The 72,089-nt window shown below is 36.3% G+C and overlaps 4 protein-coding genes and 2 pseudogenes across 4 annotated transcripts in view; 5 read left to right on the top strand and 1 right to left on the bottom strand.

The window, feature by feature from the left end:
• LOC113280982 (protein DMR6-LIKE OXYGENASE 2-like) overlaps positions 1-1,261 on the top strand; it is a 2,533-nt gene extending 1,272 nt beyond the window's left edge. Inside the window, exons 3-4 of the mRNA XM_026529610.1 lie at positions 1-69; positions 199-1,261. The exon at positions 1-69 is cut by the window's left edge and continues 253 nt beyond it. Coding sequence (XP_026385395.1) covers positions 1-69; positions 199-471 — 342 coding nt within the window. The 3' untranslated portion in view covers positions 472-1,261. The remainder of the gene's footprint in view (positions 70-198) is intronic.
• An 11,894-nt stretch (positions 1,262-13,155) lies between these two features.
• On the top strand, positions 13,156-14,262 carry LOC113278747 (protein DMR6-LIKE OXYGENASE 1-like; the record flags this gene model as incomplete). Its single annotated transcript, XM_026527505.1, has 3 exons — positions 13,156-13,211; positions 13,562-13,880; positions 14,008-14,262. Coding segments are annotated over 3 exons (630 nt in total), but the record flags the coding sequence as incomplete, so codon positions are not given.
• Positions 14,263-34,742: 20,480 nt separating this feature from the next.
• LOC113283702 lies at positions 34,743-35,337 on the bottom strand (annotated as a pseudogene).
• A 1,213-nt stretch (positions 35,338-36,550) lies between these two features.
• On the top strand, positions 36,551-39,113 carry LOC113278746 (protein DMR6-LIKE OXYGENASE 2-like). Its single transcript, XM_026527504.1, has 3 exons — positions 36,551-36,637; positions 38,617-38,772; positions 38,898-39,113. Exons 1-3 carry the CDS (start codon positions 36,551-36,553, stop codon positions 39,111-39,113), a joined length of 459 nt encoding a protein of 152 aa, XP_026383289.1.
• Positions 39,114-45,988: 6,875 nt separating this feature from the next.
• Positions 45,989-48,040, top strand: LOC113278745 (annotated as a pseudogene).
• A 2,007-nt stretch (positions 48,041-50,047) lies between these two features.
• On the top strand, positions 50,048-51,412 carry LOC113278744. The gene is made up of 2 exons (XM_026527502.1): positions 50,048-50,350; positions 50,675-51,412. The coding sequence occupies exons 1-2, from the start codon at positions 50,048-50,050 to the stop codon at positions 51,410-51,412; spliced, it is 1,041 nt and encodes a 346-aa protein (XP_026383287.1).
• Positions 51,413-72,089: the final 20,677 nt, after the last annotated feature.

Raw genomic sequence — 72,089 nt, 5'->3', positions numbered from 1 at the left:
GATGGGAAATGGATCGCTATCCATCCGATACCTAACACGTTTATCATTAATATTGGTGATCAAATACAGGTATTTATCTGTCATTTGATCCACATAAGAACGGAGTTATATTTTCTATACTCTTTTAATGGCACCAAATTTTTGAATAATTATATATATTGTATGATAAATGAAATTGTTTTTTGTGTGAACTTTCAGGCTATTAGCAACGACAAGTACAAAAGTGTTCTTCACCGAGCCGTTGTAAACTGCGATAAAGAGAGATTCTCTATCCCAATTTTTTGTTGTCCGTCCAAGGAAGCTGTGATCGGACCGGCTTCTCAATTGGTTGATGCCGAGCATCCCTCTCTATATAAGGATTTCACTTATACCGAATTTTTTGGAAAATTTTGGACTCAGAAATTGGGAAACGAAAGTACTTTAGATTTTTTCAAGACAACAACTCCTATTAATTATCAAAACCAAAGGTGAACAATTTAGAAAATTTTCAAAACTTCAAAGATAAATCCTCACTAGATTTTATGTGGCTTTTTTTTTTGGTTAAGGGTGCTATTCGGCCTAATCTTTCCGAGATTAATACTAGATGGGTCTTTCTTTTTTCTAAGAAGTAAACAAGTGTAATTAAGGAAGGTACTATCACCCAATGAAGGAGTAACAAAGAGCCAAATGCTTTGTTGTTGACGTTAGAGGTAAATGGCCAAGGAGTTTATGATGACGAGGTGACCAGATGATAAAAGATGACACTTAAAACCATGCATGATGCATACTTGGTTGGTTGGCTCAAGCTGGAGTTTATGACCACGACACTTGTTAAGCCTGGACTGCATATGCGGTGACGTCACGTTGATTACGTACCTGAAACTGGAAAATGTTGTTTTCATAGCGATGCCGAAGTTTTTCTCTCGCAGTACAAGGTGTTCAAATGTCCAGAGGATGGATGAGGTCTCACACATGGTTGTTCAACTCTGGTGGACCAGGCTGGAGTTGATGACGACGACACAGCAGGTATTATGGCGCGGCGCGCTGTATGTGGTGACCTCACATGGATTACGTACCACGGCGATGCCGACAGATAGTTGTCAATTTCTGTAATGCAACATGCATGTCACAACTGTAAACTATTTTTCTTGGCTTCTTAGATGTCTGGTATTAATTTAAGCTATTGATGATGGACCACGTCCGACGCAGTTTGGGCAATTTGGCTTCAATCAATAACGCTAAATTTAAAATTACTGAGAAATTAGAAGGTTAATTAAAAACAGCCTCCATCACTAAAGAAAAATCATAACAAAAAAAGGACTTTTCATCATCATAGTATCAAAATTCAAGTTGATTACTAGAAACGCCGCCTACATCCTGCCGGATTGCACGACCGTCCAAATGATAGAAGCCAAGAGAAAGATGGTCAAAGAGCTAGCCGTATTAAAACATCCAACTATCCAAGTGTTATATGCACGGATAAAAGATGACATCCTAATGCATACGTAGTTACATCTTTAAAGGTGGGTACCTAATGAAGGGACACCACACTAACCATAGGGTCACCACTCAACAGAATCCATAAGCCCAACGTCACTAGTATGATGTAATAATTTGCGGGATAATTTCATATTTAAGTAGTAGAGAATATTCGTAACTAATCTTTCTGCACAGACTCTGCTAAGAATATCACCCAGGCCGATCACATTTTTTTTTACACAAACCTTTACGAGTATGCGGGCATGAAAGCCACCGTCCCATGATAAATAATGGCTCCATTGTAAATCATCTGCATTATGGTGATGATACCATTTTCTTCATTGATAACAAGAAAGAAGAGTTTTCAAATTTGTTCTCCGTCCTTCATTGTTTTGAATACATTTCAGGTCTGAAGGTTAATACAGCTAAGACTAGGCTAATTGCTATTGGTGATTTACCTGAGATTGAAGAATGGGCAGCTGAATTAGGTTGCATTACAGACTCTTTGCCATTCTTGTATTTGAGAATGCCATTAGGAGCAACTGTCAATTCAAAATCCATTTGAGTACCTATATTTGAAAAGTTTGATACAAGACTCTCTATATATAATCAGTGTACTTTATCTAAAGGAGGTAAGTTGGCTCTTCTCAAATGCATTCTTACTTTCCTGCCAATGTATTACTTCTCCCTTTTTAAGGCCCCTATTTCAGTTATTAATATTCTGGAAAAGAAAATGAGAATTTTTCTTTGGAGGCATAACACTGGCAGCACTTGCTCTCATCTGATTAAATGGTCAATTGTTTATGCTAGTAAGGAAAAAGGAGGTCTGGGAATTCTTAATTTAAGGAAGATGAACGACGCTTTACTTGATAAATGGTGTTGGAGGTTTGGTATTGAAAAATCACATCTTTGGTATAAGCTGATTGTGGAGAAATATGGATGTGAATTTTCTTTTTGTGTTCCAGGGAAAGTTGTAACTCCCTATGGTGTTTCTTGTTGGAGAACCATCACCAATGTGAGTTATCTGATTTCTGCAAATTCAACTCTCATTCTTCACTCTGGCAATCATATTTCTTTCTGGCATGATAAGTGGATAGGAAATACTTGTTTGGCCTCTTCTTTTGCATGTATTAGCAAGATAGACAGATTACAATTTGGTACTGTGGCAGACCATGTTACTGCTGAAGGTTCATGGCATTTTGATTTTAAAAGAGTTCCATCTAAGAAACATATCAGCTTGCTCTTTTGCTCTCCATCATCGGCTCTAATCCTCCTACAAGTGACTCCCTGCCAGACACCAGAAGATGCACACTTACTTCTACAGAGCAATTCTCAGTAAAATCATTGTATGTTGTTTTGATCTCAGATGAGGGGGTATATGATTTTCGACATAAGTTTATTTGGAAGCCTGAGGCTTCTCCTAAAATCTATTTTTTAGTTTGGTGCGTTGTACATGGCAAGCTCAATTCTCTGGACATGCTACAATTCAAAGGTATGGATTTATATAGCTCTTGTATCCTATGTGGGGATAGCTCTGAATCTCAAGATCATATCCTGCTTCATTGTAAGGTAGCACGTTATATTTGGTCTGCAATCACCCCTGATAAGAACTAGTCTTTGGTTTTCCCGGAATCTATGTTATCCTTTGCACATACTTTGCCTGTCAATTCTTAGCCTGCTGCTGCTAAAGTTGTATGGGACCTAATCCCAGCGTTTGTGATCTGGGTGCTGTGGAGGGAGCGAAATTGCAGAACTTTCGAAGCTAATTATAGCTTTAAGACTGATAAGGATTTGGCTAATGATGCTAAAACTTTAGTTTTAAGTTGGGTCAATGCTTTTGGGAAGAGAGTGCATTGCAACTTCTCTTATACTGTAAGCAATTGGGAGACAGTTTTTCTCTAAGTTTTCTTTTGTTTACTTGTTTTTGTTTCTCTTGTCTACATTTTGTAGACTGCTGTAAATTCTTCTTTCTATAATAAAATTCTCTCTTCCCATCAAAAACAAAAATCCATTGTCCCATATAAATCGGTCTTGGTGCAGTTTTTCTTGCTGGTCCATAAAAAGAAAATGTCTTGCATAATAACATAATAGACTAAATTTTTACACTTATTACGTCCACATGGCGTTGTGTATTTTCTTCTTATATAACAAAGAATCATCCAAGCATAGGACCAGGAGTTCCATTTTATTATATTATTCTTAATGCTCAAAGAATATGGCAATCGAAGGAGTCTCATGACTCTCATTCTAAAATAAAGATTTCAACTTTACCATAGGCTCAATCCAACAATTCGATGGAATTAAGTAGTGGTGTGCCATGATGTACATAAACATCCTTTCCAATATCTTGCACGTCGGATCCACGTCGATGCAGATATGTACTCACACATCAGCTCTATTGCTCTCAACAATCAACCACTCATGTTGAAAATCTTCTTTTTGGAATAAAATAAAATAAAATGACTCAATAAAATCGACAGTGGTATCTTTGAAAACAACATAGTTGTAGATTTTATTATAAGCAAAATCTCATCAAAAATTCAGAATCTTCACCTGAACACAAATTCGTTCCTCTCTTTCCATAACAACCAACAAATCACATACAAAAGAAACAGACCAAATATTGTTATTAAATCTTAGTAACTCAACAAAATCATGCATAACTGGAAAAATCAAGGAATGTTCAGAAACATGAAAGATGCAAGTTAAGTTCTCACCAGCTTTCTTTTTAGTCTTTGTTTTCTTTTCTGCTTCAGGCTTAGGTAAACTAGGTGAGACCTGATCTTTCAATCTCTGTGATTTCCTTGACGGGACACACAAATAAATAAGTTATTCATATCAGGTTATGCAGTAACTTTGGTAAGCATAACCCGTCATGCATCTGCATAACAAGTCATGCACAATTATTTTATTCTGCATAACATGTTATTCAGATTTTTTTTGTTGCATAACATGTGCTTTTCTGTTGCATAACATGTTATGCAAACATGAATCAAAGACACATGAAGGAATGTAAATGCATACCAGAGACTTTCTTTTTCTTCTTAGCAGCACCGTGCTTTACGTTGGTTCTCGTCTCCTTTTGCTGCTGGTCACCATCAGTTTCCCCTTTTCCCTCTTCTAGATTATCATCATTAGCAGGTAAAAAATGATGTTAAAAACTGAAGTAGATTCAAATGAAGAAATAAAAGTTAAAAATGGGTAAGTTTGACAGGGTGTTATGCAGGTTTTTTCGGTAAGCATAACCTGTCATGCAACTGCATAACAAGTTATGCGCATTTATTTGATCTGATTAACTTGTCATTTTTGACAGATTTTGTTATGAAAACATGAATCACACATGAACTAGTGAAGATGCATACCAGAGACTTTCTTTATCTTCACAACATCGTTCTTTGCTTTCATTTTCATCTCCTTCAGTGGTTGGTCACTATCCCTTTCTCCTTTTTCATCTCCAACATCATCAGGTAAAAGTGATGTTAAGATCAAAGATTGGGTAAGTTATAAAGCAAAAGAAATTATGGGTAAACATATTCAGGATGAAAATCTCACCAGAAACATTTTTCTTCTTAGATTTGTACTTTTTTTTTCGGATTTCCGGCTTCTGGTTCATCACTGGCAGTTACTACAACAAAACTTAAAATAAAAAAAATAAAAAAACTGGAAAAAACAAAATCAAACACTAACAGATGAAGTTAATGTTAAATCTCACCGTTCTTTTTCTGTTTCTTCGACTTGATTTTTCCTTCTTCGTCTTTTAGGTCATCAACATCAAGAACAAAAGTTAAAATCGAAAAAAAAAAAAATCTACTGAATGCATGCAAGAATGCCATCGATTAAACTAGTTTTGATACCTGATTCCTTCTCTTTCGACTTCTAAAGACGCGTTTTTGTTGGTGTTTCATCCATTTTTGTTGAACTAAATTCTAGGATTTGTAAAATGTAAGTAGTTTCTAGCGTTTTAGAGATTGAAATTCATTTCTAGGGTTTAATCAACTTCAATCATCGCTTTAAATGATCGATTTCTTTGAATGATGGAGAGAAAAAAATCTATGCATATCCGTTACGAAGTTAGGAGAAAAGAAACTGGTGAAGAAGAAATAAAATAAAAGGGTAAAAAGTAAATGTTGTGACCGTTCAGGGAGTTAATGAAACTGACGAAACCGTTGAAGGATATTAGCGTACTTCTGCGCTTTTTAAATATTTTTTAAAAAAATATGGGTGTGACTGGATTTAAAATTTATAGTGGGCCTGACAGTAAGAAAAAAATTCTTGGCATGCACCTAATTTTCTCAAGATGACCGGACTGATCAACTCGATAACATTCCCTTCTATGCTCCAACTCAACTCACGGAGGAACATAACAATAAGATTGGAGGGGTTTCTTCTGCGATGATATATGACACACTGTAAGTCACATGGTTGCGCTAAATTCTCTAGGTCCCGACGACATGCCTGCAATTTTTTACAAAAGGTGCTGGTCCAAAGGTGGTGCTGAAGTTATTTTCTTAATTCACCATTGCTTTGCTTCTACGACCCTTGTTCCAGGTATGAATCATACTTACCTCTCTCTAATTCCTAAAGTAAAACATCCCTCCACCCCCAATTTATCATAGGCCAATAGATCTTTATAAAATTATCTACAAAGTAGTAGTTTAAATATGTAGAATGAATTACCCTTGTGAGAGATTTACTAATTATTTTTATTTTGAATTTTAATATTCAACCGGTAAAGCCTTGTGACTTGAAACACCAATAACATGTTTGGATAGCATTTAAGAAATTGGTTTTTGACTTTCTAGAAACAAAAAAGTTTGTGTAGATACTAAATTTCAAAATTACTTCCACGAGCAAAACATTGTTCTTTCGACTTCTGCTTCTGAAATTTAAATGCGTTGTAATGTGTGCAGGGTTTTTCTAGTCCTTTTTCTTTTTCTGAACAAGAAGAAGGAGGAAGTTCTAAAGGGTTTTTTTTTCTTTAAAAGAGAGAGAGGAGAGAAGAAAGAATATATTTTTCTCAATGGTATTGTTTTAGGGTAAAAACCGATTCTGTTGGTTTTGGTAATTTGGGTGCGCCGCCGAGAAATGAATCTAAACCCTAAACAAATGCACTGCACAGGAGTACTTTAAATTCGAGAGATCAATCTGCACAATTCTGGCCTAAACCAAGAAATGGTCATTCCAGACTTGCTTCGGTCACAAAGTGAAGGAGAAGGGTTGATCTTAGGGAGGGAAGCGAAGAAGGTGTTGAGATCAAAATGTTTAATTTCGAGGGTGTGGCTATTTTATGACTTGTATCAGAATTTGGAACTGGCTTGCAGAATGTAAGCTATCAGTTCTTGGTGTTTTTCTGGATACTTGTGTTGTTGTTAACCCAAACTTCGTTGTTGGTCGAAATAGGTTGAAAACCTATTATACAAGTCATTGAGCACCCCTGATCTCGTAGGAAGTGGAGACAGTTAAGTAGTGGAGAAGTAGGGTTGTGTAGAAGCGGTTCACCATCACGTTCCCATTGTGAGGGGAAACTGGTCAGCCTTACACCCGCTATTCTCTTACTGCTATTTAACCGTCAGCGCTTTCCTGGTACTTTCTTGTAATGGTCGCGTTGCACGCCGCACGTTGTAAACCGCCAGACGAATACCCTGATGAGTATCCCCCAGTTTGTGACATGTTTGATGTCTTGATTGTTTCGTGGAAAATGTGCAACAAGTTGCTGAGTGGGTCTAATGTGCAAGACCTAGTTATTCTGACCAATCACACGCAATCTAGGCGGCATAATAGGTTGAAAACCTATGCCGTCCCATGCCAAATAACATCACCTAGGCACTAAGTTCGATGTGGCAACTAGAGCTAATATAATTGAGCCATATTTGGATCTAACACCAATATGCCAAGATATAGTAGGCGCCACTTTGCCACCTTGCCACTACGCCATTGGCAGGCGCCACCGCACCAATTAGCCACTAGTAGACCCCACTTTGCCATTGTGCCACTAGCAGGCGACACCCTTGCCACTTCGCCACTAAGCCACAATGCAGGCGCCATTATGCCGCTAGCTTCTGTGGACACATTTGTTCGTTGTTTGGACGATTTTCTCTTCGCTTTATTAGCGATTCTTTCAAATCTACGTGGTGTTCCTTGGTTTGTTATTCTCGATTCATCAAGAACATCAACGATTCTGCTCGGCATCTCTTTGGATTCATTTTCGACAAGAGGGATTTAGGGCACCCGGATTCGTTTGGATCTACAAAATTTTGGGCAAAATACTACATTTCATTTGAAGCATCTCTTATTGAAGAAGATAATCATTTTAAATGGTCGGAGTTGATTCCGGTTCACACCATCATTCATCACTACTACATCTACAAAAATTGGATGTCTTTGCGGTTCATGGCTCTTTTTCTTTGCGATGTAATTGCAATTGGTGTTGTCATTTGTATTTGAGTTTTGATTATCTTGTAAGCAATCATGTAATCATCATTTTGGTTTGAATGAACTGAAATGTGATTTTCAAAAAAAAAAAAGGATGAGCATATACCGATTTTTTTTTTTAATAAATAAGATATTTCATTAATTCACGATCTAACGATGTAGAATAAAATATCATTACCCTTCACAATACCATCAAGAATTTTACACTTCAAAATACAACCCCTGTGGTCATCAAAAACATAGATTTTTGTTGAAGTAACTGATCCTTATGTTTCAAATGATCATTCTGAAACTTAGTTGCCTCACTTCTCCTATTGATTTCCGATCTATTAATTTGTCTAACTTTTCATATAAGGTAATTTATAAGTTACATGTATATCCTCTAAAGCTTCTTTTAGGTAAAATTTTCTCCCTATTTCAAATGGCTTATATCCCCCGAGGCAAGGGCGGAGTCAGCTTGAATTGCACACCTAGTCCAACTGGTCTCAAGCCAAACTTTAAATAATTTTAAGAATTGAGGCACCACTCCATTTTGGAGGGGGCATCATTTTAATTTTAGTAAGACATTTAGAAATAAATTGAAGCACGCCTTATCCATGTATTTATATCAATATCAAAATTACCCTTTCTAATTAAGTTAGTGTAATGATTACGTTTAGTTAATTAGTGAGGTTAAATTGATAAGTTGGGCTTTTTATAAGAATAATTATTGAGAGAGAAGGAGAAGAAGAGGGTTTCAGAAAGAAAAAAAAATCTTGAGATGGTTGATCTCGAAATGAGGGTTATTGATACTCGGGTATAATTCAAATTTTGTTTAGACGGCTTGAATTGGCCAACACTTCCGAAAAAATGAAAATTTTATACACTTATTTCGGCAACGTCAATAGAGTTCGGCTATAATATCTGAAGAACAGCCGAATTCATTTGTAAATGAAGTTCATCTAATGTATCTGAAGACACATGTAGCTGAACTCAACTTTAATGAAGTTTTTGCTTTCAGAGAAAAGTTCGGTTATGAGAAAAAATTGCGACATAACCTAACTCAATATACAGGTTTTCAGAGAAAAGTTCGGTTAGAAGGAAAAAACTTGCGACGTAACTTCGTTTAGGATTTATTTATTTATTTTTGCGAAATAGCCGAACTTTTCTTCATGTTCTTCATTTCCATCAGGTTCGGCTAGTTCGGTAAAGTTTTTTCATAAAATTCTTAGTCGAAACTTCAATTTTTTCGATTATTACTCACTGGAACTTTAATTTTTATCAATCACAAATATATAAAGAAGACGTGGGTTAGTCGGAAAGTACCTCCAAGTATAAATATCGAAAATTCGAATTTAAAATGATTATGAAAATGGAAGAGATAATAAGAGGATAAAAGAGTTTAAAATGAAAATTCGGATTTCACTCATTTTACACCCTCTCAAATGCACACCCATCAGTAACTTGCTTGCCCATTCCACAAAATCTGGCCCCGCCTTGTGCAGAGGCATATGATGACAGTACAGTACCGTCAATTTTCAAGAATTGATGGACCACATGATAAATGCATATCACCATAACATAATGTAGTTACTCTGTAGCTAGTACGGTGGATAGCCTTATGAATGGACACGACACGAGCTATAGGGTCAGCACTCACCAGAATTCGTATCGTCATTAGTATGAATTGAAGGACACTTCCACATGTAAGTGAAAGAGTAGGATATTCTTGAGATTCCGTCCAGAGTGTGTTTTACTGTTTTTCCCTTGAATGGACCATCTGAAGGAGTCTCATTCAAAGATTTGAACTCACATACCTGCCCGGCGGCGCTATGGCTAATTAATTCAAGCATAACAAAATTGAACACAAAAAAGTAATACAATTTGGGTTTTTGACTGTAATTAGGAGAGTACTTATAGCGCGTGTGGATACAAATCTACAGAAACACAAGTTAAAAATAGAAATCAGAAGCAAAACTATTTTACTTTACGAAAAGCTGATTTTTCTGTTTTTAAAAATCGTTCTGAGAAAAACAAACATCATATTAGCATTTCTGCTTCACAAAAACTGACTCTCAGAAATCGAAAATAACTTCCAAATGTACATCCAAACACCCGCTAACCTTTTTACTTGCTATCACCGTTACTAATTGAAGAGTCGGTTTTTCCCATGCGACTTTTTATGGAATCCGTCTGGCATTCTTGTTAAAAATTCGATATTGGATACTTCACCTTTCCACACACGTCAAGTTTCCCTTTTCAAGAGATGTGAATATCACCTTTTTGTCATTAAATTGAAGAAGATATCGAAGGAAAGACGCAATTGGCACAGTAATGTGGCCTTGCTATACACGCCTGTGCCACTATGTCACCACCGCCAAATTGTAGTTTTATTCTTAACACAAGTAGGTGGTACCCTTATCACCTTTACGAATGGACACGGCACTCAACAGAATTCATACGTCATTGGTACGATGTAATAATTTTGATCTCTGAAGGATAGCTTCGCATGTTGTCGATTGACTTATTACATACCGCTAATTCCTCTCTATAGCTAAAACTACCCTGCTAAATTGGGGTTTATGGATTTTTTCATCCACCCATAAAGAATGATAAGGGGTGTCTAAGTTTGATAAAACTATCATTTTACCCTCTATCAAATATTAATACTACTAATTTGTTCCCATCAAATCTTAATCATAAAATTAAAAACTAAAATCAAAATCATAAAACAAAAATCATAAAATTTGAAAACTAAAATCAAAATCATAAAACTAAAATCATAAAATTAAAAACTAAAATCAAAATCAAATTCATTTCCATCTCCACTTCAACTGATTCTTCTTCTTTTCTTCTCAACCTAATCCTATAAACTAGGTTTTAGTAACATAAAATTGCTCAAAAATTAAAAATTTTGAAATCAAATTTTTCCTGCTTTATCAGAATCGGTTAACGTTAATGTATATGTGATCCGATTGCAAATAGAAACGGTATATGTTCATGCCCACGAAGACCGATTGTCCTTGATTTTCTGGTTCGAGAAATTTGAACCAGAATCGGATTACATTAGCACTTATAAAAACCGATTGTTGATGTATAATGTTAGAATCGGATTTTATATGTGTGTCGAGTAAACCCTATTCTTGTTCTCAATTTTTCTGTATCTTTTTTTTGTTAGAATCGGATTACATGAGCATTCTTATAAACCGATTCATGTTGTGCAATGTCAGGAATCGGTTTTTACATATGTATCGTGTAAACCGATTCTGGTTAACCCATTTTTTTCAGTTAATACTCGATCATAAAATGAGTATGAAATCATACTCGATTTCATTTCATTAACTCGGGTATACAATGAATTTTAATTTTATTTGATGTTTAACAACACATAATTCACAGATAAAAAAGATAAAATTTACCCACAATCGGTTTACGTTCATGCCAATATAAACCGATTATGGATAATCGGTTGATTTTTCATGTCCATATAAACCGATTCTGGGTAGAAGCTAGTTTCAAAAAATCTCGGTATGCTTTTGACGTTACAATCGGTATATGTTTTTGATAACATATACCGATTCTGAGTTTGTGTTCTTCAAAAATTTTCAAATTTTCAAATTTTTTTCATGTTCAGATGATTAATTAACACAAGTTAATTTCACATCTAACACTATATTTTACCAAAAACATATACCGATTCTGAGTTTGTGTTCTTCAAAAATTTTCAAATTTTCAAATTTTTTTCATGTTCAGATGATTAATTAACACAAGTTAATTTCACATCTAACACTATATTTTACCACTAATCACCCAAATTAACACTAATTAATCAGGAGTAAATTAACCATTAAGAAAATAGTTGGTTAAGGGGTTTGTATGAACTACTTCTTAATGACCCTATTTTGTCATGTAGCTATAAGCCCCAATTAAATGGCATATGCCCCAATTTAACCAGGTAAAACTACCAAGTATTTGGCCAATTTAACGATGAACCGCTCATGTTGGAAAAATTCTTTTCTTTCTTTATCTCGGCTATTCAAGCATCACTGAACTAACCAAAAAGGGGAGCCTATTTGTAGTAGTATATTTTTTTTCTCTTCGAAAGAATAAATAGAAATGGGATGCCGGTTCAGACCGGCGTTACTGCAATGGACCTGTTAAACGAATGCATGACCGTCACTATCATCCTACTAGAAGCTTGATTGTAGAATGAAACACTTGTATAGGAGAACCCTTGTGAGTGATTCCCTATTTATTTTAGTTTTAATTTTAATATATTCAACGGTGAAGTCTTATGATACTAAAAACACTTCTAATTGTACCATGTTTGGACAACACTCTAGAAATTGCATTTTAATTTCAGTAAAAGAATCAGAAGCTAGTTTGGATATCTAATTTTAAAATTACTTCCGTAAGCGATTTTTTTTTTAAACATCATTAACTTGCGCCTCACTCATTTCACAAAACCTTTCTAATATATACATGGTTCAGAAAAAAAAAAATTAAAAAAAAATCACAAAATCTGGATCCGCCCGCCCCGAGGAATGTAATGACAATACCATCATTTCATGAATTGGACCACATGATGAAGGCATGTCACCACCTAAAATTGAAGTTATTCTGTAGCTAGTACAGCGGTTGGCCTTATGAATGGACGCGACACGAGCTATAGAGTCAGCACTTAACAGAATTTATATCGTCATTAGCATGATGTAATGCATCCAAGGATACTTACACATGTATGTGAAAGAGTAGGATATTAGTGAGATTCCGTCCATCTGAAGGAGTCTCATTCAAGGATTTCAACTCACATGCCGGCCCGGCAACTCCATTGCTGAAACTACCACACACTTCAAGTTTCCATTTCAATAGATGTGAATATCACCTTTGTCTCGTTAATTAAAAGAAGATATTGTACGAAAGTTGCAATTGGCACAGAAACGGGCACCATGCTCCAGTCCAGGCCTTACAAATAAAAGCGACGATCGACATTAAAGTCAGCAATCCCTTGTTTTTAAAATATTTTTTTATCAGGAATCCTTTTCAAGTAAATAAAAATAAAAATGATAATAGAAGAATAGTAAAGTTAGAATCTTAGTACAGTATCGATTATGCGGCCAATGTGCTTATTTATAAATGCCTTGCAAAGACTCTTCATTTCTACCACAACCAACACTCAGAAAACAAACAAAGTCCTTCGATTCCTGAATCACTTCTTTGCATGCTATATCATCCATGGCTTCCAGTTCTACTTCTTTTGCCTAATTCTCTTCTTAATAACTTCATTGTTTTCCTCTTGAAGATTATATCGACGATTGGCCTACTAAGCCATCATCATTCACGTAGGATTTGACGTTTTAGTTTTTTTTTTTAATGTTGCTATATATCTTTCGATAGATTCGTTACTGTTTAAGCAAGAAAAATAACGTGTTAGACTTTAATTTAGTACTTTAGTAGTAGTTGCCAATATACTCCCTCCATTACTTTTTAATAGGCCAGTTTCTTTTTTTTTTTGAGAAAATTAAGGAAATTAGGAGAATTAATTATTGAAAGTGGTCTTCTAGATACTTGTCAATAAAAGAAGTGAAGTGAAATGGTCCCCATAACACTTGTAAACCAAAGAAATAAGTGAAATGGTCCCCATGACCTTAATAGATTAATTATTTATTTACTGTGAACACATTTCTGGAAGTGATGTGGCGGAGTATTGTACAAGTGTTCGAGGCTTAACATTAAAATTATTAGGAGCTATTTCAGAGAGTTTAGGTCTTAACAGAGACTACATAGAAAAAGTACTTAGTAATCATAGTCAACATATGGCTATAAATTATTATCCCCCATGTCCTGAACCAGAGCTTATTTATGGACTTCCTGGTCATACTGATCCCAATGCTATCACCATCCTCCTTCAAGATGATGTTCCTGGATTGCAAGTCCTTCGGGATGAGAAATGGATCGCCGTTCATCCTATACCTAATACGATTATTATTAATATCGGTGATCAAATACAGGTATTTATCCGTCATTTGATCCACATAAGAACAGATGCTTGTATTTTATACTCTTTCAAGGGCACCAAATTTTTGAGTAATTGTATCTTGTATGTTAAATGAAATTGTTTTTTGTGTGAAGTTTCAGGCTATTAGTAAGGACAAGTATAAAAGCGTTCTTCACCGGGCCGTTGTAAACTGCGACAAAGAGAGGTTTTCTATCCCAACCTTTTGTTGTCCATCTAAAGAAGCTGTGATTGGACCGGCTTCTCAATTGGTCGATGACGAGCATCTTTCACATTATAAGGATTTCACTTACACTGAATATTTTGGAAAATTTTGGAATCAAAAACTGGGAACTGAAACTACTTTAGATATTTTTAAGACAACTTCTAATGATTAACAAAACGCAAGGTGAGGAATTTAGAAAATTTTCAAAAGTCCCCACTAGTTTTGATATCCTTTTCTTATGGTTAAAGGGTGTTAGCTGGCCTAATCTTCCCAAGGTTAAAGGGTGCTAGTCGGCCTAATCTTCCCAAGATGAAGATGGCTTGTTGTTGGTTTTTTTTGATTGATCATTAGGAAGAATAAAAGAAAGAACACTTAAAGGAAAGGAAGGCTAGGGACGGATTCAGGAAGTATAAATTTTCTTTTAAAGCTTGGGCTAAAAGCTTGGTCAGAGCAAAAAAGAAATTAGACTTGTGGACTAGCAAGGCCACCCGGGCTTTAACCCCTTTAGCCCGGGGTAGGTCCGTCCCTGAGGAAGGCACCTTAATCCGATAATTACAAGTGAAAAGAAATAACAAAGAGTGAAGATTGTTCGTTGTTTGACGTCAGAGGTAACGGCCAAGGAGTTTACGATGACAAGGTGACGAAGTGATAAATGATGACACCTAAAACCATGCATACTTGGTTGGTTGGTTGGCTCAAGCTGGAGTTTGTAATGACGACACTTATATAAGCCTGGATCGCGTGTGCGGTGACGTCATGTTGATTACGTACCTGAAACTGAAAAATGCTGTTTCATAGCGATGCCGACATTGTTGTGCAAATGATGAATGAATAGTACCTGGGTGTTCAGTTGTGGTGGACCAAGGTGGAGTTCGTGACGACGACACTTATATATAAGCAGGTATATGACACGCTGTATGTGTTGACGCCACGCTAGTCACGTTGATTACGTACCTGAAAAACGCGGTTTCATAACTATGCCGACAGATAGTTGTCAATGTAACATGCATGTCATCACTGTAAACGGACTACTCCCTCCCGACCACATATATAGGCGGCGGGCCAATTCTTTTAGGTTAATAAATTTCTTTTGATATAATTGTATAAATCCAATTGTGATGATATAATCAAGTAACATAAATAAGAAAAAAATAGTTAAAAGTCATATTGAAATTGTCATTCCGCCTATCTAATGGTACAAGGAAAAAAATAATATTCCGCCTTTAAAATAAGTACGGAGGGAGTATTTTTTTGGCTTCTTAGCTTTCTGGCATTATGAGGAATTTCCTGTTTAATCCACTAAACCCGACACGGTTTAGTGGCTAGTCCAGTGGGAAAAATCATTTAGTGGCTGGTCCAAAAAAGTTTAAAAGAAGTTCAAATTACTAGGTTACCCTTTAAAAACAGTTTTCAATCTACAGCAGACCTAATTCAAAACATCTCGGTTTCACCTCCTATTTCAGTTTCAAATCAAAATTGATCAGTTTCGTCTCCTATTTCAGTTCCTGACCTAATTCAATTGAATAAGAAATGGGTACAAGTAGGAAAATTAAGAGGACGATTACAGAAGAAATTACTGAAGTGTCTCCTACACCAGCGACACCAGCGAAAAGAAGAAGGAAATCCGACGAAGATTCACCAACAGAATCCTCACCTGCTGCTAAATCTCCTTCACCAGCGAAAAGAAGAAGGAAATCTGTCGAATATTCACCAACAAAATCCTCACATGCTGCTAAATCTCCTTCACCAGCGAAAAGAAGAAGGAAATCTGTCGAAGATTCACCAACAGAATCCTCACCTGCTGCTAAATCTCCTTCACCAGCGAAAAGAAGAAGGAAATCTGTCGAAGATTCACCAACAGAATCCTCACCTGCTGCTAAATCTCCTTCACCAGTGAAAATAAGAAGGAAATCTTCTGATGATTCACCAACAGAACCCTCCCCTGCTAAATCTCGCACAACAAGAAGTATGACTAAGGTTTGTCAGAAAGAAGGTAAATCAATTCAAAAGCCTAATTTGTACTTTATATTGACATGCAATATTTCCAAAACCTGAAATATGTACTGTTACATATTGAAATCTAGTGTTGTTTAACTAATACATACTAAAATCTAGTATGTCAATTGATATGTGTACTACATATCAATATGTTGTCTGCAATTTGTACTTCATAGTGACAAGTTATATGTAGTACACATTACATATTGAAATGTAGTGCTGTTATTTAATATGTAATGATATCATCTCGAAAAATGATATGTGCAGTACATTTTGAAATGTAGTGTTGCTTAACTAATACATATTAAAGCGTGTTAATTTATATCTGTACTACATGTCAATATGTTGCCTGCAATTTGTACTTATTGATATGTAATGATAGCATCTCAAATTGATATGTGTGCTACATATTATTATCTGCCTGTAATATGTAATGTGTACAAAAATTTTGGTTTAAAAAAACAGCAAAAACCAAAGGAAATAAAGCAGCTGCTGCTCCTGAAGCAAAAAGCAAAAGAAAAACAGCAGCGGCAACTACTAAAGCAAAAGGAAAAACAACGACAAAGGCTGCTACTCCTTCACCACCAGCAAAGGGGAACAAAGCACTTGTCCTGAGAGCTGCTACTCCTTCTCCAAAAGGAAAGGGAAAAGCAAAAAGGGGAAAGCAAAAGCGCTCCTGAAAGAAGGTTTGTAATGTTAAAAGTGAAGATAATTCTTAATAACGAGGGGCGCTGCCCCTCGACCCCCGTAAATTGTGGTTCATATGTAGTTATCAGTATGTAGTTATAAAATTACCAGTATGTTGTGGTATCTGATATGTAGTTGTTTCATGTTCATGGTAGATACATTAACTACATATTTGATATGGTGTAGGGAAGAGAAGGGGAAGCACTTGCCTTGAGAGCTGCTACTCCTTCACCAAAAGCAAAAGGGGGGAAAGCAAATGTAAAGGTATGTAGTACAACTACATATAAGAACAAAGCGTATGAATAATATGTATCCTTAATAACATATGTTTATGAGTATGTAATGATGCATTGTTGTGCTTGTTTTTGGTATTAAGTGTTTTTACATTTTTACTGTATCAAAGCAGATACATATGCATACGTACTATTACAAATCGATATGTAGTTAAAATAACGTAGTGGTATCTACTATTACATATCAATATGTAGAGGTAAATACTTATACTCTCATAACATATTACATATCAATATGTAGAGGTAGATACTTATATTCTCGTATGCTGTTAATAATATGTAGTTTCAAGACTTGGTAGATATTACAACTACATATTGATGATGTAACTACATATTTGATATACCATATTGATATGTACTGTAATAGTTTTTGGTTCTTGTTATTGTGTAGGTGCTAATAAGCGTAAGAAAGGAGATGGAAAACCACGAAGTTTATACCGTGGCGGTTTCAGGGGCTTGTGGGGGCTTGCGAAGACTATTAGGACCACTAAGAAGGCTATTGCGAAGTCCACTGAAAACCTTGAGTTGAGTGAGTTGCAGCTGAAGATGATTTCTGAAGCATCATTCGGTAACCTGTTCCTAATGTTCTGGTACACAAGATTTGAGTTGGAACATTGGTTGAAGATTGAAGATGCAATGACGAAAATGTTACGCTGTTACGTTAGGGGTCAAGATCCAAACAAGCTTAGATTTGTCTTTAAAAGGCATGGCCAACCGAATGAGCTAGTATCCACACCAGAAGAAATGGCACTTATTTATGGGATGCCGAGAATTCCAAATAGGGAATATCTTGATTATAGGCTTACACAAGTCAATAAAAAAAGTGGATGGCGTGAAACAAATTTTTCAAAAGGACTTTTCCTGCTGATATGAAAGCTGGTGATAAAGTGACTAGGCCAATGATTGTGAAGGCAATCTTGAAAATCCTTAAACGAACACCAATTAATCTGAAAAAAAGAAGTCTGATGAAGAGTCTCTGCAAAGCGTGGGTGATAATCAAATGAAGATTCTGAAGAAGACGAGGAAGATGCCGAAGATCTTGTTAGGCTTATCTGCCTGTATATGTGCACTTCATTATTTTTCGCTACAAGTGATGCAAACGCTTTGACTGAAAAATATATTGGTTTCGTTCTTGATCTTGAGAAGGCTAAGAATATTTCATGGCCTGACCTCATCCATTCTCATTTAGAGAAAGAGCTGAATGAAAACGTGGAATCCGTAGAACGCACAAATGGTTGTGCTATTTATTTGTTGGTAAGAATCTATTTATTTGTTTATTCTACTTCAAAATGTTTTTGTTTTATGTGTTTTCTACATTTTGATAGTATATCTAATACTGCATATCAATATTTTGCAGCCATGGTTTGCGGAGCATACCCATTTGGTGGCGCCCGAGGATATAGTGACAGAACCTGCAGGAATGTATGTGCCAAGAGTGGCTAGGTGGAATCATACAAAGATATGTGCTGAGTTCCTAAAGGATATTGATCTTTCTGAGTATCAGGTAAACTTGCCGTACATATTTTGTCATAATAAAATATATATTGATAAGTACATGTAGTTCGACATATTGATATGTAGTTATTAGCATATCAATATGTAGTAGTTATTAGCATATCAATATGCTACTACATATTAGCATATCAGTATGTAGTAGTTATTAGCATATCAATTTGTGATGATACATATTGATATGTAGTTCTCCCTGTGTATCTAATAGAGAAAGAACTACGACATGTTTTTTTTTGGTAATATCTAATATGTAGTTGCTTTTTTACATTTATTTGATTTGTACCAGTTCCATGTTGATTTCAAAGATGAGATCACACACGAAGAAAGACAAATCCTTAATCGTATTTCAAGAAGGATTCAACAGGAAGCAAATGATGATGCTTTTTGTTTAGATGACAATTCCGAATCGGAAGAAGAGAAAGAAGGAGAGGAAGAAGAGAAGGAAGAAGAGAAAGAAGAAGAGGACTCAGTATTGGTGGGAGAAGATTGGAAGATTAAATACGATGATTTGAGGAGTACAATATTTTCCAAATGGAGTGAATTCAATACAATGCAGCAAGAGGGCAAACCGGTTGACGCTTCAAAGCTTGAGTTCATGTTGCATGATATTTACCGGAAAGCTTTCCCTTTGCAGAGAGAAGCCAGCCAGGAAGATTATGTTAGCTTGGGATGTACACCTACTCCAAGAAACCCCAATGAAGAGTTGAATGTGGACTAAATAGTTGAGAACGAAATGCAAGGTTCTCCGGAAGATCAAACAGATGCTAGTGTCAACACTGCTGAAGTTGGTTTGTCAACACCGAAAGATCAAACTCATGCTAATGCCACCTCTGAGGTTGAATTGTCAACAACTTCAGTATTGAAGTTCCATGATGTTGAAGTTCCGCGTTCTGAGGTTAAAAATTGGGCTAAATCTAATTTGGAGCAAAAAGTCAAAGAGATACAAGAAAAAGGGCAAAAGACAAAGAAACACACAGGTAAGTAGCATATCAGTACGTAGTCTAAGTAGCATATCAATATCTATCTGTTACATATCAATATGTAGTGGTATCTACCATTACATATTGATATGTAACAGTACATTCTTGTATACCACTATCTATGTTACATATCAATATCTATCTGTTACTTATCAATATGTAGTGGTATCTACCATTACATATTGATATGTAACAGTACATTCTTGTAGTGGAACATATTTATATGTAACAGTACATTCTTGTGGTGGTAGACATAGCAAAAATCAAGCTAAGTAGGTTTTTGTTGACAGTTTCAATTGATTTTTGCAGGTTGATCAACTTGAAGTTAGGCAGGAAGCAGCAAAGGAGTTGCTTACAACTATGCTAGAAACGAAGGCTTCAGTTGTAGTTAATTCGCAGAAATTTGCAGAGTATAACGCCGGATTGGCGGCGGAAGAGTTTCATTTGCTGGATGTACCTTTGTTTACTATGATGTCGAGTTTGGAACACATTGAAAAGCTGTCTATGCCAGATTTTATAGAAATGGCAAACTCTGGCATTGGTGTTTATGTCGAAGAGTTTGCAGACCTCCTTCCAGATAACAACGATGGTCTTTTTGGTATTAACTTACGAGAACAATTTGATAATCTGTTTGGAAGAGATTTGCGGCCTTTACAAATTCCACAAGAAACAACTGAGCAACAAGAACCCATTGAACCGAAAGATGCAGGTGAAGTTACAGGTAAGCAACAAGAATACATACCTACAACCAGTTCAAAAAGTCATTTGGAGGTTGCATCACAAGATCCTTTGGATGTTTCATCACAAGATGTTCTGGATGTCCCCTCGCAAGATGTTTTGGAGGTTCCATCACAGGTGAATGATATGTACTAAAAATCTCATTTTGTGTAGTTAATATTACACTACAAATCACTACATACTGATATGTATATCAGTATGGTAGCACTAGAAATCACTATACCATACAATCATATACCACTACATGCTTTCAAAAATGATTAGGTGATGTAACTATGTTTTATGCAATATAGATATTTACATATTTTTTTTATGTTGATTAAAAATGCAGGAACAGTTTAGCCCAAGCCAGAAACAAAAAATGGTAAAAGTGAACAAAAAGCGCGCTTCAAAGCCCGAAAAGCAGCAGGTAACAACACCCACCAGACCTGTTACTCGTTCCCATCCTGCAAAGAAGGTAGATGATATTTATGAGAGTGGAAGTAAGTTCTCACCATCATATAAAGGACCGAAAGCTGCAGCAGCAGAAGCAATACCGCTAAACAAAAAGAGAAAGCTTAAATTGCGCAAGTATTTCCGGAAACTGACTAAATCACCATTCTATAATGACATGAACGATGAACAAAAGAGTACTCTTTCCACATACATCAATAATGCAAAAAATTAGGTGAGTTCTCAATTGACACTTTTATATTGATATGTACTATTAGTTTGTGTATGTACTTTTGATATACATACATATTTGTATAAAAAATACTGAGAAAGACATATCAGTATGTACTGTTACACAAAGAATACTAACCTTTACGTCGTTTATTTTCTAGCTCAATTGCTTGGAGAGTGGGAGAAGGTGGTCTTTGTGTAAGTGGAACTACAGTTGATGACTTGGTGCAGAACGATTTATTAGAACAAGATCTTCTCAACTACGCACAATACAAGCTTAACACCAAATTTCAGAATGAGCAACCGATGCACGAAGTATACAGGAAATACTTGCCTGTGTTGCATCTGGATCCGTCCGCTTGGGTAAGTTGTTATCTTACACTGCATATTTACTACACACATATTCAAAAATTAAAAATATGTAGGGGTAGGTACACTACATATCGATATTGCATAAAAAAAATTAGATATAAACTATTTCAAGTACATCCATGTTTTCAGTACAATGTCGAGTTCCCGGATAACCTCAAAGGAGCAGCACATGATTCTGTTTACAAACCAATATTGGCGATGGATGAAAGTATCAAGAAGATTCTTGTACCAATGTGCCACCACAATCTTCATTGGACGCTACTTGAGTATGACTGCGAAAAAATGGTGTTCAACCACTACAATTCTTCTAAGGCTGAATGGGGAGGTATTTGTTATCCACACGCCTGCAAAATGGCAGATTACATGTACGTACCTATCAACGTGTACTTGTGGAGAAGAACAAAGTAACAATGAAGAATGTAATAGTGAATGAATGTGAAGCACCTCAACAAGGGGGATCGCCAGACTGTCTACTGTTTGTGATGCATTTTATGAAGATGAAGTCAAAAAGCAAATATGTGGGAGTGCCTTTGGGAGATGATGAAGAAGTGCAAGCGAAGATTCGTAACAAAAGGGTCCCGTTAGCATGCAAATTGCTGAAAGCATCTCCACCAGAAATCAGTTGGCAGATGACACAAAAATAGTCTTACTTTCTAAAAGTAATCTGACAGTACATATCACTATTTACCTATTTTCTTTTCTTTTTATTTTTGGTTACATTTCATTTCATGAGTTCAAGAATGTTCAAAAACATATAGCTTTTCCAAACATGTTTTTTTTTGGTATATCTAATATGTAGTGATTTTTAATTTGAATTTGGGTTTAACTTTAATGTAGTGATATTTCAATTGTGTTACTTAAACATGATTTTGTGTTGTTGATACGAGGGGGCGCTGCCCCCTCGACCCCCGCGAAGATGGTGAATCAACTGGAAAACCACAAAAAGTTTAAAACTAATCACAATTACTAAAATGGTGAATCAGCATGAACATATCGTAATTAAAGTAACCACTACATATCAGTAAGTACCGATTGTTTTCTTTAATATGTACTAACCTGATTGAAACCACAAAAGTTTTTGTGGAATTGTAATTATGATATGTTCTAAATAATCTTAGTTGAAGATGGTTAAACCACAAACCAGTACATATTTGATTGTTTTCTTGTTACAAACATCTAGTATGGTTACACTACAACCACTACATATCAGTATGTAGTGGTAGATACTAACACTACAATACTGACATGTAATTTCAGTATGTAAATACTTCACTACTGGTGATATATACTGATATTTTGATAGACTTAACAACATATTTCATTATTCGAAAATAACTACAATAACTACATTTTGATAGACTTATAATGTTTCAAAAACCAAAAGATGTTCTAAGAAACAACAAAAACAGTATTTTCAGTACACTTGTAATGTATGTACTGTAAATGAAATACTTATTAACCAAATTCAGTTGGTACTGACAAAATCAAAAAGGAAAACGGTAGAATAGAACAAGGGCTAGAGGAAAGAATTATGGAAAAAGAATCTGTCAACACCATCGATATAATATTTTGCTGCACGTTCAAGCTTGTGATGAAAGAAAAAGAGAAATCAGAACACTACTTGCTTAAAAGTACATTGTATTGTATCATACTTACTTAATTAAGACATTAATATGTATCTGACTGAAATACATACCTGACACAAAATCATTCTTCAGAAAGTTCATACTATCGGATAAGATTGCATGTTTCCTTGTTGTGATGAGTCTTCAAATTACAGTTTGAACACTTGACAGATTTTCTACTAGTCTCATATGCAGACTTAATACGTTTCCCCTTTTTCCTGCCTGGTGGAGCCCTAATTACTTCTGCTGGGAGAACGATATCGTCTACGTGATACTCATCGGGCCTGTGAGAAAAAAACAATATCATATAAATGGAATGAACCACAACTACATATGAATATGTACACGGTATATTGTTCCTGAAAAAACAAATATCAAAAAATGTAGTGGTATCTACCATTACATATCAGTATCTAACATCCATATGTAAGTAGGTTTATGTTGACAGTTTCAATTGCTATTACATGTGTAAGTAGTATCTACCATTACATATTGTTATGCAAAATATGAAAATATACTGATTAAAGACACATACCTGTCGTGGTTATGAACGGGTCTAATAGCTATTGAATATATCTTACGAAAAGTGGTAACTTTGAAATAATCTTCAACGTAATCAAGAATCCTTCCTCCATATATAGTAATAGTTGCAGTAGCGTGCGAGCATGGAAAACCATAAACGCGCCATCGTTGGAAAGTACAAGTTTTTCTCTCTATATCTACCATATGAGATCTGCACAATACATATTCATATGTTATTTTTCAGTACACCTAATATACATATTACATATTAATATGTTCTCACAAAAACATGGTACTTAAAAAAAAGAAAGAGAAAGTAAATAACATTCAGATGATAGAGATTAGGGGTAAACGCTAACCTTGGAGAATGCACTTCATAACTATTAGCATCTGACTGGATAACTTTCCAGGGACAGCCAATTTGGATGTGTAGTTCAAGCAAGGCTTGATACGTAGGGGTTAGCAGTTCTGGGTCCATCAAGAGACTCTCTTCACGACGTTCTGACGTCATTTCCATCATACGCATCCTACACGACAAGGGAATAGCAAGTATATTATACTAAAAATATACGTAGATTAACAGAACATATATGCTAATACTGTTACAAAAAGAAAACTAATATAAGCTTGTACTGTGACTAAGAAACTGATACAAACCTGATCGAGTTAAAGAACGCACACGCAAGTAATTGCTTCTCTTTGTTAATCCAGCTATTGAACGATTCAGCAATGCTAGATGAAGTGTAACCATAACTACATCCCTTGAAGAAAGCACTGAACCACTTTTATTTTGGAATGTTGCGGTAGTAGTCAGCAACCCAAGGCCTTCCCAAATTAACCATTTCTTGAAGACCTTCCTCGTATGTTGCAGGAGAAAGAGCATATGTCGCCTTTCGGAAAGCATCAGTCACTTCCTTATACTTTTCGTCAGACTTTGCGATAAGTAAGTTTTTGTCCAAATGGAAGTAACAATATCTTTGATGAGAATCAGGGAACTCTTTGGGAATATATTTAACCAACCCTTCACCTCGGTCAGTCATAAAAGTGATTGGGCGATCATCATTCAAAGCCTCCTTCAGTTTCTTGAAAAACCATTCTCAGATGATATTGTCTTCACCGGGTATTAAAGCAAACGCAAACGGATAAAACCCTGCAAAAAGGAATTACTAGTTATGTTAAGCAACTAATATTGACACTACATATTGACATGCAGTATGGTTTACCTCTTTGTTGATATGTGAAAACCTGACACTACATAATGACATGTTAAGCAACTGATTGACACTACATTTTCACATGAAGTATGTTTTATCTCATACTCAGTAAGGTCAATATGTAGTATGTAGTATGGTCAATACTCATTGTCAGATAGTGAAGTAAGGTCAATATGAGTGATCTAACTACCAGACACTACATATCAAAAAAAAAAGAACCAGTTACCTTGATTGCCATTAAGACATGTTGCTGCCATGAGACCTCCTTTAAAAGTTCCAGTGAGAAATGTACACTCACAGAAAATCATGGGACGACATAGTTTATATCCCTCTATACAAGCTCCAAAGCAAACAAAAAGTCTGTTGAATCTTTTTGTAGCATCATTGAAATCGAAATCAATAAATGACCCATGGTTTGTTTCCCTAACAACATTCACCCACCAAGAAAGATCAGTGTACGACTTCACATCATTACCAAAAATCTGTTTGTGCGACAACTCAATTGCATGATATGCGTGGTGATACTGGATTTCGATGCCACCACCAACTTTAAGATAATCTATGATCTCTGCTGGTGTTATGCGAGGGTTGTGCCTGACCATCTCATGAATTAGACTGTTCATGAGTTTTTTTGTAATTCTTGGATTCTTCAACATATAACCACCGCCACAGATGTGCCTTCCCACATATTCCTTTATCTTTAAAACATCAATAGAACTACCAATGGCAGTTGCGTGAAGCTTCCATGAACAACATTTCACACTACATACGGCGGTGAATCTCTCAAGGTCATTCTGCTTCTTAATTACCTCATATCCAGTTCTCATGCAGTATTTTGGCATGCTATACGTACGACATCAACACCACCATATAATAATTGATATGTATCATCAAAAATCTTATCCCAACCATCTGGAAAAAAAACACTCTTGGGGCTTCTTTACCTTCTTTCAAATAACTATTCTTTGCACTGACAACTAAGTCTGCATTACTGTCAACTTCCATACGCCTAGATGCGCCATTTGAAATTACATCCACGTGCAAATCAAAGAAAGCTGATTGCTTTGAAGAATGTAATGCAGAGATGCCCTGGAGTGTTACATCGGCAAGAACAGGAACTATCGCTTGATTCTGGAAATAGTTAACCAGAATAGTCGATGGAGTCAACCAGCTCCACATATTACAGAGGCAAAATTTCAAATCCTCTAAAGTTGAAAACGATGTAACCTCATATGCAAAATGATATTTCTTATGGTATACATGAGAATATATGGAGAAGTCTGGCTTGGGAGCAACGTCAGACATGTTAACCCTGTAAAAACTGACATGTACTGAGATGAAACAAAAATAGTCTTTGTACTGACATGCTATAAGCAATACGTATTGACATGTACTGACTCATATTGATATGTATTGGCATCTACTACAGGATGAAAAGAGAGCATGTTATATGCAGGACGTATTGACATGTACTGACTCATATTGATATGTATTGGCATCTACTGTAGGATGAAAAGAGACCATGTCATATGCAGGACGTATTGACATGTACTGACTCATATTGATATGTATTGGCATCTATTGTAGGATGAAAAGAGAGCATGCTATATGCAGTACATATTGGCATGTACTGACTCATATTCATATGTTTTGGCATCTACTGTAGAATGAAAATAGAGCACGCTATATGCAGTACGTATTGGTAATACATACTACACGATCTGTCTAATGAAACTAAATAGAACGGCAGCAGAAAAATGTATAAAATACAAAAAATCAGATTACAAAAAACAGAACAGAAATCATAAAAAGAAATCATACCTTGTTCGAATCTGAGATAAACCTAATTCGAAGCTCAAATACCTAATTGAAACACACAAAAATCACGAAAATTACTTAAAAAACGAACGGAAATTACTTCGAAACTGAATTGACATTGTAAATCATCATAAAACAGAAATCATAAAACGAAATCATAAAAAGATAACAATGTACATCATATACAATTATCCTGATAGAAATCGGATCAGAATAAACCTAATTATTCATCAAGATTTCTAGAACAGCAGCAGAAAAGGATGATTGAAAGGATAAATACCTTGGTTCGAAGCTCAGATGACCTAATTCGAAACTCAGAAGAACCTAATTCGAAGCTCAGATGAAGATGATTGAGAAACAGTACCAGAAATTGATTCTATCCAAAACGCAGAGTGAGAGAAACCGATCTGAGAAGAAAAAAAGAGGAAAGAAACTGACTTGGTTTTATGTTCGTCACTTTGAGTTGCAGAAGGGTATGTTGGGAATATTTGAAAACTGGTCTTCTGTAAACCGCACGTGCATGGACTAGGGGATAAAGTTTCTGGTCCCAAAACATGTTTTTGGACTAGAGGATAAATCAATTCTAGGAGTGGACTAGCCAGTAACCGATTCCCTCATTTCTGGACTAGCTAGTAATTCCTAGTTATTTTGAACTATCAACGAAAGACCACTTCCGACCCAGTTTGGGCAATTTGGCTTTAAGTAATGAGACTAAAATCACTGAGAAATTAGAAGATTAACTATGGAGTAATTAAAAACAGCCTCCGCAATTAAAAAAACAAATCGTAAGAATAAACAAGAACTTTTCGTAGTAGTATCAAGATTACGAAGGGTCTAAATCTTGATTCCATCATCATCAATTTGAGTTTTTATTTTAGTTCTTGACGTGACTTTTGCGGCGGTCTCTTTTGGGGTTTTTTGGGTTGTGTCGAGAGCTTGTCGCTTTTGTTTTAGTAGGGTTGTCAGTTTGTAGCTCTTGAGCTTGTTTTCCTACTCCTTGCAGGTCTTTAATATATTTCTTTATTTTTACCGATCAAAAATACCAAAAATACCAAAAAAAAAAAAAAAAGTGATTACTAATAATGCCGCCTGCAGCCTACATTATGCAGGATTGCACGACCGTCCAAATGATAAAAGCCAAGAGCAAGATGGTCAAAGAGAAGTATTAAAATAACAACCACGCATCCATCCAAGTATTATATGAGAGGATAAAAGATGACATCCTAATGCATACGTAATCCTAGTTATGGGGCGAACCTATGCCATCATGTCACCTCCACCTAATTGTACGTAGGTACTTCTTTAAAGGTATGGGTACCATGTAACGAAGGGACACCACACTAACTATAGGGTGACCACTTAACAGAATTCATAAGCCCAACGTCACGAGCATGATGTAATAATTTGTCGGATAATTTCATACTCCCTCCGTTACTTTTTAATATGCCAGTTTTTATAAATAAATATTTCAAAAAAATTGATCAGTTTTTTAATTGTGAAAATCAAATGTTACTTTAATTTTCTGGGACCATTTTTCTTTTAACTTCTTTTGATGACAAGTGTTATGTGGACTATTTCACTTATTTTTTTGGCTGACAAGTGTCATGGGGACCATTTCACTTCACTTCTTTTATCGACAAGCGTCTAGATGACCGCTTTCAATAATTAGTTCTCTTAATTTTCTTAATTTTCTCAAAAAAAAAAAGAAACTGACCTATTAAAAAGTAACGGAGGGAGTACTTTTGAGTAGTAGAGTAAGATATTAGTAAATCTACTGAGAACATCCCAAAGCGCAAAGCCGATCTCAAAAAAAAAAAAAAGAACCTTTTTGGGTATGTGGGCATGAAATCCAACGTCTCATCTAAGTAAGTTTTGGTGCAGTTTTTCTTAGCGGTTCATGATAAAAAAAAATTGTTAATTATTACGTCCACAAGGCATTGCGTATTTTCTTCTTATATAGCAAAGAATCATCCACGCATTGGACTATTAAGTCTATTTTATTATATTTTTCTTAATGCTCAAAGAATGTAACGATTGAAGGAGTCTCATTCTAAACTGAAGATTTCAACTTTACCATAGGCTCAGTCCAACAAATCGATGGAATTAAGTAGTGTATCAAGATGTACATGAATATATTGTTTTGTATATCTTGCACGTCGGATCCACGTCGATGCAGATATGTACTCACATACCAGCTCTGTTGCTCCTAAATCTACCAAATGCTCTGGCCAATTCAACAATCGACTACTCATGTTGAAAAAACTCTGATGAAATAAAAAGAAAATCAATCAAAATGGCTGAATAAAATCAACAGGGATATCTTTGAACACAAAGTAGTTCTGGATTTATTACAAGCAAAATCTCGTCAAAAATTCAAATTTGTTCCTCTCTTTCCACAACACACAAAAGCACGGTCCAGATATGGCTATTGAAATCTCACTAACTTAATTAATTACTAATATTTTTATTTGAATTTATGTAATGCTCAGTTGATTTAATATTGGAAGGCTCCATCCACTAAAACGTATTGAGAAAATGGGCTATATAGCCAAAAGCGCACATTTTTTGGGCCATATGGACAGGTAGATATTAGGCCTGGGTCAAATGACCAGAAGAATTTTTTTAATGGGAGAGACCTTACTACCCTTCCCCTTCGTATCACATTACTTCTCGTCTTCTTCTCGTCTTCTTCGTCACAAAAACCAGATCTGAAAAGCTACCAGCTTTCGTTCTCCATCGCCGCCATCAACACCGTGGAAAATCAAACTCCCTCTTCAAAAAAATTTCATCACCACCACCAGCACCACCATCAATTCCACCACACCAAAAATCCTCGTCAGTATCAACACCAAGTCGACTCAATCAGAAGTATTTATCACCACCACCACCACCAACCCGGATCAAATCTTTTCTTAATCGCCACCATAAAAAGGGTAATTACAATTTCTATCTACTAATTTTAGGTTTTCTTTCGTTTCATTTTTTTTACTGATTTTGAAATTGGATTCACCTGCTTCATAATTTCTCCATAATCTTATCCCATGCTCAAGATTATGGCAATTTTACTTATTACCCATTTAAAATTGGACGAAGCTGGAATCATCCATCTAGGTTCAATTAAATTTGGTCAAAATTGTTGTCAATGAGAAATTTGTTACGAAATCAGCGTGTATGCTGCGAAATTGGTTTGTGTGAAGTGAAATTGTGTTGATTCCAGGATGAAAACAACTTCATCCAGGTTTAATCTGCAGTTTGAGCTGATTTAAAGTAGGATGAAACTTGTTTCAATAAGCATATTTCCTCTGTATACATTCCATTTTACAAAATTGATTGAATTCATATACCTAGATGCACTAAAGAGAAGAAAAAGTTATATTTTATTCAAAATCGGTTTCATCATGTTTTAGGTTTAGTTCAATTTGATTTCATCCCTGTTTGCTGGTGATGAAACTGATTTCATCCCTTTTGAATTTGTTTTTATACAAGTTTAAAATAGGATGAAACTAGTTTCATCCTGCTTAATTAGGATGAAACTAGGATGAAACCAGTTTAATCCTTTCTAAGATTGAGTAAAATTTATTTTTTTTGTCAAAATATGCAGGATGAAAACTAGTTTCATATAGTTTATTCATTGATATAATATTTTCGCCAGAATACTCAACTAGAAACCAATTTCATCTAGTTGTAAACTTTCATATAGCTGTATTTTCGCCAAATGTGCAGGATGAAACCAGTTTCATATAACTTACATATTGATATACCTTAATTTCGTAAGAATACTCAGGATGAAACCAATTTCATCTAGCTGTAAACTGTAATATAATTGTTTTTTTGTCAAAATATGCAGGATGAAAACTAGTTTCATATAGTTTATTCATTGATATACCATTTTCGCCAGAATACTCAACTAGAAACCAATTTCATCTAGTTGTAAACTTTCATATAACTGTATTTTCGCCAAATGTGCAGGATGAAACCAGTTTCATATAACTTACATATTGATATACCTTAATTTCGTAAGAATACTCAGGATGAAACCAATTTCATCTGGTTGTAAACTGTAATATAATTGTTTTTTTGTCAAAATATGCAGGATGAAACTAGTTTCATCTAGTTATAGACTATTATATAATTGTATTTTCATCGGAATATGCTGGATGAAATCAGTTTCATCTCGTAAACTGTAATATACCGTTCATTATATGGACTTCTCTCTGACCATCTGCCATTTTCTTCATTCTCCATGCGTTAAGAGTAGAATGTTCTTGCATACGGTTTTACTGACCTGTTTGTGTTGCTTTAGACTTTAGAACTTGAGGATTCCCTGTATGAATCACTTATTAATGCCATATGAAATGGCATCAAGCTCACCATCTATGTTGCATATAAATTAAGTAAAGTTGCGCTCATTTCTATGATTTTCAGAAGCTGGTTAAGACATGTAATTATTTTCAATGGTTTTAAAACAGCATTGACGCGGTTTCAGACCGTGACTTCGTTCTGGAATTCTTGTCAGCGAATTCAATTGTAGCTATCCATCTTTCTCGACTTGGTGAAGAATGGGTTTTATGGGCGTCGGGGGAGTTTGGGTTCCTTAGCCCAAGTGATGCAGTCTCCACCGGCAGTAGCATCATGCCTCAAAAGAAGAACCATGACCCAATGGAACTTGTTCGTGGAAAATATGTCAGAGTTGTAGGAGACCTTGTCACCATTCTTGTACTTTACAAGGGACTTCCACAAGCTTACAACCGTGATCTACAGGTAATACTTCTGGCGTTACTGATGTGTAGTTATATCTGGGATACATCTTGATAGAGTAAGACATTTTTGCTTGGAACAGTAAGCCATTTTTATCTAGTAAACAAGGCATGTTCTATCTTTCCATATTCTTGGTTTTTCGTATAAAAATGACCTTTTCATTATGATTCTTCATATTTACATGAATGAGCATAGAAAACTGGCAGACGTTAGTGAAGGAAGAATATAAACTGTTGGTTGTGTTTATAGGTGTGTTAAATCATTCTGATTTATTGAACAAAAAATCTGATACATCTTTTCTTATTGTGCAGAATATTCCATTTAGGACTTCCCATGATATAGTTGGACGATCAGTTGCATTGTGTGTTTCAAAAAAGTGTGATCTACAGGACTTGTCCCTTGATGAGGTGAAAAGATTAAGTCCAATGTTTGAGCAAGATGTTTATCTAATCAGTCAGGCAAAGGAACTGGGGCTTTTCCATGGCTCAATGGTTGCTTTTTGGCAGTTAAGGGTATTTTAGGTGATTAATATTTTTTTTGTTTTATTTTCCTGGGTCAAATATCCATTTTGGCTAAATGAACAGTATTTTTTTGTTTAATGTCCATATAAACAGTATCTAAAGCTAAGAATCTATTGCACCCAGAAAATTTATGTTTTGGTCTTTTTGACCAATTTTGTGAAACGTATTTGGAGCCTAAGTGAATTATTTGAGGCCTATGAAAATTTTCATCTCAACTTTTTAGATGGTAAGGGGTGTCTAAAACGTACAAAAATACTAAACTACCCTCTGCACTAACCTTAATAATTCAGTTATTTAAAACAAATTTAAAACCAAAATTATTTCTGTTAATCCTTAATCAAAAATTTTAATCAAAACATATTTTTTTTCAATTTTCACCAAAATCAAAAACTAAAACCTAACCCAGGCAACAATTCAATTATTTTTTTTTTTAGGTTTTTCAAAAAATATATTTGGCGACAAATAATTCGAGTTATTGAGTCAAAACACTTGAAGTCGTTCCTTTTAAGAAAGATCATCAATAATTAAGTATGAATCTATGAAATTTCTTCATCAAATATTTCTTAAAATGCACCATAGTCGATTTATTTACGCATTAACGTACACCGAATCTAAGCAGAATCGGTCTATGTTTTTCCTCACATCGACTAATTTTGGTGATAAAAATTTTTATGAAATTTTATACCCAAATGGAAAACTAGTATATTGAAAATTCGATTTTATGTTCTTTAAAAAATTTTATGAAACTTTTATACTCAAATTGAAAATGAGTATAATTTATACTCGAGTTGAAAATGAGTATGATTTCATACCCATTCTCAAATTGAGTATGATTCATATTGAACATTAAAAGGAATAATTTCATACTCACTCTTAACTCAAGTACGGATTTACATTGTGTTTTATACCTAGTTTTCAGGATATTTTTTGTTAGAATCGGTTCATGTAAATATTTACATACCGATTCTTAGTTAAAGAAAAGGCCCAATTTTCCCATGTATTTTTTATCGCGAAATCAGACTACATGAGCACTTATATAAACCGACTATTTTTGTGCATCATTTGGAATATGTGCGCCTATCGTGCTCACTGATTGTTATCATCAGACTATGTAGTGAGTAATATGCACCGATTCTTTGTGTTTTTAGTGAATTAAAACATCAACCTATAATCGGTCTACGAATAGGATTAACTTGATTAAACATATAGTAATCTCTCGAATTAACACTAGATAACCAGGAATAGTTTAACCATTAAGTAAAATAGTTGGCTAACAAGTTTCATTTTACTTGAAAATATCTTATTTTATCATATAGTGATAGGTCCAAAATAATTTTATATGCCCCAGCCAGTCAGGCTCTACAAATTTCCGAACTTAAAACAATAACATCGGTTTTTCCACCACTGATGTTACCATTAAGTCATTAACAAGATGAGATTTGAGATAATGTACGGAAACAATACTTATTATTTTTAGGACAGAAACCATAAATTCGTGAATGTCAAAGTTTCCCTTTTCATCAATTGGTATAAATATGCAAAAATTCTTTATGAATCGTGCCCTAAAATCACTCCAAAACCCTTTCACAAAACATCTCTCTACAGGTCTGGTGACATTCGTTTTAGGATCCACTACGCCCTAAAAAGAATCCAACATTCCTTTTAAGGGTATCTTTCGAATAACACGGATTTAGGGTGGTCTTTCGACAGTTCATTTAGAACCACTGGTAACCGGTAAATATAACCTTTCCGTTAAGTAAGAAAGAAGGCTGATATCAATGGCCACCATCATGCTTCAAAAAAAAAAAAAGATTAATTGCCACCATTATTAAAAAAAAAAATCATTAACCATAAAAGTCAACAATAATTCTTAAATACTTCTAGGTGACATAATTAAAACTACCGATATTGTTCCATCGAATTACATAAGACCCATTTCCGAGCGTCCAAATCTTACCCAAGTTCAATCATCTGAAGATTCATCAATCCCTCTCATCGATTTACAAGAACTTGATGGTCCAAACTATTCTAAGTTGATCAAACAAATTGGCCATGCATGTCAGTATGATGGTTTCTTTCAGGTAACAGAACGTAATTTACGTTTCATTTAGTTATGTAGTTTTTTTTTTTTAATTAGTTTCTTACCAGTTCCCATTAAGGATTCAATGACTATATAGTTTAAGATTAATTATATATATATATAGGTAAGAAATCATGGAGTGCCAGAGGTGATTATCCAGAAAATGTTACAAGTAGGGAAGGAGTTCTTCAGGGTGCCAGAGAGCGAAATAATGAAGTGTATTAGGAAATAATATATGAGAGTCTATATTTAGGAGATATGCACATTAAGTTGTGAGAGTTATATTAGGAAAGTGTTCTATGTTTAGAGTTTGATCTTAGTTAGGAAAGTATCTTGTGTGGTCGTCAAGTTTGTGAACAATATAAATTGGCTATTAAGCCATGAAAATTAATACACCGAATTATTATTAATGTAGTCTATCGCTTCCGCGCGTTTATGCTCTCCCCTTTCTTGCTCGATCCTTAACATGGTATCAGAGTGAAGTGAGAGGGAGAGAGGAGAGAGAGAAAGTTATAGAGTTTTCGGCTTAGGGTTTAGGTAATGAGTTAACGAGAAAAAAAAAATTTGAAAAAGAGAGACAACAAAAGAGGAAGAGAATCGTGTTAAATTTGAGGATAAATGAGAAGGCATAACTCTTGGTCTTATGTTGCTGCTGAACCGTGTTCAAAATCGTGTTGTTCACCAAATCAGGGGAACAAAACCTTGGTAAGATGAGTTTGTTGTTGTGAGCAAGCACGAGGAATAAAGCTAGGTTGATGACAAGGTTAACGCCTCACATGAATCAGATGGGGCCGTTGGGCGATGGAAGAATAAAACCAGGGATCCCGTGGTGGTACGTAGGGTTCCTTGAAGATTGGAGTTTGCTTCCATATCATCGTGATCTGTGGTGGAACGTAGGGTTCCTTGTGGAACTCAAAAGGAAGTAATGGTGATGGGGAATACGGAAGGAAAGTTGTTGCTGCGTAAGGATCCGCTCATCTAGGTCTTGCTCTGTAAAGACTCCTTAACTTTACGTTTCTTCAAAGCTTCGAACCTTTCTTGAACCTGTTGAAGAGATGCCCTTTCTACTCGCATCGACATACCCAGAGCTCTTTGATGCTTTTTCCCATTTATGTGGTCCAAGTAATTCGCGGAATCTTTTACAACACATTTACAAACTGAGCAGAAGTATCCAGCCTGCTGACTTAGAGGTGCTATTGGAGCAACCACCTGAGTTTTCCCCAATCTAGAGTCGAGATCGACTTCACAATCTCTGCGTTTCAATGGTTGTCTTTGCACCGGAGGTCCTTTAAATTTAGATTTCCAACTATCCTCCTCCTCCTGTCTTTCTCGTTCGCGAGCTCGTTCTTTCATAATCTTCCCGATCAAATTTCTTTCTGAATGTATTATCAACTCCAGCCACGCTCTGGGACATGGTGAGAATGGAAGAGCAAAAGAAAAGTATGGATTGATGCTAGTCTCTGAAATTTGAATTTGCTTTGGAATTTCGCTGAAGTTCTGTTGATGTTGTTGCTGCGTACGAAGTTCAGGGAGATGTTATGAGAAACGATGAGGTTATGATGATGATTGGTGGATGTGGAAAGAACGACGATGAAGTTGGAGCTGTGGAAGAACTCTAACGAGATGGTGACTTGTTGCGAAGGATCGATTGAGGGCTCCCCGTCAGAAAACCTCGTCGAGGGATATCGACAAGAAACCCCCAAGAGGAATTTAAGCGTGAGTTTAGGCATTGTTCTCCAAAGGTGGAAACAACAAAAATCTGTATCAGAGGAAGGGAGAGGAGAAGAAGATAGAGTTCGAGAAAATCCAAAAGCTTTTCCGGTGGTAGAAGAAGAAGTGTTAAAAGAGAATTATTGGTACATAGTTATGGTGTTTCTAAGGTTTCTAGTTTAAAAAAAAAGGGTCAAAGCTTGTTGCTGCTGCTGAAGTGTTTGTTGGCTATTGAATCACGTCTGTGGGTTCAATATGTCCAAGGAAGCTAGGTCAAAGCTGGGATGTTGATTAAGTGATAAGGTTATCGCTGGAAAAACATTGGTTTAGGCCATGGCTTGAAGTCAAGAAGGTTTAAAAAAAAAAAAAAAAAAAAAAAAAAAGTTGTGCTGCCGAGTGCTTGTGACGGATTTGTTCGTGTGGGTTTGTTCGTGATCTTGACGGAAGAAGGAGATGTTCGTTGATAAGTTTGTGAAGGTAGAAATTACTTCCAGTAGAGTCTGATAATGCTTATTTGCCGATCAGTGGTTGATTGATGATTAGGGTTTAGAGCAAACAAAGAAGATGATGGGTGCTGTAAAACGGGATCTTAATAACCTCATGAGGAAAATGCTGAGCTGATAATGATCGGTGTTGAAGGTTGGGAGTTGGGACATGGACAAAGGATTTATTTCAAATCGTCCATAAGGTAAGAAGAATGTACACGTACGGGTGTAGACCGTGTTCTCAGAAGAAGATGAAAGAGATGACAATGCTGTTACTGTTAATTTCAATCGCTGGAATCGAAGATGAGTTTGCTGCAGCTGAGTACGTTGGTTGTCTTTGGCTCCGAAATCATAAGAGGAAGGTGTTAGAGGTGTTCGTGATGAGTCAGATGAAGAGAGTTCGTCTGTTAAACATGGGAGAAGATCAAGCTTAAACAGACCGTAATGTAGATTCTGCACTGCAACTACTTCTCCTGGCCGCGATATGGATGTCGATGATTCTGATAAATATAGGTATAGTGAAAGTGACGACAATGATTATGATGACACTGATACTCTCATGGCTGATCTTGTACGCATTAAAAAAAAAATGTTGTTGTCATTGTTACAAAAACCTTGAGAGGAGAAGAGAAAGTGAGAAGAAGGGAAGGCGTTTGTTTAAATGCTTGCAAACAGAAGTGTGACAATAGTGTCACAGCGTTGCAAATCTGTTACGAATTCAGAAATGTGGCTAATCTGGATAGCGTGGCAAATTTGTAACAGAAGATTAGAGCTTGTGGCAGAAGCCCGAAGAAATGAAAGAATCTTGAAAAACAAAGAAGTGTGACGGATCTCGCAACAAAAGCGTGACTGGAACAAGAGAAGAAGAGAAAAAAAAAAAACAATCACCAAGAGGTGATGAGAAAAAGAACAACATTAATAGGTTAAAATCCTATGAGTTGTCGAGAAAGTACAAAAAGTATTCTATTGAAGAAACCAAGAAACCAAGAGTACAAAAAGTATTCTATTGAAGAAAACAAGAGTACAAGAAGTATTCTATGGAAGAAAACGAAGGGGACCGCAATGTCCTTAAACTACAAAGATGGCACCGGAATGTCCTTAAACTTCCAAATGGGACCGAAACGTCCTTAAACTACGAAGATGGGACCGTAATGTCCTTAAACTTCCAAAGAGGACCGAAATGTCTCTAAACTACGAAGAGGACCGTAATGTCCCTAAACTTCCGAAGGGGACCGAGATGTCCTAAAACTATGAAGATGGGACCGTAATGTCCTTAAACTACGAAGAGGACCGAAATGTCCTTAAACTACGAAGAGGACCGTAATGTCCCTAAACTTCCGAAGAGGACCGAAAGATGTCCTTAAACTACGAAGAGGACCGAAATGTCCTTAAACTACGAAGAAGATGGGACCGTAATGTCCTTAAACTACGAAGAGGACCGAAATGTCCCTAAACTACAACAATGGAACCTGTATGTTCTAAAACTACTATTGGGACAAAAATGTCCTTAAACTACGAAGGGGACCGAAACGTCCTTAAACTATGATCTGAAGATTTTTTTTTTTCACAAAAGTGTTAAAAGAAAATAAAAATAAAAAAACTGAAGTTAAATTTCTTTTGTCCAAGATGGGCATTCGTGATCTACATGCTCCATCTTGAGGGAGGGTATTAGGAAATAATATATGAGAGTCTATATTTAGGAGATATGCACATTAAGTTGTGAGAGTTATATTAGGAAAGTGTTTTATGTTTAGAGTTTGATCTTAGTTAGGAAAATATCTTGTGTGGTCGTCAAGTTTGTGAACAATATAAATAGGCTATTAAGCCATGAAAATTAATACACCGAATTATTATCAATGTAGTCTATCGCTTCCGCGCGTTTATGCTCTCCTCTCTCTTGCTCGATCCTTAACAAAGTGTTATTCGACTGATACATCCAAAACAATTCGATTGTCAACCAGCTTCAATGTCACGAACGAAAAGACTGCAAACTGGAGAGACTTCTTAAGACTTCATTGTTATCCGCTTGAAGATTATATCAATGAGTGGCCAACTAATCCTTCATCATTCAGGTAGGTTTTGACATTTTAGTTCTTTTAAGGGATCCCTTCTTTTAATTATACTTTTTCGCTGAGGTGTATATCTTTTGAAAGATCCGATACCTTTTAAGCAACAAAAATAACGTGTTAGACTTTAGTGGCTGAGAAATTATAAGTAGTTTTGCTTTTGTATTTGCAAAATTGAAGATTTTCTTCTATTGATAAGATCATAAGATTAAAAGAAAAAAGGTGTATAGGGCCTTGATAGTTACAAGCAGCTCAGGTAACGCGTGTTCCACGTCGTGTATTCTATTTCTCCATCTCTCCACTAGGCCATTGATATTTTTTGGGATTTAAGTTAACTTTGGTAACATTTTTTAAGATCTGAATGGGATTTAAGTTAACTTTGGTAACATTTTTTTTAAACAGGTGATTTTCAAAGACAAGTATAAAAGTGTAACCATGGGCAACATATGGCTATAAACTATTATCCCCATGTCCTGAACATGAGCTTACCTATGGACTTCCTGGTCACACCGACCCCAACGCTATCACCATCCTCCTTCAAGACGATGTTCCTGGATCACAAGTCCTTCGTGATGGGAAGTGGATCGCTGTTCATCCGATACCTAATACGTTTATTATCAATATTGGTGATCAAATTCAGGTATTTATCCATCCATTGATTCATTTATGTCATATCTAATCTGCATTAGTGACTCCGTTAAGAGCACAAATTTTCAATAATTATATATTGTGTGTTAAATGAAATTATTTTGTGTGAATTTTCAGGCTATTAGCAACGACAAGTATAAAAGTGTTCTTCACCGAGCTGTTGTAAACTGCGACAAAGAGAGGTTTTCTATCCCGACTTTTTGTTGTCCGTCTAAAGAAGCTGTGATTGGACCGGCTTCTCAGTTGGTTGATGACGAGCATCCTTCTCTTTATAAGGATTTCACTTACACTGAATATTTTGGAACCAAAAACTTGGAATGGAAAGTGCTTTAGATATTTTTAAAACAACTTCTAAGAGCAATTCCACTAAGAGCAATTCCAGTGGGGCATGAAAATGAGCTAATTTGCGCATGCACACACCATAGTGAAACAGCCAAATCGGCAAAATGGATGGCAAAGGCTCAAATTTGAGTGTTTGCCTATCCCTCTCAAGTGAGTCTCCAAGAGCACCGATCCGCCAAGAGAAGGTAGAGGCTCGGCTATGGTTGAAACAACCATCGTATCAAGTTCAGTTGATCGACCTGTGAGCCGATAAAATCTAGTTCATTCGATGGATCTAATTTCATTCCCTATAAATTCAAACATTTTCAATTCTAAAATCACACGTTCTACACTCAATTTTCTTATAATTTCACTTTTAACTTAAACTTTCAATCTCAAACCCTTGATTTTAAATCATAAGAAAAATAAATTCAAAAAAAAAAATGGTTGGTTCGTCACAAACACAAAATACTTCAACAATAAATATTCATCAAAAATTCGTGGGCCAAAGTATAGTCTGGATGAAGATAAGACTATTTGCTAAGCTTATGTAACATTTACGCTTGATGCTATCAATGATTCTCAACAACCGCATAATACTCTTTGGGGGAATATTCATGAGCATTTTAGTTAGAAACTGGGAATCTTCATAAATATGATGTGGAAAAGCTATCGGGTTGTTTTCACACAATCAGTAAAGACATAAACAATTGGGATGCTTTGATGATGCAAATGAATTTTCATAGAGCGAGCAATGATACTGAAGTCGATCTGGTAAGCGCATTTCTAATGTTTAATTGATTTTTAAGAAGTGTTATTTTTGTCTAATTATTAATTATAAATATTCAAATTACAGCAACGAAAAACTCGAGAGGAATGGCAAAGAACAAGAACTTCGAGTTTCAAGCACGAAACATGTTTCCACACCCTCAATAAGCTGGACCAATCTAAACCTTGATTTGTTAAATGGATATTATGTACTAAAAGAATCACCTTACATGACTGCAAATGTTTCTCAAAGAACAAGAACTTCAAATTAAAACAATGAAAAACTCGAGAGGAATGAAAAAGAACAAGAACTTCGAGTTTCAAGCACGAAACATGTTTCCACACCCTCAGAAAGTTGGACCAATCTAAACTTGATTTATTAAATGGATACCAAATACCAAAAGAATTACCTCCCATGACTGCAAATGTTTCTCAGCAACCTGTGTTTCCTTATTCTTAACCAGAAACAAACTCAAACCCTCAATCCCAACACTGGCGGATCTCTACATGTTAAGCTAGTTTGGATAGAATCATTACCGAGTTACAACCAACTCAATTCCAGTATTATAGTATGACAATCTTGGTGCTACTTACATGTCCCCAGAACCTGTGTTGAACTTGATCTCCACTTTATCTGTGATTGTATCCAAGGTAAGAAATCTGAAGTTCGGTCTTCTAGAGATTAGATTGCTGAGATTTTTTTTAATCAAGTCCGTGAAGATTAGATTGCTGAGATATTCACCAATTTTTTGGGACTGAGTTCCTTGAGGAGTTTATGCCCAAACTCACTTTCATGTCACCACCATTTCGCTTGAGGGGGCATGTGAAAACACATGAAAGGGACAAGTCGTACTTATACCTTCTGGCAATACTTCCAGAAGATATATATCCAATTATGTTATACGATATCTATGTTATACGTTTACCTCATTAACAAATATATTAAGTTATTTTAGATGTTGAGGATAAACCAATGTTGAACGTGATTCCAATTGTAAAATAGTTGTACATGGTAACGCCATTTTATTATGTATATTGTTTCTCACACTTTCTGAAAGTCGTGTACAAAAAAAAATTATTTCATAGCTTTACCACGTGCAATGATCAACCCAAGTATCCTCTAGTCAGATAGTGAAGTTTTAATAAAGTCTATCAATAAAAAAAACCTATTATGTTCATTGGATGAATCAGTCTTTAATTTTGTATATTAAGTTTCTTGTAAATGAGATAGATCAGTCGTACTGTTAAGAGGAATGCTAATGGAGTAGCTGATAAGCTAGCAAAAAAAGATAGAACTTTGAAGTCAAATTTTTTATTCCAATATGATCTTCCTCTTGATATTCAAGGCTGAGTTGATCATGATCGTAACATAATATCTTAATTCATTAATAAAATTATTAACAAGACTGGTAGGAGTATGCCTTCGATGTGTCGTTTGTGTAGACAAGCCTATGAGACTCTTAGCCATATTACTTGGCATTGCAGATTTGCCAAGAGAATTTGGGCTTGGGCGACACGTATTTTTAATCTGCAACCAAGGGAAGATTTGGTGGCCTCGTATAAGGCTGCTAAAGGTCGCAGCAGGATGATCAAAGATTTGTGGTTGGTTGCTAATTTAGCAATTACTACGGAGTTATGGAGGCTGCACAATAAAGTTTATTTTGAGGATGTGGTGGTGCAATGGCTAGGTTTTAACGGTAGAATTTATCAGTTGATTCATGATAACTCAATTCGAATGAAGGGTCACATGTATAATAACATGGAAGATTTACGCATCTTGAACTATTTCAAGGTGAAGCATAGATCGTGCATGTAGCGCCCCTAAAGCTAGCAGCTGACTAATCTAAGAAATTAACTAAATAAAGAGGCACTAAGAATCTAAATCAATTAGTTAAACATTTAATTAAGAAAATATGTTACAAAACTTAACCCAGAAACTAGCCCCGCTCTAAAATATATATACAAGAACTCCTCTCAAGTGATATATATACAATAGTCATTTAGTTTACAAATACAATATACAACATAATAACATAGCAGAATTTAACCAACTAATTAACGAAGTCAACTCCTCGAAGCTTTCGCTGCGCAACTCTGATCTGTCTCTGAAACTGGAAGTGGGAAAGGGTGAGCACATCCCTAGAAGGGGTGCCCAGCAAGAATAACATTTAACTTTAACGAAATCATGAGCAAGATTTGGAAAACAATACATGTTTTCCCAAACATCAAAGTGACTAAGTCACTGGAAATACACAAACATGTATATGGACAAACTCCTCCGTCAAACAATGTATAATATGGTTGTGCAATTCCGAACTCGCAAATCCACACCTAATCGTATATATGGATGTCGACAATTCTGAACTCGCAAACTTCCGACCAATATATCATAAAAGCTCTAGGTATAAATGTGAAGGAGCGTATCCTATATACCACAAGTGGAAATTCTTATTGAATCCCCTAACGATGATCGATCTCACGTACCCAGGAATTTCTCAGAATATCCGGAGAAGAAAACAAGAGAAGAGCAGAAGAAGAAAGAAAGAAAAATAAGAAGAGTTTATCTTCTCAGCTCGTGGGGATAAGGCCGGCCAAAATACTAAAGGCACCCGAGAAACAGATAAGGGCAGCCAGGAGGTTTAAAGAAAAATGAAGAATTTTACTTTCTCACTATTTCGATGATATCTTCTTCGTCCAATATCCGAAGGACGCGTTCGAGTTGTCCATTCCGCGTAACTTTGCGAGACCTATCTAACGATACTAATTTCGTATAATCGTTGTTACAGTAAATACTCCATATATTGATACTCTATATATCAATAAACTCTATATATTAATAAAAAAACTATGGTCCCAACTTGGCCAGTTACAAATAGTAATAAACTCCACATTTTAATATTAATAGATTTTTCTAGTCCCACCTTAATTAATTTTACCTCCATATATTAATAAAATCAACTTAATAGGAAAATTATGGATCTTGTTACATCAAAATTTAAGATGAAGAAAAATATTTATCTATAGTTGGTTGAGAAAATGATGTAATTTTTTGGATTGTTATGGCATCTTTTGATTTTCGTATGCGTAAGACCTCATTGCTATGTGCACCATCTTGTTGAAGCCAAAACATTTCCAACTTGTCGAGCATGCTTAAAGATTCTTGGCATGAAAATTTCAGTATTTCCTTACTATCATCATTGGGATTATCTTCCTCCGCTTCTTGTCTAATTCCATCGATTATTTCTTCTTCGGTTGAAGCATATACGACTTGTTGCTCATTGGGATGATTAAGGAAGACGTCCATATCCATTCGATTAGTGTACTGCAACTGTTCAATTTGATTACTCATAAGTATCTTTTTTAACCATTTCACAAGATCTTTTTGCGTCCAATTTGGATGTGATTTTTCTTTTCACACAATTCTATACGAATTTTATCACTCATACGAGTTCTTTTCCTAACATTAGATGGCATTTTGATTTGGTTAGAAGAAGAGAATAAAAATAATGAATTATCTTCTAATATATCTAGTACTATTTATAGTGTAGAGAAAACTTTAAAAATTCTTAATAAGATATATTATTCAATATATTAAAGGATATTCAATATATAATAAAGGATATATTATTCAATAGGATATACTTTCAATATATTATTCATAAATGATACATATCCTTCACATAAAGGATATATTTTCAATATATTATTCTTTATTTTTTTGGTATACTCCCTATATTAATAAACTCCATATATTAATAATTTTATATAGTCCCAAGGTTATTAATATATGGAGTTTTTACTGTATATTAATTCCTACTAATTAACGTTCCTGTTAAACTAATCGAGTTATTAATGACTAAAATGTCTTTTGACTAGTCTAATAGCGTTGACGAGCTTGAGGGTCTTTACAGTGCAAAGTTTCTTCTCCAATAGAGGTAAGGTGGTGTCCTCCTAACCAAGATGAAATCATGATTTGTTGTGATGGTGTGTCTCTTGGAAACCCAGGCCCGGACGGAGCTGGTGTTACTTTTCGTGATGCTAATGCAGCTGTGTTGGGTGTGTTGTGCGTTGGCCTTGGATTGCAGACCAACTTTTATGCCGAAGTGTGCGCGGTTATATATGGTGCTATGCTGGCCAAGAGGTGGAATGTTAGGAATCTCTGCGTTCAATCTGATTCGATGAGTTGCATTCAAGCTTTTCAAAATGATGGATTACCGTGGCAATTAAGGCAGAAGTGGAGATTAGCGAGGAATTTTTATTCAAAAATTTGCTACATTCATAAATATAGAGAAATATAGAGAATTTCAGCAGATGCTTCGGCAAAGCAAGCCTGTTTGCTAGCTGAGGACATTTTTGAGTTTTATGAGGGAAGGCCAATTTCTATGCTTTCTGTAGAATGGTCGGGTGAGGTTTATTTCCGTTTTAAATAGGCTAGTTTAGAAGGTGGCTTTTGGCTAGCTTCTTTATAATCTAGAACCCATACAGTTTTTGCTTTTTTAATCTATTTCATTGACGGAGTAAAAAAAGAAAGTATAAGCATGATTTATATATTTTGTCACCAACCAAAAACGACGTAGAATCAAAAGCGGGCCTTTTCTTTATTATAGAAAGAAAGATATTCATACTCATAGTATCAAAATGTAACATGATAACTAGAAATGCGGCCTACATCATTCAGGACTGCACGACCGTCCAAATAATGGAAGCCAAGATTTATAGTCAAAGAAACGCATCAAAAAACAACTACGCATCCATCCAACTATCCAAGTGTTATATACGCGGATAGAAGATGACATCCTAATGCGTACGTAATCATAGTTATGAGATGAGCCTATGCCCGTATGTCACCACCACTTAATGGTGGTTACTTCTTTAAAGGTGGGTACCCTTGTGAATGGACACTTACATGTATACATATACGCACGAATACATGTATGAGTATCGTGATACCATTTTTACCTGAAAGTTGATCTTAGTGGAGTGTTATTTTACATAAAATTGATTAAAAAGATCAAAATCAATAATTTTTGGGTGAAAAGGACATTTAGATTTTGATACTGTTTAAATGGACAAAAATTTAAAAATAACCAGGATATAAACAGTTTCATTTTACCCATTTTCAAATACTTTTTCTTATTTTTAATCTATATCAGGATGCATCCAGTTTCATCCTTGCTATTTTTTAAGTTTAAGTCAGGATGAATCCAGTTTCATCCTTACTATGTTTTTGGTGTCCATTTCACCCATATTAATTTTTACTCGTCCATTTGAACCATGTTTTAAAAATATTTAGACAAATGACCTATTTTCCGGTTATTTTACGATTTATAATTATTAAATAGCAAACCATCATCGTGTTGGAGTTTTATTTTATTATTCTCTCAATGAACGACTGAAGCATGATTTATATGGGCATCTCTACTAAAGGTTGATGCCAGTCCATATAGGACATAAAAATCCTGACGATCCTAATCATTGGATCGATGGACTGGTATCAGCTCCTAGTAGAACCGGTATCAGCCCATATAAATCATGGACTGAAGGAGTCTCATTCTAAGATTTCCAAACTTTACTGGATGGGCTCCCTTCAACAAATCGCTGGAAGTAGAGCGTCAAGATGCATGTTGTAAATATATTTTCTGTACTTGCACGTCGGATCCACGTCGATGCAGATACGTACTGCTCTCACATACCAGCTCTACTGCCAGCTAGCCTAAAAACTACCAAAATGCTCAGACCAATTGAACACCAACCACTCATGTCCAAAAATTCGTAATAAATAAGCAAAAATCAAACGAAATGGCTGATTAATTCAAGCACAGCTAAATTGAACAGAAAGGTAAGCAGTGGATACAATTTGTATATATCATTCAACGTAAGAAAAACAATCAAAATACATTACGGGATCAGACCGTTGCGGGATTAGTAATTTTTTTATTTTATTTTTTGACTTGTTCAATAAAGAAAAAAATTATTTCGAAGAAAAGTGGCTGATACATCAAAAGAAATTCCAAAAATAAATATACTCTTCATTCCTTCCACTTTCAGCACTAAGAAACCATCGAAACTCCTCTCTCTGTTTCCTTTTAACTTTTTTGCGTTCTATCATATCATCATCCATGGATACTACTAGTACTTCTGCCTCACCATCATCTTCAAAAGTACTTCTAGGTGACAAAATTACAACCATGAATGGTGTTCCATCGAATTACATAAGACCCTTCTGCGAGCGTCCAAATCTTACCCAAGTTCAATCATCTAAAGATTCTTCAATCCCTCTCATCGATTTACAAGAACTTGATGGTCCAAACCATTCCAAGTTAATCAAGCAAATTGGCCATGCATGTCAGTACGATGGCTTCTTTCAGGTATCATAACATAGTTAAGTTTTTCTTTTTCTCACTCACTCACCATGTACATGATTTAAGATCAACGGAATACATATTTAGGTAAGAAATCATGGAGTTCCGGAGATAATTATCGAGAAAATGTTGCAAGTAGGGAAGGAGTTCTTCAGGTTGTCGGAGAGTGAAAGAATGAAGTGTTACTCGGCTGATACATCCAAAACAACCCGACTTTCAACCAGCTTTAACGTCACGAATGAAAAGACTGCAAATTGGAGAGACTTCCTGAGACTTCATTGTTATCCTCTTGAAGATTATATCGATGAGTGGCCAACTAATCCATCATCATTCAGGTAGGCTTTCACATCGTAGTGCTTTCAAGACTACTATGTAATATTTTGGCGGATGTCAGTAATCAGTATACCTGTCAGTAATCAGTATGCCGCAGCACTATATTTGTTTCTTATTTTTACGTATCGTGAACACATTTCAGGAGTGATGTGGCGGAGTACTGTACAAGTGTTCGAGGCTTAACATTGAAATTACTGGGAGCTATTTCAGAGAGTTTAGGTCTTAAGAGAGATTACATAGAAATGGTACTTAGTAACCATGGGCAACATATGGCTATAAATTATTATCCCCCATGTCCTGAACCTGAACTTACGTATGGACTTCCTGGTCATACTGACCCGAACGCCATCACTGTTCTCCTTCAAGACGATGTTCCTGGATTACAAGTTCTTAAAGATGGGAATGGATCGCTATCCATCCGATACCTAACACGTTTATCATTAATATTGGTGATCAAATACAGGTATTTATCCACCCATGGATCCACTTCCTTGTATCTAATATATGCATCTGCGTTATTGACTACTAGTAAGAACCAGGGATGGCCCCATAGGGTAATTAGGGAAAGGCCCACTTTGGGGCAGCAAGGCGGAGGGGGAACACAAGCCTAAGTTTGACATAGGGGGTATACGTAGGGGGTGTTGTAGAAAATTAATATTCCTGGACTTAATGATGAAAGTAGACAAAAATTTTGGACAGAAGTTTAATTAATATAAATATTTGGGGACTTATCTATGAATCTCTTTGAATTTATGAGTTTTTTTAAACTCGTTAATCATTAAACTTTTTTCTAGTTTTTGCCGGACATTTTTATTTTCCATCTCTTGTGTACTATTTGAGTCTTAAACGTTGATTGGAAAACGGATCTCAGATTTTGTTTATGCCCGCCTTTTTCTATTTATAACACACATGTAGAAAGATAATATCTAGAGTTTCTATTTTATCATTACAATTGTGTAAGAAAACTTAGCAGGGGCATAAAAAAAAATTTGCTTTAGGGGAATTTTTTTTCAGGAACGGCCCTAGTAAGAACATACGTTAAATGAATTTTTATCTTTTTTGCGTGAATTTCAGGCTATTAGCAATGACAAGTACAAAAGCGTTCTTCACCGAGCTGTTGTAAACCGCGACAAAGAGAGGTTTTCTATCCCGACTTTTTTTTGTCCGTCCAAGGAAGCTGTGATTGGACCAGCTTCTCAATTGGTAGATGACGAGCATCCTCCTCTTTATAAGGATTTCACTTACACCGAATATTTTGGAAAATTTTGGAACCAAAAACTAGGAACTGAAAGTACCTTAGATATTTTTAAAATAAGGGAAACAAAAAATTTAAAATTTCCAAAGGTTAAATTTGCGGTTTCCCCACTAGCTTCAATGCGGGTTTATTTATGGTTATGGGTGTTAGTCGGCCTAATCTTCCCAAGATTAAGATGGTTTTTTGTTGACGTTGGAGGTAATGACGATGACGACAGATGACCAAAAGGTTTATGACGAGGACAGGTACCCAAGTGATGAAAGCTGACACTTGAAACCAATGCGTACTTGGTGGTTGCTCGATTGGGGTGGATCAAGCTTGTTGTAGTTGATATAGGACGACGACAACATATGAGCATGGATTGCATAAATGGTGACGTCATGGTGATTATGTACCTGAAACTCAAAGTGATGTTTGATAGCGATGCCGATAAGGTACTTAGTTAATTCACCCATCAAGCTTGTCACCTTGTTGGCAACAAAAAGTGAGTCAGATGGTGGAAGGGAGTCAGAAGTTGATGGCGGAAAGTTAGTGGCTCAATCAGATGGTGGATCGGGCGATCGGGTAATTGGTTCGAATAACGGGTTAAGCCCATGTATCAATTCTGGTCAAATGGTCATGTATGGCCAGGACAATCGATTTAGGGTTTTAGAAAATTCCCAAATTGAAAATAACGAAATGGAGGAAGGGGAGATTAATGAGGGTGTAGGTGATTCGGTGATGGAGTATGATAAGGTGGTGGAGATGAATATGTTGTCAGACATTGAGAATCAGGTGGTAATGAAGCTTGGAGATCTGCAGTTATCTCATATGGTAAGTATGGAGAAGGTGATGGAAGCAGTTGAATTGATGATGCTTCATTGCTGTACTTATGGTGGTGTTTGTGATGGAGATAGGCAAGTTCTAAAGGAAGTCGTTATGAAACAAGTGGTGAAGTACAAGGGAGGTTTAGAAAGATAAATGCTGAGAGAGTCAATTCTGTTGTTCAGAGAATTGAAGGGGAATGGTCGTCGGAGCTGGCTCTAGTTGAGATTGATAATTCAGGTGTGGTGGAGGTGGTACCAAACTCATTGTTAGAAGTTAATGGATCTTAAATTGATTAGCTGGAATCTTCGCGGGATGAATGCATTTGATAAAATGGTGGCTCTTAAAAATCTAGTTTTTAATCAGAAGTGTGATGTGTTAATGATACAGGAAACAAAGATGATGAAGATTAATCAATGGTTGATTAAGAAAATTTGGTATGACACTGAATTTGATTGGGAGTATATGCCGTCAACTGGTATCTGTGGTGGCAGTGGAGGTCTTCTTAAAATTTGGAATACAAATAAGTTGATTAGAGAAGGTGGAAGAATGGGTAAGAACACTATCTCTACTCTTTTTACTCAGAAGATAAATGGTTTTAAATGGGTGGTTTGTAACATGTATTCACCTTGTGAGTACAATGAAAGGGCTTTATTTTGGTCTGATTTAGAAGAGGTTAGGCATTGGTGGAGTGGTCCCATTTGTTATGCAGGAGATTTCAATGCAGTTAGATGTGATGAGGAGAGGAATAGAAGAGAAGGAGATAGCAGGAACAAGGCTTTTCTTAACAATTTCATTACTAGTCATGAACTGGTGGATTTTCCTTTGTTGGGAGGTGCCTTTACTTGGTCTGATATGCAGGACAATCCATTGTTGTGTAGGCTGGATAGATTCTTTCTTAGTGTGGATATGCGTATGAGGTTTCCAGCTACAATTTAGTTGGTCTTACTAGGGTCACCTCAGATCATAAGCCTATTATGTTGATGACTAAACCTAATATTCCGTGTAAACCATATTTCAAGTTTAAAAACAGTTTGAAAAATCATTTGATAATGTGAACTGGAAGACCCTTTTGAGAAGCATGGTTTTGGTAGTAAGTGGATTTCTTGGATAAAATGGTGCATTTCTTCAGCACATATTTCAGTCCTTGTTAATGGTAGTTCAACTGAGAAGATCAAACCTTCTAAAGGGTTGAGACAAAGAGATTCTTTATCTCCTTTCTTGTTCTTATTGGTGGTGGAGGTTCTATCAAAATTGGTGCAGGATGCAGTGGCTAGAGGGAAGCTTCATGGCTTCCAGGTAAAGGAAAATGGTTGTATTATCTTACATCTTCAGTTTGCAGATGATACACTTTTGTTCTTGGATGCTAATGGTGAGGAGATTAGGAGATTATATCTCATTTTGAACTCATTTGAGATGCTAACATGATTAAAATTGAATCTGGAAAAAAGTTCATTGATCAATTTGGTGCTGACAATGTTGCTTCTTCTTTAGCTTTGGAGTTGGGTTGCAAGGTTGAGAAATTACCAATTAAGTATTTAGGGCTGCCTATAGGAGCTACTTCTAGATGTGCTTCTGTGTGGGATGAAGTTATACAAAGAATGGAGAGTAAACTTGCTGCTTGGAAAAAGAAATTTTTAAATAAGGCAGGTAGATTGGTGTTGATTAAGAGCTGTCTTGCAAGTTTGCCTGTGTACTTTCTGTCTTTGATTCATATGCCAGTGGAGGTGGAGAGGAAGTTAAACAGGCTGATGAGGAACTTTTTGTAGGACTCAAGTGAAAATAGGAGGAAGATGTGTTGGGTTTCATGGATAAAAATCTGTAAGCCAAAGCATTTAGGGGGTTTGGGAATTAAGAATCTCAGGTGTACTAGTAAATCTCTTAAAGCAAAGTGGATTTGGAGGTATTCTAAGGAAAAGAAGATGTTGTGGAGGAAGGTGGTGCAGGATAAATTTTGCAAAAATCCAGATGTGTTGTTTCCAAGTGATGATGCAAAGCCAAAGGGGAGGAGTGTGTGGAAGAACATCTTAAACTCTTCTTCTTTTTTGCAGGATAATGTTTCTTTTAAATTGAACAATGGAAAATATATTAGGTTTTGGTTGGATGAATGGTCTAGTCTGGGAAAGCTTAAGGAGAGATTTGCAGTCATTTACAAAGCATGTAGAAATAAGACTGCTTCAGTTGCAGAGATGGTTGTGGATGGAAGCCTAGTTTGTGATACCAGGAGAAGGCTAACAGCTGCAGAGCAGCTAGAATGGGATATGTTGTGTAATGCTTTGGGACCAGTTCACAGTTTAAATGAAGAGGAGGATGAGGTTGATATTTTGGGAGCGTTTTCAGTTAAGAAGTGTTATGAGGCTCAAGTGCAAGAGGTGGAGGAAGACTGTAATTTTCATAAGTATTTGTGGAGAAAGAACATTCCTTCTAAGGTTAGTTTCATGTTGTGGGATAATTTCCACGGTTCTCTACCTACAAGGAGTATGTTACAACATAGAAGAGTGGAGATTGAGGATGTGCAATGTTTGTTTTGCAAGGAGCATGAAGAGACTGCTGATCATATGTTTATTCATTGTCAGTATGCTTTTGAAGTTTGGTCCTATTTCACTAAAGATTTTAAAATTTCATGGATTTTTCCTTCGACTGTGGAGAGGTTGTTTGAGATGTGGAGTTTTAATGTCTTAAATGGCAGATGTAAAGAGGTTTGGTGGAAAATGATTTATGCAGTACTGTGGCACTTGTGGAAGGAAAGAAATAGTAGAGCTTTTGGAGGGAGAGAAATGGATGTTTAAGAATTATGTTTTCTTACCAAACAGTCTATTGTTATTTGGCTGTCGGATATGGATGTTTTTAAGGATTGTGATGTTTCTCAAATTCTGTTTATGTGGGATACAGTCCTTCATTTGTAGATTGAGGGCTATCTGTTCCTCGGCTTCACTTGTAAATATTTTGGCTTTATATAACCTTTTTTATTCAAAAAAAAAAATTCAACTCTCTTGACCGTTTTCCAATACAACGAGGCGTAATGCTTAGTCTACCGCGGAAATAAACCGCCAGAAATCCCACCCCCACACCTTCCAGTGGGACCCATACGCCCACCCCCTACCAACTCCAGCGGATCCCAGGGGCTCTTTTATGCAGGATTTTTAACGGTTTATTCCCGTGGTCAACGCAGCATCACTCTACAACGAGTTGTTGTACTTTTATATTTTTGCTTCTCTGCTGTCTAGCATTAATTCAAATTGTTGATGAAGGGCCACGTCCAATGCAGTTGTGCGAAATTGGAATCTTTTAACACCGAAAGATAATTAAAAACACCCTCAAATTTAAAAAATAAAAATAAAATTGTAAGAATAAAAAGAACAACTTTTTGTGGCATCAAATAGATAAGTGGTAATTCAATTATTGTCCCTCCTTTTGATGGTCTATACAAATATCCTTATCACATAATAATTATGTTCCTCTTTATCTATAAGCCCATCAGGGGCCCAATAACATGTTTTTCATTTTCATATTTATCCTCCCCACATAATAAATCGTTTTTATATTTCTTCTTCAATTCAGATCTAAATTTTTTTTTTTATGTTCTCTCTCTTTCCAGATAACACCACCACCGCCTTCATCATCTCTACCACCACCACTACCACCTCCTCCTCCACCACTTCCGTCGCTGCAAATAAATATTAGTGAATCAATGAAAAACTAACTTCTCTAGTCAAACCTAAAGCATTAGCAGTATCAGATTCATTTTCAATATCAACTGGATTTGGTCGATGATAACAGGTGATTGAAGATGGTGGCGGTGGATATGGGTTTTAACTGTGGTGTTGGGAAGAACACAGATAATGGCGGATCTAAGATGAGTCATGAAGGAGATGTCGTCGTTGTGTGTCGATTCAACTTGATTTCATGACCTTGTGCTGAAGTTGATAATGAAGCAGAAATGGGGATTTGGTGAAATTAGGATTTGATTCTGTGAATTTGAAGAAATTGAAGCTAGGGTTTGAGATCGTGGTGGTTCAGATGGTTCGAATTGGTATTGCTGTTATGGATTATAAATGGGGGTTTATGGTTCTGTTGGTGGATCTGAAACTGCAGCTGGTGGAAGAATGAGTCCGTGTTTGGTATAATGGATTGCTGCTATTGTATGTCAGAATGGATCAACTTCTACTGTTGATCCTTTTTTTTTTTGGATCAACTACTGTTGTTGATCCCCTAATTTGGATCAACTACTGTTGTTGATCCCCTAATTTGGATCAACTTCTACTGTTGATCCTTTTTTCTTTTTGGATCAACTACTGTTGTTGATCCCCTAAATTTACATGGATCAACTTTCATTGTTTATCCAGTTTAGTGGATCAACTAACATTGTTGATCCCCTAAGTTGGATCAACTTCTATTGTTGATCCTTTTTTATTTGGATCAACTACTGTTGTTGATCCACTAATTTGGATCAACTTCTACTGTTGATCCTTTTTTATTTTTGGATCAACTATTACTGTTGATCCCCTAATTTTGGATTAACTTCTGTTGCTGATTCTATTTTTATTTGGATTAATTATTGTTGTTGATACAAAATATCTAAAACCAGTGGTGGTGGCGGTAGCGGACTGATGGAAGCGTCAGTGATGGTGGCAGTGGATTAGTGGTGGCAGCGGTGTAGTAGTGGTGGTGGCGGCGGCGGTGTAGCGTCAGTGGTGGTGGTAGGCTGGTGGTGGTAGTGGTGGTGGCGGAGGTGGACCGGTAGTCGTGGCATCAGTGGTGGTGGTGGTGGATTGGTGGTGGAATATTAGTGGCGGTGGCGGTTGGTAGGTGGTGGTCGTTGAAGGTTGGTGATGGAATAGTAGTTGAATGTTGGTGGTGAGGGTATTAATGTAATCTAATTTTAAATGGATAAGGTTATTAAAAAGTAGGGACATATTTATTGTTGTATAAATATATATTTATTGGGTGTCAAAAGCAGGGACATATAAATAATGTACCCAATAGATAATGACTGAAAATGAGGGCTTAGATCATGTACGATTGCATGATAGTTCAGAATAATAGAAGCCAGGATAGTAAAAGAAACAAATTTCTTAAAACCAAATAATAGAAGCCAGGATAATCAAAAAAACAAATTTCCTAAGAACAGAAAAGAACAAAAATCGCGGATTTCACCCGTATTGCATGACGTATGACACATCCACCTAGGGGTGTGCATAAAAACTGAAATCACGGATTTCACCTAGTATCCGTTCGCAAAATTACGGATGAAACCTAATTCGCAAGATATATGGGTCGGACACGGGTGGGAATCTCAAATCCGCATACGGTGCGGGTGCGGTTGCGGTTGGACAATGAAAACCGCGAATTACCCGCACCGCAGGACAGTTAAGGAATTTAATAAAATTATTAGGGATAATATGGGAAGTATGAATTTCATATATAAACATCTTATCTTTGTGAAACTTACTTCACTTTTACTTCACGCTCAACCTTCTTCTCTGCCTCTGAGCGGTTCCTCATTTCTCTACTCTGAGCAGTTCTTCGTATCTCTAGTATTAGATTCAACACTAAAAAGTATTGGATCGCTTTGAAGAAGAAGTTAATGCATTAGCTGATTGTTGCAACCTATAAATTTATTTATCTGTTTATTTTTGGATTCAATTGTAAAAAAAAAATCTGGGTTTTTCATCTTTAAGTCTGAAACACAATGAAATTGTAATTTTTATAATGAATTTGCGTTGAATAATAGTTTTTAGGTTAGTATATTGTGATCTTAGTAAGCTGAATTTGGTGTTTTGATATGAATTAGGGGTATGGGATTTGTGTTATTAGCTATGATTGAAGTAATTTTGGCAGAAGCATGTTATTAGGGTTATGATGAATCTCTGCAGGTCAATTTTTTTGTGTGTGGGACAATGATTATCCTCAAATGACTTAGGATTTTCAATGTGAGCACGCATGCCAATTCAGTTGCTTGATTAAATGTTATAGTAAGTTTGAAATGATTGAGTCCCAGTTATTTAGGAAACAAGTAAGTCATCCACCATATATTTGTTGAGCACATTATTGGCTTTTTAGTCTCCAGTATTGATGCTGCAAGATATCTCATCACGGATTATATCTTACATTTGTGTTTCCTGTAATGAATTTTTCTGTTTTGCAGCTAGTAAATATGATGATGTCCACATTTGAATTACTCTTTTTGTGAGTGAACGTTTTCTTAAGTGGTCTCAGATAATTTTATTGGATTTCATCAACTAGTAGTGGTAGTTGGATTTTATCCAACTAGTATAGGATAATTTTATTGGATTTCTTAAGCGGAATAATTTTATTGTTCCGCTTATGTTGCAGTTGGTATATATAGTATTAGGTCCAACTATTAAACCACATTATATGATACCGTACCAAAATAAAAAGAATATTGAAGTCCCTCTTTCTCTTTATGTTGCTTTATGTTTGGGGACGATTTCTTATTTGTCCTTGTTGTGTTCATTTACCTAATGTGTTCATTGTTTTTTTGTAGATGGCTTCAAGTACTAAAGGACATTCTATTCCTGTTAACAATCCTGATAAGAGCATTGGTACAGTTACCCCGGCAACCATCGAGAGCATAGCTACAGCTACACCATCTCAGGTTGAAGTATCAAAGCCTCCTAAAGCTTCTGGTAAGAAGCAATCAGATTGCTGGCAACATTTTACTAAGCGTCTTGATCTTAAGCCACCTAAAGTTGAGTGCAAGTATTGTAAGTAGAAGTTCTCATGGGATAAAGAAACTACAGGGGGTTCTAACTATCATGGAACAAAAAACATGAACAACCATATAAAGAAAAGAAAGTGACCTTAATTCACTCCACCTGGAAAACAACAATTAACCTTTCAAGTAAGTGATGAGGGTGAAACTCGTTCTGTTGTGACTCACTCGTTTGACCAAGATGCATGCAGAGAAGCCCTTACCAGAATGGTCATCAACTTCGAATTACCTTTTATTTTTGTACAGCGTGAAGTCTTCTTAGAATTTTGTCATCAACTAGAACCTAGGTTTGAAGTTCCTTCTCGTTATACTGAAGCTAGAGACTGCATGAAGATGTATTTGAGTGAGTACCACAGACTGAAGGCTGAATTTAAAAAGTATGGCAGACGATTCTGCGTCACCACAGATACATATGGTGTTCAGGTACAAACATGAGCTACATGGTGCTGAAATGTCATTATATTGATTAGAATTGGGTGTTACAGAAGAAGATATTGAATTTGTGTCCAGTTATGGATCATACTGGCCTGAAATTGGGTAAAACAGTTGCAGCTTGTATTTTAGAATGGGGAATTGAGAGGGTATTCACGGTGACTGTTGATAATGTTAATTCTAACAATGAAACAATTTCTTATTTTTCCAAGAGAGTTATGGGTTGGAAGGAAGCAATTTTGGGAGGAGAGCACGTGCATCTTAGATGTTCAACACATATCCTTGCCTTAGTGATTAAAAGCAGTATGTATTTGTATAATGAATCTATTTCTAGGATACGCGAGGAAGTTAAGTTTATTAGAGGATCAGGAGAAAGATTGAAAAAGTTTAGAGAATGTGTTGAACAACGGAAAATTGACATCACCAAATTTCTTGGCTTGGATTGTGATACTAGATGGGATTTGACTTACCATATGTTGTCTGCAGCTGAAAAATACGAGGAGGCCTTCTACCAATTTAAAGAATCAGAGTACGCTGATAAATTTCTTAATCCCCCTCAACACCAACCAGAGGTAAACCAACAACACCACCAATTCCTAAGGTATGGCCTATTGCTCATGATTGGGAAAAAGCTCGTGCATTTGTTAGATTGCTAAAAAGATTCTATTAAGATACATTGAAATTTTCTGGATCAACCTATGTTACATCTAATTTATTCCTCAACGAACTAATTTCTATTAATGACATATTGCAAGAATGGGTTAAAAATGACAATATGTTATTGGCTGTCATGGCTGATTGGATGGTTCTGAAATATGAAAAGCATTGGGCAGTGGACAAAATCAACAAAATGCTATACATTGTTGTGTTTCTTGACCCACGACGCAAGGAAGCCTATTGTAGATGGTGGATTTTCGACAAAGGGTAGAATTGTAAAACTATATTCCAAATTCGGCAACCGGATGAGTAGTGAGACTCATGTCTCTCATTAAAGCATGAAAGATCATGTCATAAATCTCTGGCTGAGAAGGCTGTCTCTCAGAGTACATGTAGATGTGTAGTCTCTCAGCTGAGGCCATGTCACATCTCATGAATAATGAGCAATTTCAGTAATTACTCCGGATCCGGCAATCGGATGAGTATCGAGACTCATGTCTCTATGCATGAAAGCTCATGCCACCTATGATGGAGAAAGTCTCTCAGAGAAGATGAAGATGTGCAATCTCTCAGCTGAGGCCACGACACATCTCATACTGTGTAGAATCGAAAGATTGGGCGGCTCCTCGACAGCATGTCTGCTAGTATAGAGCGACAACATCTTCGGGATGTAACCATATTTTCCCCGACTATGCAAGAGGAATATGACACTCCAGCAAGTTCATATTGTTCAACCCTCAGATAATTAACGCTCCTAGACAGGAAGCCCTTCTAGTACAGAGCCAACAATTAATTATCTTAAATCGTCTGAATATCCAGCAATATTCTACGAACCATCGTCTGAATATCCAGCAATATTCTACGAGTCGTCAATTAATCGCCAGAATATTCAGCAATATTCTACGATTCCTCATTATATTTCGTTATTTCAATCTGTGGTTCTTCCCAACAGAATTCCACAGGTTAGTAATAAATATTCAACGAAACAGGCATATGGGTATCGAATAATCCCTGACAAAATGGTGCAAGTGTAATTAGCAGATAATACACAGACCAGCATTCTGAATGCACGAACGAGCATTTTAAAAATACGAACGAACGAGGAACCTATGCAAAATAGGAAAGAAAAATAATAATAATAAAATATTAAACAAAAGCGTCAGGGGACTAGGCTCACCAGCCGGCCAGTCATGCCGTGACTAGTCCCGCACCTAATTTTATATTTTACCATATTTTTACTATTTTCACGATCTCATGAAAATCCTCTCGTTCGAGCAAATTTCCTTTATTTCAAAGAAATTATCTAAATCACATGATTTTATCAAAGAATAATAAAATTAGGGAAAGGTGTCGCGGGACCGAGCACCAGCCGACCATGTCTTGGCCGTGGCCAGTCCCACACCTCACGTCTCCATTATTTTATTATTTCTCTCAAATTATGAAAATTCCTTGATTTTATGAATTTTCCATAAAATCATGAAAATTACCTAATTTCATGTATTTTTATCTAAATCACATGATTTTATCAAAAACAAATAAAATTAGGGAAAGGTGTCGCGGGACCGCCGACCGGCCGGTCATGCCTTGGCCGTGGACGGACCCACACCTCACGTCCCATTATTTTATTATTCCTTCTTAAAATATGAAAATTCCTTGATTTTATGAATTTTCCCTAAAATTACCTAATTTCATGTATTTTCTCTAAAATCATGGATAATATTAAAAAAAATTAGGAAAACTTGTGGGATGGTGGACCCGGAGGAGTGTGAAAATTAAGAGCAATAAAAGCGGGGGCCTACAGTAATACCGCAAGTGCACGGTCGTCGGTTGTAGCTCGTGCAAGTACGGGTCGATCCACAGAGACTGGGTGTGTTTTGTAGTTTCTAGCTATTTTGGGTTCTAAATTTGCTAATGGGCTTTGAATACCAAAGGGTCTTGAATATCAATGGGCTTTGAATACCCTTTGGAACTGTTGGGCTTGGAATTGAACTTGGGTTCAATGGAGTGAACTGAGCCTTGGGCTCAGTTGGATGAGCCTCAGGTTAAGCTAGGCTTTTCTTGTTCTGAACCTATTTCTGGGCCTTTGGTTGTGAACTAAACCTTGGGCTTTGTAGCTTATGACCTGGGCTTTGGTTAAGTTCAGTGGACTGATGGGCTTTTGGTCTTAGAAAGTGAACTGTTACAGTGGGCTTTAGTAATGACTCTGGGCTTCAGCAGTCTTTGAAATGAATTGTGGTCTTAGCTGAGCCAAGCTCAGTTGCAGCAGCAGCAGTGGCAGCTAGGGGTAAACAAGACAGCACAACACAGCTTGGCAGAGAATGCATAGCAGCAGCATAACAAGGCAGTGAATGCAGCAGGAGAAAATAGCAAACAAAATGAACATGGAAGTGAAAGTAAAACAGTGGCAGTGAAGTAATGGTGGCACTAAGCCAAGGTAACAGTGGCAATGAGGCACAAAGGCAGTTAACAGGAAACAATGGAAGGTGACAGACAGCACAAAAGCAAGGGAAACTACAAGCAATGAACAATGGAACCAAGGCCTAAGCCAAGGGCAGGGGAGATAGGAAGCTAACAAAGCAAAGCTAAGGCATTCATCTAGAGTGGGAAGAGAACCAGCTTGCTCACAGTCACTAGTGAGCACTAGTTTCTCCCCACTGCTCAATCAACTCAATGCACTGAGATTTCTAGCCTAACATTCCACTAAACTAACATTACATGGAACACAAACATCAACAGGAACAACACACATTAACAGGACATCAACAGGATATTAAAACAGGAAATTAAAACATGCACATCAACAGGAACATAACAAACATGAACATCAACAGGAAATTAAAACAGGGAAAGAAACTAACACACATGAACAGAAATGAAATTGAACTGAAATTGAAAATTGAACTAAAATTGAACTGAAATTGAACATTAACAGAACTAAGTTCTGGACACTGGCTAGTCCAGCATCAAACCTCACAGTAACAGTTAACAATGGATAAAACAAGAGCAAAATATGAATAGCACAAAGATTGGAGAGACTGGCTAATCCAGCTCTCCCAAAATCAGACCAATGACACTGGCTATTCCAGCATGAAAATTACAACATCCCAAAGTTCCTATTTATACCCAATTACAAAATTAGGGTTTTAAACCCAAAAAATCCCCAAATTGAAAACATTAAAATAATTGGGATTTCTCACCTAATTCACCTAATTCGGCCATACCCATATCATCTTTGTTCTTCTCTAGGCTTTCCCTATCAAAAATTAGGTTTGCTAGAAAAACCCTAAAAATTAAGAAATTAGGGTTTGAAATTAAACTCACCTAACATGTGATTTGACGAGTCTTCTTTCGACCCATTCTTCCCCTTGGTCCTCTGCTCCTCTCCATGCTTTCTAATTGAATTTCCAACTCGTCCTATTTTATTGATTTCTTCCCTAGGTTTTTAGAGAGAAATTAGGGGAGAAAACTATATAATAGAATGCTAGAACAAGGGGGTAATGATGGAGAAAGATAGGGGTGATGATGGTGGAGGTGTGGTGGTGGCAGTGGAGTTGAAGAAGGTGGTGGCGTACATGGTGGTTGCAGCTCTCTGCACATGGTCTGTGAAGGAGAAGGTGAAATCGATGTTTTGGGAGAAGGGTGCGTTTGGGTAGCTGGTATAGGGTTTGGTGCTCCAGTGTGTGGCGGCTTCATCAAATTTTGATGTTTTGTGACTCTGAGCTGCGGGATGCGAAGATGGTTGGTAGATCTAACGGTGAGATAAGAGATGAATCGATGCAACCGTTGGATTTTGAAACACAACGAAGTCAACGTGTTAGATGATGTTAGGTACTGTAGTGTTAAGCGGAAGTATCGAGATTTGATGCGCAGGCAAAGAGCGACCGTAGGATCTAAATGTGATCTAATCTGAAGGCTTGGAATTTAGGCTGTGGTGTTTGCAGAGACTTCAGATTTTGATGCTCTATGAAGAGCGACCGTAGGATGATGAGTGGATCCAATCTACGGCTGAGAATGGAGGCGGGTATGGATATAGAAAATGGGTTTGGGTAAGGGTTTTGGGCCTTGGGTATGCCAAGCCCATATCTTCTTTAAGAACAATTCTTCCTTCTTGAGCCCATTCCTAGCTTTTTGGTCTTGTGCGCACCATTCTTTGCGGCTTCCTTGCGTAATTTCTTCCGGCTTTTCAACACTCTTCAGCTCTTTTCCGCTCCGCAAGTCATCCAGACTTTATTTATTACCTAAAAATGCAAAATTAAGTAAGAAAAATATTTATTCTTGAAAACAATGAAAATACAGAATATGGGATAAAATGTAGAATTAATGCACAAAAGATGAGTTAAATGCCAACAAAAAGGGATAAATATATACAATATTTGGCACTCATCAAATACCCCCAAACCTGAATTTTACTTGTCCTCAAGTAAAACAAAACTAAGGAAATCCTAACTATACCACTGTCGCTGGTCTCTCGAATGCATTTAGCGTATGCACTAAGCCTTTTAAACCACTAAGTGTCCCTAGTGGACGAGTTGAAGTCTCGTGAAGGTTTGCTTAGAACGTACCTACAAAGTTCTAGGTCAAAATATAAGCTCAGATTCCATCAAATGTGACATGTGCAAAACAGTTTAAGCTCACAGCAAAATGGAGATGTCAATCTAGCTATCAACACAATCCTAGCACTGATAACAAAAAAAGACATGTGATAAGAGTGTAAAGTGTATCTACACATGTGTAAAGAAAGATCTGAAGTTATGACTACTAATCACCAAGAGATAGTTTCTCAGGCTAAGAACTGAGGTCGAAATCTAGCTAGCTGTCCGGACTTTACGAGAATTGTGAATGAGTTGGAGGTATTTCACAATTACTCGCGTTGTACATCAATGGCATACACCCTCCTTGCTTATTACAATGAAACAAACAAAATGACTCTTATTTACATTGACTATTCTCTTTTTATTTTTGGAACAAGAGATGATGGAATTGATAAATACTTGATTTTTTTGTATTTTTCTGATATTTTTTTCTTTTTTTTTTTTTTTTTTTTTTTTTGAATTATTCGTTTTTTTTTTTTTTTTTTTTTTTTTGAAGGAAACACTTTTGATACATATACAAAAGGAAACAAAATTACATGACACTTTGCAAGAGGTAGCCCTTTTTGATGCACCCAGTTAAATTCGATGGTTGTCTTTCTTAATGTAACCTCCACCTTCTATCCCAACCAACCAAAGAACAAGCTAGTCAAGTTTCGTTCAGTATTCTAAAGTGATTGGCAATCGTAACTTCCTATCAAACACCTTGAAGATCGAGGCCATACATGTATTGGTAGATCGTGCGCGTGCAAATTTCTTATCACTATGTGAATTGTGCTAGAATCAGGGTGCCTAAATATCTAGACTAAGACTCCTAATAATACATATTTGCACAAGAGTCAACATTTCAAGGTAAATGAGCTCCATTTTTATGATTTTTCATTTTTTTAATTTTTTTTGAATTTTGATTTTTCAATTTTTTTGGAATTTTTCAATTTTTTCAAAAAGAAGGAGTTTTTTTCAATTATGGCAATTATCGGTATCTACTCTATACCCCCAAACCTAAACTAAACATTGTCCTCAATGTTTCAAAATATGGAAAGAATTAAAATGCAACATATGGAAAGGGACATGCTGAGTAGAGTAAAAGGAGAGAGAATACCCGATTTCGGCGAAAGCAGAATTAAAACTCCGTTATTCAAGGCAAAAATCCAACATATTTCAGCCGAGATCATATTGGATTAGCAAAATATATACAAAAGGAACAAAAGGGTTTTTAAGAAATTTTATCTACTGGATTATATACAAAAAATTCACCATACACTAACAATCTAAAGAGTTGAGGATCAACCCAAAAGAAAAAGTGTAGAGACATAGAAAGTTTCAAAACACTAAAATTGGACTTAAATGGGAGTGAGAGTGAAAAACCGAATGAATCACCCCTAAACCAAAATTTTTCAACAGGTTCACTTTTAAGCACAAAATCTAACAATTTTAGGGGTTCAGGATTCAAAAGGTCTAACTCATAATGGACTGTTTTCGGGATGGGCAAAGAAATGCATTCCAACTGTGGCTCTTTAAAAGTGTTATATTTTGAAGCAAAATAGTCCAAGAGGACTTGGGAGGCACACAGTTCCAATCCTAGATTAGGAATTTTCAGAAAAATCGGTTTGACAATATGGGTACAAACCAAATCTAGGTTGGGTGGAAGGCCATCAGATTGTGACTTAGGTAGAAGAATAGGCATATCATTATCAATCAAATCAAAATCTTCTAACTCATCTACACATGTCACATCATGCTCACAATCATCAATCAAATTGGCAAGATCACAATCAGAATTATCAACATCATCAACAGATTTATTCTCGTGTATCGGCACATCAGGGGAAACATCACATGGAATACTAGAAGAAATATCATGCATTAAGGTCGGGGCAGAGAAGCCTAATGTATTTGAACCCAAAGGTTCCATAACATTTTCAGTATAGACATGTTCTTCTAACATAACATCATAATCATCATCATCATCATGATAGGGATTTTGCAATCTAGGATAATTTTCAATCCTAAGGTCGGAGCTATTACAAGAATAAAACTCTAATTCATGGGGGACTCATATCATGTGGTGTTGTTCCTGTTTCCCTAACGGATTCCCATTGATGGGTTTTCTCTGCAATCTCGGCTAAAAAATTCCATGCATCATCCACAGATTTATCAATAAACTCACCATTACACATAGACTCAACCATGGTTCGAGATTTAAAGTCTAGTCCCTCATAGAGGATGACGACAAGTCTCCACTTCTCAATCCATGGTGCGGACATTCGCTCAACAAATCATTAAAACGTTCAAAATAGTGAAAAACAGTTTCCTCATCCAATTGGACAAAACAATTGATACTTTGACGAATAGCGATGGTCCTATGATGTGGAAAGAATTTTTTGAAAAATAGATCTGTGAGTTGGTCCCAAGTGTTGATTGATTGTGGTCTCAAACCGTAAAACCATGTTTTGGCCCTTTCCTTTAAAGAAAATGTAAACAAACGCAATTTCAGAGAGTCTTCGGACATATGATCAGGTTGCATAGTCCGACAAATTTGTTCAAACTCTCTTACATGAGTATAGGGGTTCTCAGAATCGAACCCTCGAAATATAGGAAGTATTTGTATCATGCTTGCATTTATTTTAAAAGGGTTATTGGTTTGAGGTAATACAATACATGATAATGGAATTTTTATTGACGGATACATGTATTCATGGAGAGCACGAGGTTGGCCCATTTGAAAAGACACAAAGCCCACTATTTGGTTTTAATGGGTTTTCAAAAATTTGGTTTTTTATGGGAAAATTTGGTTTTGGTGGAGACATTTGAAATTTGGTTTTGAAATGGGAGAATAAAACTTTGGTTTAATGGGATAAAAGAAAATTTGGTTTAAAATGGGAGCAAGTAAAATTTTGAATGGGAGAAAATTTTTTTTTTTTTTTTTTTTTTTTTTTGCAAAAGAAAATAAAATTTGGTTTTTGAATGGGAGCAAGCCCACTGTTTGTTTTGCGTTTTCTTTGGCTCCGCTTGGTTGAAAACTTTTGGTGGAACTGAGTCCAAAATCTCGGCCTAGAATTTGGGTACTCGGCCCACTAACGAGTTCAACTAGCGTGATCGGTTACAAGCTCAGCTGGGTTTAAAAACCCAGAATACAAAATACAAGTCCAAATTAAACAAGCTCACAAAAATTAAATACAAGCCCACAAATTAAACAAGCCCACAAATAAATTATTACAAACCCAACAGAAAATAAGAGAAGCCCAAAAATTGGCTTTAATATTACATGCCCACAATTAAAAAAATTGGAAGCCCACAATTCGGGTTCTCTTAAATGGGTTACCTAAATGGGTTCTCTTAAAAAAAAATGGGTTCTCTTAAAAAAATTGGAAGCTCAGCTGGGAGTGTTTTTGAAGTGTTCTAGCTATTTTGGGCTCCTAAATTGTTTTTGGGCTTAGGTATCAAAGGGTTGTGGTACCAATGGGTTATGAATACGCTTTGGAACTGTTGGGCTTTGAATACCCTTTGGGTAAATTGGGCTTAATGTGTTTGTTTGTAATGATGAAGTGAAGTGTTTTGGACCTTTGAATATTTTTGAAATGGGTTGAACTGAGCTTGGGCTCAGTTGGTCTTTGAAGTGTAAATGGGCTTGTGATTGAAGTTGGCTTTGGCCTTATTCCTAAGAATGAACTGGCCTTAGTCCTTTGAGTTAGGCTTTTGGGTTAAGCCCACAGTTGAATGGTTTGGGCTTTGGTTTGAGCTGGGCCTGTGGTCTTTCAACAATTTACAATGGGCTTTTGTCTTGAATTAAATTACATTGGGCTTTAATGGATTATATTTGAAACTGGGCTTTGCAGCCAGGCTTGGCAAAGCTGGACTTGGCAGCTGGGAGAAGAAGCAGCACAGACCAGCAGGGACAGTGGAGAAGCTGGCAGCAAGCAAGGCAGCTGGAGAAGGAGCAGAGTTGCTGGCTAGGAAGCAGCTGCAACAGCAGCTGGAGCAGAGGCACAGAAGCACTAGCAGTTTGCAAGGCAGTGGCCAAAGCACTGAGTAGCAGGGTAGGGAGGAGGAAGAAAAACAGTGGCCAATGGCCAAAGATGGAAGCAAAACAGAAAACAAAAGAACAGCCAAGAACTAAACAAAGCAAATACTAGACAGCAAAGAAAGATGACAATACAAACCAAGGCCTAAGGCCAAGGGCAGGGATGTGGAGATAGCTAAGGAAAATGAATAAGAAAAAGAAACAAAGCCAAGTCAATGTCTCTAGGCATTCTTCTAGAGTGGGAAGAGAACCAGCTTGCTCACAGTCACTAGTGAGCACTAGTTTCTCCCCACTGCTCAATCAACTCAATGCACTGAGATTTCTAGCCTAAAATTCCACTAAACTAACATTACATGGAACACAAACATCAACAGGAACAACACACATTAACAGGACATCAACAGGATATTAAAACAGGAAATTAAAACATGCACATCAACAGGAACATAACAAACATGAACATCAACAGGAAATTAAAACAGGGAAAGAAACTAACACACATGAACAGAAATGAAATTGAACTGAAATTGAAAATTGAACTAAAATTGAACTGAAATTGAACATTAACAGAACTAAGTTCTGGACACTGGCTAGTCCAGCATCAAACCTCACAGTAACAGTTAACAATGGATAAAACAAGAGCAAAATATGAATAGCACAAAGATTGGAGAGACTGGCTAATCCAGCTCTCCCAAAATCAGACCAAATGACACTGGCTATTCCAGCATGAAAATTACAACATCCCAAAGTTCCTATTTATACCCAATTACAAAATTAGGGTTTTAACCCAAAAAATCCCCAAATTGAAAACATTAAAATAATTGGGATTTCTCACCTAATTCACCTAATTCGGCCATACCCATATCATCTTTGTTCTTCTCTAGGCTTTCCCTATCAAAAATTAGGTTTGCTAGAAAAACCCTAAAAATTAAGAAATTAGGGTTTGAAATTAAACTCACCTAACATGTGATTTTACGAGTCTTCTTTCGACCCATTCTTCCCCTTGGTCCTCTGCTCCTCTCCATGCTTTCTAATTGAATTTCCAACTCGTCCTATTTTATTGATTTCTTCCCTAGGTTTTTAGAGAGAAATTAGGGGAGAAAACTATATAATAGAAGGCTAGAACAAGGGGGTAATGATGGAGAAAGATAGGGGTGATGATGGTGGAGGTGTGGTGGTGGCAGTGGAGTTGAAGAAGGTGGTGGCGTACATGGTGGTTGCAGAGCTCTCTGCACATGGTCTGTGAAGGAGAAGGTGAAATCGATGTTTTGGGAGAAGGGTGCGTTTGGGTAGCTGGTATAGGGTTTGGTGCTCCAGTGTGTGGCGGCTTCATCAAATTTTGATGTTTTGTGACTCTGAGCTGCGGGATGCGAAGATGGTTGGTAGATCTAACGGTGAGATAAGAGATGAATCGATGCAACCGTTGGATTTTGAAACACAACGAAGTCAACGGTGTTAGATGATGTTAGGTACTGTAGTGTTAAGCGGAAGTATCGAGATTTGATGCGCAGGCAAAGGAGCGACCGTAGGATCTAAATGTGATCTAATCTGAAGGCTTGGAATTTAAGCGCTGTGGTGTTTGGCAGAGACTTCACATTTTGATGCTCTATGAATGAGCGACCGTAGGATGATGAGTTGGATCCAATCTAACGGTTGAGAATGGAGGCGGGTATGGATATAGAAAATGGGTTTGGGTAAGGGTTTTGGGCCTTGGGTATGCCAAGCCCATATCTTCTTTAAGAACAATTCTTCCTTCTTGAGCCCATTCCTAGCTTTTGGGTCATGTGCGCACCATTCTTTGCGGCTTCCTTGCGTAATTCCTCCCGGCTTTTCACCACTCTTCAGCTCTTTTCCGCTCCGCAAGTCATCCAGACTTTATTTATTACCTAAAAATGCAAAATTAAGTAAGAAAAATATTTATTCTTGAAAACAATGAAAATACAGAATATGGGATAAAATGTAGAATTACTGCACAAAAGATGAGTTAAATGCCAACAAAAAGGGATAAATATATACAATATTAGGCACTCATCAAATACCCCCAAACGTGAATTTTACTTGTCCTCAAGTAAAACAAAACTAAGGAAATCCTAACTATACCACTGTCGCTGGTCTCTCGAATGCATTTAGCGTATGCACTAAGCCTTTTAAACCACTAAGTGTCCCTAGTGGACGAGTTGAAGTCTCGTGAAGGTTTGCTTAGAACGTACCTACAAAGTTCTAGGTAAAAATATAAGCTCAGATTCCATCAAATGTGACATGTGCAAAACAGTTTAAGCTCACAGCAAAATGGAGATGTCAATCTAGCTATCAAAGGCACAATCCTAGCACTGATAACAAAAAAAGACATGTGATAAGAGTGTAAAGTGTATCTACACATGTGTAAAGAAAGATATGAAGTTATGACTACTAATCACCAAGAGATAGTTTCTCAGGCTAAGAACTGAGGTCGAAATCTAGCTAGCTGTCTGGACTTTACGAGAATTGTGAATGAGTTGGAGGTATTTCACAATTACTCGCGTTGTACATCAATGGCATACACCCTTCCTTGCTTATTACAATGAAACAACAAAATGACTCTTATTTACATTGACTATTCTCTTTTTATTTTTGGAACAAGAGATGATGGAATTGATAAATACTTGATTTTTTTGTATTTTTCTGATATTTTTTTCTCTTTTTTTTTTCTTTTTTTTCTGAATATATACATCGTTTTTTTTTTTTTTTTTTTTTTTGAAGGAAACACTTTTGATACATATACAAAAGGAAACAAAAATTACATGACACTTTGCAAGAGGTAGCCCTTTTTGATGCACCCAGTTAAATTCGATGGTTGTCTTTCTTAATGTAACCTCCACCTTCTATCCCAACCAACCAAAGAACAAGCTAGTCAAGTTTCGTTCAGTATTCTAAAGTGATTGGCAATCGTAACTTCCTATCAAACACCTTGAAGATCGAGGCCATACATGTATTGGTAGATCGTGCGCGTGCAAATTTCTTATCACAATGTGAATTGTGCTAGAATCAGGGTGCCTAAATTCTAGACTAAGACTCCTAATAATTACATATTTGCACAAGAGTCAACATTTCAAGGTAAATGAGCTCCATTTTTATGATTTTTCATTTTTTTAATTTTTTTGAATTTTGATTTTTCAAATTTTTTTGTAATTTTTCAATTTTTTCAAAAAGATGGAGTTTTGTTTTCAATTATGGCATATTATCGTGGTATCTACTCTATACCCCCAAACCTAAACTAAACATTGTCCTCAATGTTTCAAAATATGGAAAGAATTAAAATGCAACATATGGAAAGGGACATGCTGAGTAGAGTAAAAGGAGAGAGAATACCCGATTTCGGCGAAAGCAGAATTAAAACTCCGTTATTCAAGGCAAAAATCCAACATATTTCAGCCGAGATCATATTGGATTAGCAAAATATATACAAAAGGAACAAAAGGGTTTTTAAGAAATTTTATCTACTGGATTATATACAAAAAATTCACCATACACTAACAATCTAAAGAGTTGAGGATCAACCCAAAAGAAAAAGTGTAGAGACATAGAAAGTTTCAAAACACTAAAATTGGACTTAAATGGGAGTGAGAGTGAAAAACCGAATGAATCACCCCTAAACCAAAATTTTTCAACAGGTTCACTTTTAAGCACAAAATCTAACATTTTAGGGGTTCAGGATTCAAAAGTCTAACTCATAATGGACTGTTTTCGGGATGGGCAAAGAAATGCATTCCAACTGTGGCTCTTTAAAGTGTTATATTTTGAAGCAAAATAGTCCAAGAGGACTTGGGAGGCACAACGTTCCAATCCTAGATTGGAATTTTCAGAAAAATCGGTTTGACAATATGGGTACAAACCAAATCTAGGTTGGTTGGAAGGCCATCAGATTGTGACTTAGGTAGAAGAATAGGCATATCATTATCAATCAAATCAAAATCTTATAACTCATCTACACATGTCACATCATGCTCACAATCATCAATCAAATTGGCAAGATCACAATCAGAATTATCAACATCAATCAACAGATTTATTCTCGTGTATCGGCACATCAGGGGAAATCACATGGAATACTAGAAGAATATCATGCATTAGGTCGGGGCAGAGAAGCCTAATGTATTTGAACCCAAAGGTTTCCATAACATTTTCAGTATAGACATGTTCTTCTAACATAACTCATAATCATCATCATCATCATGGGATTTGGCAATCTAGGATAATTTTCAATCCTAAGGTCGGAGCTATTACAAGAATAAAACTCTAATTCATGGGGGTGACTCATATCATGTGTGTTGTTCCTGTTTCCCTAACGGATTCCCATTGATGGGTTTTCTCTGCAATCTCGGCTAAAAAATTCCATGCATCATCCACAGATTTATCAATAAACTTACATTACACATAGACTCAACCATGGTTCGAGATTTAAAGTCTAGTCCCTCATAGAGGATGACGACAAGTCTCCACTTCTCAATCCATGGTGCGGACATTCGCTCAACAAATCATTAAAACGTTCGAAATAGTGAAAAACAGTTTCCTCATCCAATTGGACAAAACAATTGATACTTTGACGAATAGCGATGGTCCTATGATGTGGAAAGAATTTTTTGAAAATAGATCTGTGAGTTGGTCCCAAGTGTTGATTGATTGTGGTCTCAAACCGTAAAACCATGTTTTGGCCCTTTCCTTTAAAGAAAATGTAAACAAACGCAATTCAGAGAGTCTTCGGACATATGATCAGGTTGCATAGTCCGACAAATTTGTTCAAACTCTCTTACATGAGTTAGGGGTTCTCAGAATCGAACCCTCGAAATATGAAGTATTTGTATCATGCTTGCATTTATTTTAAAAGGGTTATTGGTTTGAGGTAATACAATACATGATATGGAATTTTTATTGATGGATACATGTATTCATGGAGAGCACGAGGTTGGCCCATATTGAAAAGACACAAAGCCCCATTTGGTTTTAATGGGTTTTCAAAAATTTGGTTTTTTATGGGAAAAATTTGGTTTTGGGGAGACATTTGAAAATTTGGTTTGAAATGGGAGTAAAATAAAACTTTTGGTTTAAGATGGGATAAAGAAGAAAAATTGGTTTAAAATGGGAGCAAGTAAAAAAATTTTGAATGGGAGAAAAAGAATTTTTTTTTTTTTTTTTTTTTTTGCAAAAGAAAATAAATTTGGTTTTTGAATGGGAGCAAGCCCACTGTTTGTTTTGCGTTTTCTTTGGCTCCGCTTGGTTGAAAACTTTTGGTGGAACTGAGTCCAAAATCTCGGCCTAGAATTTGGGTACTCGGCCCACTAACGAGTTCAACTAGCGTGATCGGTTACAAGCTCAGCTGGGTTTAAAAACCCAGAATACAAAATACAAGTCCAAATTAAACAAGCTCACAAAAATTAAATACAAGCCCACAAATTAAACAAGCCCACAAATAAATTATTACAAACCCAACAGAAAATAAGAGAAGCCCAAAAATTGGCTTTAATATTACATGCCCACAATTAAAAAAATTGGAAGCCCACAATTCGGGTTCTCTTAAATGGGTTACCTAAATGGGTTCTCTTCAAAAAAATGGGTTCTCTTAAAAAAATTGGAAGCTCAGCTGGGAGTGTTTTTGAAGTGTTCTAGCTATTTTGGGCTCCTAAATTGTTGTTGGGCTTAGGTATCAAAGGGTTGTGGTACCAATGGGTTATGAATACGCTTTGGAACTGTTGGGCTTTGAATACCCTTTGGGTAAATTGGGCTTAATGGGTTTGTTTGTAATGATGAAGTGAAGTGTTTTGGACCTTTGAATATTTTTGAAATGGGTTTAACTGAGCTTGGGCTCAGTTGGTCTTTGAAGTGTAAATGGGCTTGTGATTGAAGTTGGCTTTGGCCTTATTCCTAAGAATGAACTGGCCTTAGTCCTTTGAGTTAGGCTTTTGGGTTAAGCCCACAGTTGAATGGTTTGGGCTTTGGTTTGAGCTGGGCCTGTGGTCTTTCAACAATTTACAATGGGCTTTGTCTTGAATTTACATTGGGCTTTAATGGATTATATTTGAAACTGGGCTTTGCAGCCAGGCTTGGCAAAGCTGGACTTGGCAGATGGGAGAGAAGCAGCACAGACCAGCAGGGACAGTGGAGAAGCTGGCAGCAAGCAAGGCAGCTGGAGAAGGAGCAGAGTTGCTGGCTAGGAAGCAGCTGCAACAGCAGCTGGAGCAGAGGCACGCAGCACTAGCAGTTTGCAAGGAAGTGGCCAAAGCACTGAGTAGCAGGGTAGGGAGGAGGAAGAAAAACAGTGTCCAATGGCCAAAGATGGAAGCAAAACAGAAACAAAAGAACAGCCAAGAACTAAACAAAGCAATACGACAGCAAAAAGATGACAATACAAACCAAGGCCTAAGGCCAAGGGCAGGGATGTGGAGATAGCTAAGGAAATGAATAAGAAAAAGAAACAAAGCCAAGTCAATGTCTCTAGGCATTCTTCTAGAGTGGGAAGAGAACCAGCTTGCTCACAGTCACTAGTGAGCACTAGTTTCTCCCCACTGCTCAATCAACTCAATGCACTGAGATTTCTAGCCTAACATTCCACTAAACTAACATTACATGGAACACAAACATCAACAGGAACAACACACATTAACAGGACATCAACAGGATATTAAAACAGGAAATTAAAAATGCACATCAACAGGAACATAACAAACATGAACATCAACAGGAAATTAAAACAGGGAAAGAAACTAACACACATGAACAGAAATGAAATTGAACTGAAATTGAAAATTGAACTAAAATTGAACTGAAATTGAACATTAACAGAACTAAGTTCTGGACACTGGCTAGTCCAGCATCAAACCTCACAGTAACAGTTAACAATGGATAAAACAAGAGCAAAATATGAATAGCACAAAGATTGGAGAGACTGGCTAATCCAGCTCTCCCAAAATTAGACCAAATGACACTGGCTATTCCAGCATGAAAATTACAACATCCCAAAGTTCCTATTTATACCCAATTACAAAATTAGGGTT

The sequence above is a fragment of the Papaver somniferum genome, chromosome 5 (assembly GCF_003573695.1).
Source record: "Papaver somniferum cultivar HN1 chromosome 5, ASM357369v1, whole genome shotgun sequence".
In the NCBI taxonomy this organism is placed as follows: domain Eukaryota; kingdom Viridiplantae; phylum Streptophyta; class Magnoliopsida; order Ranunculales; family Papaveraceae; genus Papaver; species Papaver somniferum.
Note: the sequence above shows the minus strand (reverse complement) of the source record. Positions and strands in the feature narration are given on the sequence as shown.

Coding starts and splice junctions, on each gene's coding strand:
- LOC113278746 (XM_026527504.1), top strand. CDS start 36,551: ATGGATGTCGATGATTCTGATAAATATAGGTATAGTGAAAGTGACGAC. Junction 36,638..38,616: donor ATACTCTCATGGCTGATCTT/GTACGCATTAAA, acceptor CCTGAACATGAG/CTTACCTATGGACTTCCTGG. Junction 38,773..38,897: donor ATATTGGTGATCAAATTCAG/GTATTTATCCAT, acceptor GTGAATTTTCAG/GCTATTAGCAACGACAAGTA.
- LOC113278744 (XM_026527502.1), top strand. CDS start 50,048: ATGATTAAAATTGAATCTGGAAAAAAGTTCATTGATCAATTTGGTGCT. Junction 50,351..50,674: donor TGATTCATATGCCAGTGGAG/GTGGAGAGGAAG, acceptor TCTTTTTTGCAG/GATAATGTTTCTTTTAAATT.